At 39.1% G+C, this 72089-nt stretch overlaps 3 protein-coding genes across 3 annotated transcripts; 2 read left to right on the forward strand and 1 right to left on the reverse strand.

Annotated features, from left to right (window-relative positions):
• Positions 1-16993: 16993 nt before the first annotated feature.
• On the forward strand, positions 16994-20767 carry LOC140243363 (uncharacterized). The gene is made up of 5 exons (XM_072323039.1): positions 16994-17044; positions 17843-17892; positions 18493-18582; positions 19800-19963; positions 20634-20767. Exons 1-5 carry the CDS (start codon positions 16994-16996, stop codon positions 20765-20767), a joined length of 489 nt encoding a protein of 162 aa, XP_072179140.1.
• A 6219-nt stretch (positions 20768-26986) lies between these two features.
• On the reverse strand, positions 26987-43841 carry LOC140243541 (uncharacterized). Its single transcript, XM_072323211.1, has 14 exons — positions 43669-43841; positions 42953-43075; positions 41963-42137; positions 41306-41537; positions 39496-39660; positions 38557-38714; positions 37751-37928; positions 36992-37167; positions 35861-35986; positions 33601-33684; positions 32255-32380; positions 30005-31760; positions 28648-28796; positions 26987-27076 (listed from the first exon to the last, which is right to left on the reverse strand). The coding sequence occupies exons 1-14, from the start codon at positions 43719-43721 to the stop codon at positions 26987-26989; spliced, it is 3591 nt and encodes a 1196-aa protein (XP_072179312.1). The 5' UTR covers positions 43722-43841.
• An 8065-nt stretch (positions 43842-51906) lies between these two features.
• Positions 51907-53094, forward strand: LOC140243542 (histamine H3 receptor-like). Its single transcript, XM_072323212.1, has one exon. The coding sequence runs from the start codon at positions 51907-51909 to the stop codon at positions 53092-53094; it is 1188 nt and encodes a 395-aa protein (XP_072179313.1).
• Positions 53095-72089: the final 18995 nt, after the last annotated feature.

Below are 72089 nucleotides of genomic sequence, written 5' to 3' on the forward strand. Positions count from 1 at the left end.
CAAGACCCCGTTTACAGTGCGAGGCTCGGCCGCGGCTCGGCCGCGGCCGTGCCCAGCCCCGCTTCAGTGTAAACGCACAAAAGGCCAAATGCGAGGCCAAAATTGGCCTCGCATTTGGCCTCGCTCTGGAGGTGGTCTCGGCCGCGGCCGAGCCGCGGCCGAGCCCGGCCTTTTCTTGGTGTAAACGCAAACTGGGCCAAATGCGCGGCCAATTGCGCGGCCAATTTTAGTCTGGCTTCCAAACCCTCTGCCTGTATCTTTCGCTATTCGGGATATTAACCCCCTCAACGTCGAAAACTAGTATAGTTTAAGGTGGTTTTGTCCTGCAAAGGATTCTTTCCTTCGGCAAAGGCCTTTGCCCGAACGGCGACTTCGTCGCCACGGAATTCATTTGGTAAAGGGTCTGAAAACCAGACAATACCAAATTGCATTTGTTTACAAGCAGAGCGCCACTACGACAAAATATTGAAAGGTTTGAATCAAAAGCGCGGCCGAGCCCAGCAGTGTAAACGGACAAAATTGCGAGGCTCGGCCGCGCAATTGAGGCCGGTCTCGGCCGCGGCCGAGCCGCGGCCGAGCCCGGCCTCGCACTGTAAACGGGGTCTTATTTGCCTTGGTGTCGAGCTTATGGGCTGTATGACTCGTGGATGTCGAACTCGTGACATGCAATTTTAAAGCAGTCCACACACTCCGTTATGATTGCAGACACCTTATATTAAGCTCTTGGTTTAGGCGCCGTTCTTATTTGCTCAATGCATATCAACGTTCCGCAATGCCATAGGATATTCGCAAGCAGATAGTCCTTGTCTTGCCATGGTTCCACATTATACTGAGAGTCGTTGTTAACTGAATACTCTATAATGTATGCACAATTTATGAGCGGCTCCTTGATTAAAGTTAGTCAAGCAGCAAGTATAAATAGTCTTAACTGCAAAAAGGTCTGCCCGTGGCTTGCTCGAAGAAGCATCGACCGATGCATCCAAATCATAAATAAGTGGGAAATGGATTCAATTAAACTGAGCAGGTGAATAAAGCAGCTTGTCGCTGGGCATTTCCGCCGTACGCGCCACCGATAAGGCCGGGTTAATTATGGATTCAACTAGTGGTTTCTACTGGCCTAAATACCTGGAAATTAACATGTCCTCTAGCCCCATTCCATCAGCTCTAAGTTTGTTTTTGTATGGATTGTATCTTACATACCTTGGCTTTTACGAGGTCAGGCAAGCTCACGGCGAACTCCGGGCTAGCTTTGCTCGGCTTGTTCGGAAAGACGATGGAAAGAATTAGAATGCGTTGGTGAACTCACCCATTATTTTCACCGCCTTAGGGAATTGGACCACTTACCCTGATCATGTCAGGTATGCCACTTTATGTTTAATCCTAAGCTTGTATGGTTCTTTTTTTTTTCTTTTCATAAAGCAGAGCACAGACAAAAATTATTATACAATTTGAATGTATTTACCCTGGTATTCGACAGACTAGCTATCCAAATCGACACAATATTTAACATGATGAAGAAAAAGGCATCAATTTTTTGAAGCTAAAAATTTATCTTGTGGAAGAGTGAACATTACGATGATAATTGCTTTCAGTTTCTATACTCTTCATTTGCAATGATGATGATGATGATAATTATAATGAATGATAAGGATGATAATATTGATAAGGCTAATAATAAATCATTGAAGTGTTTTTTTTTTCAAACCAAAGGATCAGAATAAAAACAAACAGTCTTTAACAATACTGATGAATATACATGGTTTTGAATTTAAATGCGATTATCAAGTTCTCTGCAAAGAAGATGTTGAAAAGCTTACTGACATATTCAAAATAATGTATGCATATCTTCATAATTAGCATGGAAGGATTGCCAGAGGCCTGCACGATTTTGGAAATAACTGATGCAAACACATTTGATTTCAAATATGTACAGGTAGATGGGAAAGATTGTTTCAACATCCTCAAAGGAAAACATTCACAAATTTGAATATATTGGTAAACCGACAAATTGCAGTCAGTGGTCCCTTTTAGCATAATTTGCAGTGCGAGTGAAACGTAATCATTGAAACTCACACACAAGTTATAGTAGGCCTACATTAGCAAACCTGCACCTACTCACGCACATAAATTCACAGACATCACACACACACACACACACACACACACACACACACACACACACACACACACACACATACACACACACACACACACACACACCACATACACACCATGCACTCTCATCCAGAATAACACCTATAAAGTACGGAGATGCGTAATCAAATGATACCCTACATTTTAAGCAACTTAAACATCCCCATGCCTGTGGCGACACAGCAGTTGTGTGCGGTCGAAAGATCAGTATTGTGATAGCAACATCTCACCTTGAATCGCATATTTCGCGATTATATCAGAAATCCATCGTGGGGGAATGTTAATTAGCTCCGAGAGGAATTTCACCCCCTCTCCTCCCCCACAAACAGGCTAAATGGGGTTCAGCCGGTGAACACTCAAAATTGCTTCGGTCTATTAAGTTGATTGGTTGTGAACGACAGGCGACGGATTCGAACGTTTAAAGCTCAAGTTTATAGCTACGTAACTAACAAAAAAGAGACAACAACAACAACAAGAAGGATACCTAAATAACTATAGAAAAAAGACACAACAGCAACAACATATTGCAAAATGCGCCTCATAGACACTGCTTTTCATTTTCATTGCTATAATGACAACAGTTAGGTGCTTGTCACGTTCATATGGTTTTGAAAGACAAAATAAGGTTCCACTAGGGAGGTTCAACCCCGGTTCAGTCCTCAACTTTTGCACCCTAACCATCATTATTTTCTTCCCTTCTTGTTGACCATCAATATACTCATTCACTCAATCAATCAATTATTCGATTCAATCCACTTATGTCAATGGAGTCGAGTTTCCCCTTAATAGACAAAACAAAATCAAGGGCAAAATGAGGGGAAAATGAAAAAGAAACTAATCCGGAAACACAAAGGTAAGTCGGGCAAGAAAGTCCCCCCCCCCCCGAAATACTTGCGATCAACTTTTACAGACGAGAGACTGCGCCAAAAACTGTTTATCTTGCCAGCAAAGTAGTTTTGACAAACTTCAGTCGTGGAAGACACGTGCACGGGGATTATCGAAGAAAGGCACCAAGTGTATGGCTGTTGATGTTTTCCGTAATACAACGCTAAAGTATATATTTTGCTATCAGTAATATGTTGAAAGTATTTTTGTTTATTTTAGTTGTTTGCATGGGTCTTCCTGTTATCTCCCAGGTAGCTCGTAATCACATTATCCTTGGTGTTAGTGGGAAGAATGATGATACTCCTCCGAGGAGGAACACGAAATAAAGATAAACAGAACAAACAAATCAAACAACTTAAAAAAAAAAACTGATCAAGGACCGACCTAGTGTTGAACCCCCGGTGAGAGTTGTGCAGCGCTTTAAATGAGTGACAGTAAAAGCGTTTGGAAGCGTCGATCAATTTGTGTTTTTACGACATTTGCAGGAGCGATATAACCCTGGCTAAAGCACTCGGTTGAAAACTCCACAGCGAAGACCATTCTAGAACTTCTGAAAACGTCTGGTGAGCATTACTTTGTTCGTCAAACGGTGCGTATAGATCTTTCTTTTCTTACAATTCCGTTACTTTCTTGTAGGTTGTCGGTTAACATATTTTTATCATGCTTTAATCTTGATTTGTTTTGTTTGTTTTAGCTATTTTTTGGTTGTTGTTTTGTTTTTTTTTTGGGGGGGGGGCTGGGGTGAAGACCCCCGTGAAAACCAGTTGTCCAAACATTCAAAATCGATCGCCAACCTGATGACGTGAAATTACACACACACACAAAAAAAAAAACAAAAACAGAAACAACGATCATCGTATGTGAATGTTCTTCGTGTCAAGGCGACAGAATAATATAAGCTGATGCATAATCCAGTCTCCGGTTTCCATCCAAGCAAAGCGACGATGATAAAAGTTTGTATCTCCTTTTTTGTTTCCCTGTGAAGCCGGACGCCTCCTGTCGGGACGTCGAGAAGGTTAGACGTTGTTGCTTATAGTTCAAGAAGCTATAGATAATAATTATGAATATGGAATACCCATCGAGTAGGCCTTTGATTATGACTTATACGTCTACGTAAATGCATGCTTCCCTTTTTCTAAACAAACTCCGTTGTTGCTGATCGATCACTGCATGATGGGAAGCTGCAAATTTTATATACGTTAATAAACAAACATGTCACGCGCGAGTGTGTGTCTGTGTGTGATCATTGTGTGTGTGTGTGTGTGTGTGTGTATGTGCATGAGTGTCTTTGCTTTCGAAACATTTCTTAAAAAACAAAGAAAAAATATGAAAGTCAGTGATCAGATTAATGAGAAACTATTTGACTCTTTCAGCCGTTTGTTTGTTTGTTTGTTCGTTCTTTTTTGTTTTTACAGTTGGAGGCAGTTGCGGAGCAGGAAGACAAAAATCTCTTCACACAATAGGAGATGGCGCACATACAAAAAGTGCATACCATATAGCCGCATCGAAACGAAATCTAATCGCAATCGGGAGACGGCGTCCAGTTATCGTGAACAAGATTTGTCCATCACTGTGGAAAGTTATTACACACCCTTTATGATCGCACGTCGAGGCGTCGCCTTTTTCACCTGTTGCTCGTTTGTAACGCTCAGTCATTAAAGGCGCCAATAAAAGCTGTATACGGGAGCGATACCCCTTTTGCCCAGCATGATTGTCCCATAACATAATGTTACACCCAAAACTGCCAGACTACGAAGGGGATAAAAAGCATAGCAGCTGCATTGTGAATTTCAAGATTAACGGTTGTTCACTGATTGGAAACATGCCTCATGCTCTCCTATAACACTTCGCTTTTAGATTGTTTTTTTTTCCCCGCTCTCTCGATCCCTCCCTCTCTCTCACACACACTCTGTGACAAAGTGATCGATGTAGGGAGCGATCATCAGAGAAAATTCATAATACGCGGGGTTTTATGTGATTTCCAATTGCAGCGTGAAATTTGAAAAAAAAAATACAACACCAAATTACACCACGCACAACACATTTATCTGAAATAAACTAACTTCGGTAAAGTCAGAAAAAGGTCACAGTATCTTTTGTAATTTTCAAAGTGTTTTCTTTGACACTAAATTGTACTTATTTTGTTTTATTATTTGTAGTTAAATGTTTAATGTTGTTGGAAATGAAATAAAATGAAAAATAATTAAATGATATAAAAATGAAATGAAAACATACTATAAGTAGTCATGCATCTTTATCTAAACGCCAAATATCTGCTTCTTTCGGCACACACCATGCTCATACTAACTTAGTACCGTATTTTTTTTTTTACTAATCCTGTTATGTAAACTGTGGGTATAATTCACAGTGCCATGAATTTCACTATATTTCTGCAATGTTTGATGGCTTGTGGTATCTTAATCCACCTTTTGAGTCCATGGGGGTATTTCACGAAGAAATTAAGTCGAACTTAAAAGTTAAGATTGACTTAAAATCATAGTAGGCTGTTGGTTTCTCTCTTCAGCTTTCAGAATGCACTTTAATTATTTTTATCCAAATTTACCGAAAATATCATTTGTCCATTTTAGATACTCTATTTGTCAATTAATGTATGTATGAAAAAGTCTCAATAAATGTTTTTTTCTTGTTATGGCAATTAAAATATAGAAGTTACTTACGGCTATACCATAACTTTAAGTTGATCCTAAAACTTAAGATGGACTTAAATTCTTCGTAAAACACCCTCAGCTTTATTTACCCTATATATTGCAATGATGTTTCAATGTCCAGACTATTCTCACAGGCGAGTCAGTGTACAAAAAAGCACGTTCATCGTTACTAGCTTTTGCTAGCTTCATTGCTTTTGTCCACTCTAGCTGGAGTGTAGTACAGTGTATAATTATTCTCAACTAGAGAAACTGCAAAGAAGTTGCTCGGGTGACGAAGAATCTTGCAAGCGCATTACAGGTGGCTATTTCGTTATGTTCTAATGTATTTTATTTGTTTCTCTTACTCTTTTGGCTTTCTTTTACTTTACGTCCCTTTCCTTCCTTTCATAGTTTTCGTTACTAGGTGTTTTTTTTTATAAAAACCAACATTTTCATCTATATAGGGACCTATACATTACAAGCTCTGCTTTTTAGTAGGTCCCCCACATTTCATGTTTGTAAAATTGTCTTCTCTTGTATTCTTTGTAATTACGACGCTATGTCCTGTCTTGATGTTCAATCGATTGTATCTTGTTATTTGTGTTTCAGATGTGGAACAAAAACATAAAATCAAATCAAATCAAATCAAATCAAATCAAGTCCGTCATATCGATTCGGTTAAGTTGCTTTTCCTCTCATGAGCGTATATTGCATTAGTTAAGAATAGGCCTATTTTTATAGGCACATGTCTTGCATACATTCAACAAAATGAACTCTCCTCTCTTTTCATAGTCTTTTTTTTTCGGGGGGGGGGGAGGGGGGGCAAGTTTGTTCAATACACTTCCACTTGATATCTACTATTAATTTGCTACAACTATTGCCACTGAATAAAATCAAGATATTTAGATCGAATATTGTTATCATAATTTATCTCGGTGTATCCATACAAGTACTACGTATAGGCATATAAAAATCCGAGAAAGGGTAGTACATGTAATTATAGCAGCAGCAGTAGTAGTAGTAGTAGGAGTAGTAGGAGTAGTAGTAGTAGTAGCAGCAGCAGTATAGTATATAGTATGCCAGTATAAAAAAGAGAAAAACAAACTCTGATCGCAGTGATACCATTTCCTAAACTTTAAATTGAGACAAGGTCGAAATAAAACTGATCCGTATTTCCGTGAGAGCTGATAGTCACCACTCTGGCACTTCAACCAATTTGGGAAGTGCAGTTGTTTGTATGTACGTGTGTATCTTATTTTAGAGGATGGGGTATTCCTTATTTTATTGAAAAACAGCAACAACAACAAGTCTGAAAGTGAACGAAAAGAAATCCCAACAAGATAAATTGCAAATCCTTTGGTATTTCTTTTCAATTACAGTGACTTTTCCTGGAAAGTCATATCTGTCATATCTGTCGCAGTAATCACATTTCATCCCCTGTTGTCCAGGATGCGAGTAAGAAGAGATGCATGCCTGTTCCCCCGACGTACCTCTGACCGCGTTTACGTCTGACTGTCAAAAGAGGGCGCGTGACTGCAACAAAAACTCGATCCCATTTTAGTACGTTGACATTTCGGCAGACTGCATTGTTACTTGGCTCAAGTCGGCTGCCAACAGCTATGATGCTCTTTTCTTCAAATAGATGATTCATGTCCGCAGTCTCCGGTAATTATTTTGTGCTCTTAAATGTAATCCCCGTTTGCGGCTGGGACGAGGAGTGAGTATAAAGTATGCGTTTTAAATCCTCATTTTTGTGTGTGAGTAAATTATGAGGCGGTTTCCGCGCGAACATGATCCTATTAATGTTTATTGGATTAAAGTGTTGAGCACAATGTCGAGCACAACGGTGCAGGCGTATACTTGGTATCGCGGGCAAGATTTGGAGCAGTGACACTGTTTGCACAGTCAGTCCTGAGATGGAGACGTCTGGATCTCTCACCCCTCCCCCCCCCCCTTACCCCCCCCCCCCCATCCCCCTCCCGATGTCTAACATTCTCGGGGCAAAATGTCCCAGTTCAACAGTACTATACTTTAAGGCTGTAGAACTCGTGACTTTACTGTATGAAGATGCCGCAAATTGTGGCACGCTATACAACTTTCATGTGTCTGGTAAAGTGTGAAGAAGGAATAGACAAGAAGGATGGAAGAAAATGAAATTAAGCAACAGCAAGAACCAACAAAAACTTCTTCCACTAAGTGCTCCGAAGGCGTGGGACTTCCCTGATGATCGACGAGCTGCCATTTATACTGGCATGTATTTGCTCATGTTCAGCAACCTCTCAGAAACCGAAATGTTCGAATGTTTTTGCGGCTCAGTTACCGGTTGCAGTGTTTACACGGCCATTTTTCAAAGCTTGGCACGTCCTTCCACTTTGTTGACAAAACGCAGAACCATCGATACAAGGCAAACTCTTTACAAGAAGACAGACAACCTGTTCAGTTTATGGTGAACGCCAAGTCGTGCATGAGAGCATGATTCACATTTCTCAATTGCTGTAATCAGTCATAAATTGCTCCGCGATATGTCGTTGTCAGTCGAACGACAGAAATTAACCCATTACTGCAGGGTGTGCCACGTGCTAGACCGTTTCCAGATTACCTCTGATTCGACGACATGATAGCCAGTCACGACTCTTTACCTATACTAGGTTGTGCGAAGACTGGACAACATCGTGAACATGCCGCGCAGTTTCACATTCGTAGAGTCTTCGTCTGGTCTCACTGCTGGTGACACAGTATACGTGCCCAACTTTGATAGCATGACAAGAAATGTCGGTCGAAATGCATTGGTTTCATGCCTAAACTGATCGCAGGTGATCGCAGTTGATCGCAGAAGGTTTCTACGGAAGCGTGAAGGGAGCCTTGCCGTGCTATAACGTGTCACACACGTACATAGAACGGGAAGTCGATGGGGCGACCGAGTATCCAAACACAACAAAAATTACCCTTGGGAAAGACAAGGATGTGGATTGGCGCTTTGCCGAGTTTTAGTAAGGCGTTTTCTTCTCCTTTCTACTTCGACACGTGTGGGTTTCCAGGGAAGCGAATCTGAAACTGATCATTTTTGCTATGTGCTATGCATAGTTTACATCTCTTCCTATACTATTGGTCATGATGAATGTATTATAACTATAACAGATTTAATATTTTATCATATTAAAGGGCGTCAGACTCTCTTTTTGCTTGAACAGAATGTGAAAGATAACTTCATATAAACGTTTCAAATTCACACTGCCAGACGAACAGATCTTTATTTTTGAATCGTCATAAAAGCTTATTAGGGAGCCATTTTTTTCTACACACAGCCACTTCCTATATGAAACCCTGTACCCCGAGTCCATACACGTGATCGCTTAAAGAGGCGACACGGTCCTTAATCTTGCAAAAGGGTCTTTATGCCCTTATACGGATACTAATCTTGTTCCAAGTATATGGCGAACGGTGGGACGTACTGACGTCACAGCGACATGAATGACAGATAGATGAAACGCTCAATGTAGACAAAACAATAACATGTGATGCTCCCTCTCTTGTCATAAGTGTTCATTATAGAATAAATTGATAGCGAATGCCACAGCTAACGAAGAAATAAACAAAGCGTCCAAATTCGTAAGTGTATTCTTTAGCTTCTTTAATAGACATAGGCCTATTGTACTGTATATAATGTATACGTGTTGCGGACTTTTGATGCTTCGCGTCCGAAAGCCAACAGAAGGGTTGTGAGAAATAGGGACTGCGTTGCCAAAAGACAGTACAGGCAGTAAATACCTATCCGGAATTTCATATACATATACAGGGAGAAGACACCTCAAGCAAATGACGATATCGTTCGATTCTGACAAAGAACAGCCCTACATCTCAGCCCCATATCTTGCGTTTGCAGAGAGGAAGAGATAAGAATACTGACGCATGGAGAAAAAGAAAAACGAAATATTATTGTGAAAGGGGAAGGAGAGACTAGACTCGGAATTTGTCAAGACTGACAAATTAGGTGATCCGATCTCTTCGAAAATCAATGATTTGAGTCCTGATCCAAATATTCATGACCATACAGGTTTCATCTGTGTTGACGGGACATTGGCTGTGTGATGTTTGGATTCTCATTTAGAAAAGGGAATGAGACCTGCCATCTTTGGTACCGAATTCCGTATACACTAACGGAAATACAGAATGAAGTATGTTTGACCTTTGACCTCACTTTGCACACCTAAGATGGCGTCTAAGCAAAAAGTGATTATTTTATGAAATGATTCTTGTAACATGGTCTTTGCGTGTGCAAAATATGGGAAAGATAGGACATGTATTCACCAAGATACAGGATGAAACATTTATGACCTTTGACCCTAATTTACATACCCAAGATGGTGTCCGATCAAGTAGTTGTTATATTATGAAATAATGTACGTGACATGTACTATACATGTGCAAAATATGGGACTGATAGCCATTGTTGTTGTTCATCTATTGCACAGAAAGTAGTAGAAAGAAAGAAAAATAAAGAAAAAATCATGTTATTTGATAGAAATTTGAGGGAGAAGCATAAAAAAATCAGAAAAAGATAAAGTAAGGAAAGGGAGATTAAGATTAACTAAAGAAAAAGAAGAAAAAAAGTGTTAAGAAAAATAAAAAAAAAAATATTGGCAGGGGTGAGCCTCGAACCAGGGACCTTAGGATTACGAGTCGGATGCGCTACGCAATGACCTATTTCATTCTCCATAGGCCCTGTGTATTAAGCAAAATGACGCTGCATCGAAGCCTCGTGTCATTTTCAACCAAGTTTTTCGACGTGATACCGACGTCGTATGAAAAAATGGAGATCACAATTAAGATAGCCCACAGTCTCAGCTACAACATACTAAAATCTGGGAGAAATTCACGGAAGCATAAGTGAGCTAGTGCTCGAAAAAGATAGTCATGTCAATTTTCATTTCCAGAAAAACTGCACTTCCATAGAGATAACACGTAAACTGGTCAAATTTGACAAGATTACTTTCAATCCATTTTTACGAGGTGATGCCGTCATCTAATCAAAATGTTGTTATTATATTAATGAAAGAGCATTCAGTAAGCTACAACATACTGAAATTTGGGTACAATTTGGCAAAGGATAAGTGAGATACGCTCGAGTGACCTTGAAATTTGATGACGTAATTTAGAAAATTTACTTCTTTTATTTTATTAAGAGATTTGATATCTTTTAATCACTTTTCCAGCATCGCCAACCCATGAAATGATATTTACAACTCATCAGCTTTCAGAATATGTAACGAAAATGGGGGGTCACCGTCCATTCTGACGAGTAAAATCGGAATCAAAATTGGCGGTTTTTTGGCATAGTTGCACTGTATATCGCCATTGACGCGCGCGCGGAATTTCAACTTTGACGGGCCCGTATGACGTCATATTGAGTCGGATTGACTTGAAACTTGGTAGAAATATTCCTTGACATTTCAGGCATCCGATAAGTGTGAAAAAATGGGAAATTTCTATTGCATAAGAGCTGTGCGTGCGTATATGTGCGCGCACGTACGCGTCCGTCCATTTTTTTCAATTTTTCAAAAAATGCTCCAAATTGTCTGAAACGTATGCAAAAAAATTTTGAGCTCGATTTGAGCATACAAATATTTCAACGCACGCGTACGCGCACGCTTTAAGGATAAATATGAATTTTGAGAATATGAGTAGAATGCACTTGACTTGAAATATATGTGACGTAAATTTCACTGAATAATTCCATTCCATTAATGAGATATGAATGAGAATGTGTTTTCATATAATGACGTCATAGTGACGTCACGGTCGACTGATCACAATGATTTTACTTGCGCTGTCGTCTTTGGGACATGATACATACATGGTATAATTTTGACATTGATAGGAAGAGGACTTTCTTAGCTAACCTCTGCACAACTTTTGAGGAGAAAAAAGAAAAAGAAGAAGAAAAACAAAGAATCAGTACAGATACAGAAGGTGATCCGAGAGGATACTCGGATCACCTAATAAAGGGAGGACAAGAGAGAGGAGCGACGGGAAAACAATCATTAAAAAGGATGGAAATAACGAACGAGCTGCAGTGGTAGTCTTGCTCATCAACCATTATTTGTTGTCAACACAAGAGGCTGCTTTATAACCACGCGAGTTTCATGCGACAATCATGTGAAGATATGGATGTACCGGTGCTTGCCATAGAGTTGACGAAAACGAAAAAGATGGAGAAGAAATAAAAGAATAAAAGGAAAAGAGGAGGAAAGGAAACAATAGAAGGAAAGGAGACTGAAGAAGCAGAAGAAGGAGAAGATGGTGAAGATGAAGAAGAAGAGGTATAGAAGGAGGAGAAGAAGATGATCAAGATGAAGAAGGGGTATAGCAGGAAGAGGAGGAGAATGATTATGATGAAGAGAAAGAAGAAGAAGAAATAGAAGAAGGAGGAATGGGAGAAGATGATGAAGATAAAGAAAAAAGTGGTTTAGCGGGAGAAGGAGATGATGGTGAAGATGAAGAAGAATAGGAAATAGAAGGAGGAGAAGAAGAAGATGAAGATAAAGAAGAAGATGAAATAGAAGAATAAAGAATAAGAGAAGATGATGAAGATGAAAAAAGAAGAGATATAGAGGGAGGAAGAGAAGGAGAAGAAGGAGAAGATGGAGAAGATGACGAAGATGAAGAAAAAGAGGTATAGAAAGAGAAGCAGGAGATGATGAAGATTAAGAAGAAGAGGTACAGAAAGAGTAGGAAGAGAAGATGAAGAAGAGGAAATAGAAGGAGGAGGAATAGGAGAAGATGATGAAGATGAAGAAGAAGAGGTATAGAAGGAGAAGTATAAGATGATGAAGATGGTGTAGAAGAGGTATAGAAGGTTTAGGAGGAGGAATAGGGGAAGTTGATGAAGCTGAAGAAGAAGAGGTATAGAAGGAGGAGGAGAAGATGATGAAGATGAAGAGGAAATAAAAGGAGGAATATGAAAGGATGATAAAGAAGAGCTATAAAAGGAGAAAGAGAATCCAAAAGTGGGTAATGAAAACGCGATAGAAGAAAGATGGGTTAGGTATCTATTATTCAAATTAATTCAATTTTGCGTCGAGTTGCCTTCATTGCATTTGATTGACAGATTGCCCTATATCGACGTCGATGTAGGACAATCTGTCAATCAGTTGCAATAAAGATGAGATGGGTGAATTGGTTATACCTGATATATGCTAATTCTTGTAGTCACAATAAACCGGAAAATGAAAGGAGAGAAAGCTAGACTTTTGACACACAATATGAAGGAAATAGTAATCGTCTGTGATGTTCAAAATAGATAATTAAAAAGCAGGATTGTCTGATCTTCTCATGAAATATGAAAAGATATAATCATGAAGATTAAGAAATATTAACAAAAAAAAAATCTTCCTTTCTCTAGGCAGAAGGAAATTCGTGGTCGCCCTGCTTCTGTTGAGATATTTCGAAATATTTCCAGAAACACTTGTTAATGTTTTATCTTGGTTCTTTCTTTTTTTTTTTGCGTCAGTTTTGTATGAATTGGGAGAGGAATCCTTTGTGCTGAAATTCATACCTCTCCGTAATTAAAGCTTGCACCTAGGATAAGTAGAGCGGCTCTGATTAGACGTGGGAATTATTTGATTTATTGAGAAGTCATCTGGGATTTTCTCTAATGAATATCTTAATCCAAATCAGCTGAAAAAGTTCAGGCTATTTACAACGGCGCGTGAGAGAGAAAGAGAGAGGGAGGTAGGGAGAGGGAGGGAGATTGAAATAGAGGCTCTTTGTGAAATAAAATCTGTAGGCTGACCCGAAAAGTTTCACACGCTGTCTTGACGTAGACAAGACCTGAATCGTTGCTGAACGTACATGGGCGATATATTTTCCGCTCCCCACCCCTTCCCCATCTTTGTACAGGTTACAGAAATGCAATAATGACAAATAACACTAGTAGCCTGCAGATTGTCTAAGAAGTATTAAAGCAGCGACCAAAAATTCCAGCATCGCACACGGAAAAAAAAACACCCATATTTATTAGGTACAGGAGCTTAGGATCACCAGTAAGTGGAAAGTATTCACACCAAACCACTTCAATGCGACGAATTAAGAAGAACATCAATACTTCATCAACACATCATCAACTCGGAGTAAGTAATTTCGATCTTAACAAACCCGTCAAATTTTCTAGTTTGTTGCGATCTATACAAAAAAACAACAAAACATCCCAATCAATGATAGTGCATAGTAGGGCTTAAACGTTATAGCCTATATTATATGGGTTCAATATCAATGTTTCCATACCTTTTGAGTCATGGGCCTATGAATGTGTAAAACATTATTTCCAAGAAATTCAAAATCATTTCAGCTGAATTATAAGACAAAATTCAATGAGAAAACAACTACTAAACGTCTGTTGTGATATATCACATCGTCTTACAGAGGCGCTATCAGAGTTACATCCCCAGAAGCGAATAAATCAGAGTCATTTCATTTGTGAACGTCGATCACTATCTGGTATCTGGCTCCCAAGACCATGAAATATCAAAAATAATAGAGATATTGATATTAGGTAAATAAAGCTCTGACTTTTGTTCACGACAATCCTCTAGCAAAAAAAAAAAAAAAGAGAGGAAATAATGAAATCTCCTAATGTTATCAGGAAAAATTACGATTTTGATACCTGTTTTCCCTATGTGTGTTACATTTTCCTTTAAAAAGTATTGATCGATAATCCAAGTTGATCACATCGGGCTGAAAAGAAAAAAAAAAAAATCAATCACATGCCTCTAGTGCCTCGAGTGTGCGAATGCCAATGATGCTTGCTTCCCTAACGGCACAGCGCCCCCTGATGGTTGCTGTATTTCACAGCAAACGGAAGCTGATGTAGGCCTGTAGGTAAGTAGGCAGCTAGTGGTATCTAGTGAATTCTGAGAGGGAAAAAATCACATGCCTGTGACAAAAAAAAAACAATGTTAAAAAGGGGAGAGAAGTGTAATTAACTGTTGGTTAGATTATCCGAATGAACAATGGACGCATTTAAGCACGTGAATACTCACATGAACAGAAAATTTAGTTCTCTACTTGAAATTGAACATAGAAAGACTATAATATGGTAGTTATCAACTGTATGACTATTATAATATATTGTTCAGTGGAGAAGGAACTGGATTGCAAACAGTAGGGCCTTGGTTTTGCACCCAGCGAGTAAATAACCCTAGACATAACGATTGTTGCGTCCACAATGTTCCCATTGACCCAAATACATGTACATGTTCCTGACAAAACTGGGGCAATAACAATGGTAGGGCCAGTGGTAGGGTAGTCACTAGTATAACATTAAAAAAAAAAAAACTACCCATGGCAATGAATTCATTATTTCCTATCATTTTTATTACTATTATCAAAACGTGCGTACCATGTTGAAAACGTTATTATCATTCCTTTCCATCAGGTTTCTGGGTACACATTGATTGAGCAGTGGTAACAATGAAAAGGTTGGTACTGTTAATGAGTTTGTTATCATAATTATCATGTATCAACAATCTTCTTCGAGCGTGCTTACCAAAATTGCAAAATTGTAATAATAATGTGGACTATGTGTATTTAATATCATGTCCATATCACGACTTGTCGTTTTAATCATGCCACGTGTCAAACTTTTTTAAATATCTATTCTGCTTTAATCAGTACCACAGAGCAATTGATTGCTTACCTGTTTATTGCGCGCAACCTTTTCCCTTTTCTCTTCTTCTCCCTCCTCCTCCTCCTCCTCCCCCTCCTCCTCCTTCTATTACTACTACTACTACTACTACAACTTCTTCTTCGTCTTCTTCTCTTTCTCCTCCTCCTCCTCCTCTTCCTCCTCCTAATATTACTATATTACTTCTTCTTCTTCTTCTTCTTCTTCTTCTTCTTCTTCTTCTTCTTCTTCTTCTCCTCCTCCTCCTCCTCCTCTTGTCATTCTTTCTGACAGCGAATATTGTCAGGATTTTCTACTAGTAGAGTGTTATTTTGACATGAATGTACGTACACATCCTCATAATTTGTAAGACCAGTCAGTTGGGCTGGGAAGGGCTTGGATTTACCTCCCCAGAGATTCTGCTACGTGATACAGTGCATGATCCATAGTCACAACCAGAGGTAATGAAAGCAGAGGAGAGAGAGAGAGAGAGAGAAAGTAAGAAATAGAGAAGGACAGAAGGAGAGGTAAATAAAGAGAAATGGAGAGAGTTAGAGAGAGGGGAAGAGGGCATCAGCCTCGGCTATCCGATAGAAATCGATATGATATTCCAATTGCAATCGAGAGCTCGCGATTTTTTGTTGTCGTGTCGTTCCTATAGCAACGGGGAGTGACGCTCATTCGGCGTAACGATGTTTGCTGATGGCGCTGCGTATAATACAAACACGTAGACCTACCTTGCGACCTTGATTTCACTTTCTGGACGATTTTTATCTGCACAGGATTACTGTAACACGCTTAACTATTATAGAGGTGTGCATCTGAGCGATTTGATATCATCTTCATCATAACTATTGTCATTTTTTTGTGTGTCGTCCTCGCGATATATTGTATCCTATAGTTTTAATAATTTGGGTATATAGTGTGGTGGAACACTGGATGAGTTTTAGGCGTGAGCAACGCTATGCGCATCGGCCTTCGTTTGTTCGTGGGGGATAGCTCAGAATTTCATTTAGCAGTGTGCGATCAGCCCGCGACATACACAAGCCATCAATAATTTGAAGTCGTTCATGGACCCTGCATTACAATCGACGCTGTATTTTCGATGCTCCGCAATTAATAGCCTCGCGACACTTTGTTCTGTTACGTTATCTCTTTATTTATTCATTTTGCGGCACCTCAAGGTTAGACCTATAGTGTACGGAAACGAAATATAACAAAACTGCATCAAAATCTTCACGGGATGCTTTTATAAAAAAAAACATTCTGAGGTGGCAAAGCGTGGAAATAATCTCACAGTCAAAATTGACCTGTCGTCGATATATGTGTTGGTGATTATTATATTATACACTATCGCGAATTTATGATTGGTAGACATGGACGTCCTGAAAGTGTATGCCGACTCTGCTAGACATCCAGTTGAATCGTGGGGTATATCCTTGTGATGCTCATCCAACATCGATATACTTGGTTTCTGATGCACTGTGTAGAATTCTTATTATACAGAACACTGACAAGCAGACGGACAGATTTGGAAGGAATACGAGCTTCTTTTCGGTGAGGAATTCAAATCCTTATTTGTTTCGAGCGAGCCGAGCGTCCATCAGTTTGCAGTAATAGAACGCTCGAATTGCAGGAATTCACCATGTGTCTTTCAATGGTTATGTGCCTTCTGGTCGTTCTTCTCGAATTTGAGGTAAAGATTATCGTTCTCCTTTTTTTTTTTTGCATGTCTTTCAGGAGAAAAGAATTTGAGAACAAATACGTTGAAGACGGTCTTACACCACAGTAATGGATTTTTAGTGGGGTTTTTTCCGTTATGAACTCAACGTTATCAAATGTTTATCTGCTCCATCCATTATTGTTTCGTGCTCTGTCATTCAAAAACGTAGGCTGAGGATTATAATATACATTATTAAACACTCATAATACATGATTTGCTACCAACCTTTCTTGCCCATGAACTTTGGCCTCTGTAAAGCAGGGCCTATTTGTGAACGGATATTTTTTTTTTCTTTTTACATGTGTGTGTGTATTGAAAGTAATTTGTTAATTATGTTTTGTGATAATATTGTAAAGCGCATAGGGAATATTCATTTGTTATATGCGCTATAAAAATTTGTATTATTATTATCATTATTATTATTATTATTATTATTAGTATTATTATTATTATTATTATTAATAGTAGTAGTAGTAGTAGTAGTAGTAGTAGTAGTATATAGTGCATGGGCTTATCAAGTTCTTACCAATCATTACATGTTATCCTGCACTAGTTATGTAACAAAATTGTTCACCTTTCGAGTGCAACATAAACATTGTAATGAATGCATGTATTTGGCAGATTGTATTTTATTAGAAACTAATTTCTACCTACGTTTTATGTTCTTCCTTTTTTATGAAGTCATATTATCATCTGTCTTCAGCTAGCTCCTGACAAAATATTATAATCTTCAGGATGACTTTATTTTATCATGTCATGTCTGCTTTGCAGGTAGCCACGGCCTGTTCATATTACTCGCTTGGACGAAGATATTATTACAGGTATCAATGCTTATTAAACAAAAACGTAGAATTTTAAAAATCATCTCCCTCTCTCTGTCATTACGCCTTCTTTTTGTTTGTGTTATAGAATTTAGTATCCGTATGAGGTAAGCAAACAATACGCATACTTACTTATTTCATCTAATTTCATTCAAAAATCAATATTGATGACATCCCTTGATAAATCCATTAAAAGTAAATCAATGATATCGATACAAATGGAAGAATATATTATGTGCAAAACTAGTTAGCTGGTGTAGATAAAACATGTTGGTGGGATGGGGTAGAAAGTGTTGCTTGGCTAATGGTATTATACGGTCAGTACTTGCTTTTTTTTTGTTCTCTCTCTCGCTTTGTATTCTCTTTAAAACTCAAGATTTTTCACCTCCCATCACTTCCATCCATATAGTTTTTCTTTCTTGTGCCTTACTTCGCGTTTAATAATCTCGATTTTGATTCGAATTTATTTCCTATGTCCCTTACTCCTTGCTACGCTTCAATCTGCTACTTACCTTTAGATGTCTTTCACACGTTTACACTCTTACTCCGTTTCCTGTTCGTTAATGAATATTTTATATGGTTTATTTTCATCTCAAACAGTTGCTATAGCAACCAGTATTGTTGTGGTACCCGAGACTGCTGCTATTATACCAGTACATCGTCCAGTGTTTATAGCCTGTGGTATTTCTGGTAAGTCAGTGGGTCATTATGTCTTACAATCTCTCAAGACATATTAATCGCCATCTTTCCAGTATCTCTTTCAATCTCTCCTTTTTAATTTTCTTTTTTTTTCTTTATGCATCTATTTGCAATCACACACTCATAAGTCTCATAAGTGACGTAAATGATAACATACATCATTATTCTTATATTATGCGTCAGATACTTTACTGTAAGGCGTAACAGTGTGATGAACAATCATAATTATAATACAATATTTGTGTGTGTGTGTGTGTGTGTGTGTGTGTGTGTGTGTGTAGATGGCCAAACATACAACTTTTTATTGGAAATAAACACATATGTCTTTTAATGATCAATCTAAATGACCTCTCTTTTATCGATTAGTCTGACTGCATAATTATCTGTCTGTCCATTGTGAATTGGAATTGAAAATCGTATTTATTTTACTGGACATCAATATTGGTATATTCTACGGCGAGGTAGGACGCTTAATTTGTACGCTGTGCTATTCCTGGCAACAGAGAAACTTAGTCCTAAATGTTTGTATACTCCAGCGGGACACTGAATAGGAAATCCATTGGCTTGCCACTACTGAATAGCAAATTTCAGTTTTTCTTCTTTTTTTTTTTGCTACACTTTCAAGGAACGATATAAAAAGAGAAGAAAAAAAAAAACCCAGAAAACTGGCTTTATGTTGGGACGTTACTGTTATCTCTTCACTTCAAATGATTTGAGTTCCATTCATAGTTGTTGTTTTTTGCTGCTGATTTCATAGTCTTCCTTTTCATTATAAACAGCATCGTTTACAGGGTTGTTGTTCACACAACTAGCATTTCAAACACTATAAAATATCATATTGTTTTCTTTACTGTCAACTTAATATCTGCGCGTGATAGGCCCTAGGCCTACAGGGTTTGCCGCGTATTCAGTCAAAGGCAGATTGGAAACTTTGATATCAACAGGTTGCTATGGTATACCACAAGAATCGGTATCATCTTTCACACAAAAGATAGATGGTTTCCTTTATCACGATGATCAAACAAACGAAATACAAACAAACAAAAGACGCAGAGTGAGTGAATCTCTTAAGTCTCAAATATATTAGGTTTTCCTTTTGCTTTTTTTTAAAGACGTGGAAACAGAACAGAGAAACTACTTATTGCTTATTTCAAAGAATTTAAAGCTTTGAGACTTGTTTCTTTCTTACTTTTTTTTCCTCGAACCAGGTTCTGCCTGATCCTCTTCATCATCATCTGCGCCAGCGGGAGCGGGGCGTACTACCGGAAGAGGCAGAGGATGATCCACATCCGAACCGCGCCAGCTGCCGTCACCACGGCTACCACAGTGCAACATACACGACATAACCAGACCATGGTGGTTTCTGCTACAGGTGCATCAACTACGTCACAATCACAGAACACATACGTCCTCGCCACCAACCCGATAATATTAATCGTGCATCACAGACATTACAGATGGAAAAAAAAAAACAATTTTTTAGTTATACGATCAAATTCTGAGAGTTTACGATGATATTTAACATATCATGGAGCTGAATGCTCCTCGACTACTAGAATAAACAATGTGAAATAAAAGTATTGCATGAATGTTAGGAAGCAATGATGACATGACAATAAGAGCAACGATGATACATACATCAATTGATATAACAATCATTGCCACTGCACCCATCATGTTAGTTCCACCATAGCGCCATTGCCAACTGGTTTAGTTTAGAAAATTTGTCTATTTGTCTCAAGTATTATCTTAACCCCCGTAATTGCACCGTACAGCTGAGCAGTTATCCACTCTATAGCCATTATTCGCTGCATGATATATATGTAATAGTGTGCCATACCCTTGTGTACTCATCAAGACAGTTTGATTAACTTTTTTTTTTTCATCTTGATCCTTGTCAACTGATACGGAGTCAACATTTATCTAAATGCATCATATCACGTTCATAGCCACGTTCTTTGAGATTTTATTTGTTTTTCTATTATGAGTGTTTGACTGCGACGGTTTGTTTGTTTTGTTTTCATTCGAATTTTCTCCGCCAGCCAATTCGGGATATGCAGGTTACCATGGCTACCCTCCGCCGCCACCTTCGTATAACCAGGCTGTGTCGTATCCCATGGGCAACGTGGCCCCGCCCACTTATGGAGCTGGCGTAACTGTTCAACACCATGTTTAGACGTCAATGAATATTCATCAGATTACGTGGACCTTCGTCACGTGCTATGATTGATACCAGGCACCGTATTCTTATTGAGAAATTGTGTCCATAAAGTGCTTTCTTTCATTTATTTTTCCTACATCGGAAGTATGCAATGATTATTGATATGATGATGCGTGGTATTTTTATGCGATAAAGACAATTATCTGTACTATACTACACCTTTAAAGACCTTGAATATCTTACTCTGTCCTTTTCTTTCAAATACATGATGTTCATACTTCTGTAAAATATTTGATTGTGTTTCATATTGATTGTCATCTACATCGCCGTGAGTTGGAATGATTTACAATTGCATTGTAGTTCACCGTTTTGTATAGTCAACGGAATATTGTTTGATTTGATATGTGTGTAAACAAAGAACAAAGGGGCTGAATCTAATACGATATTTTTGTTAACCCCCCCCCCCCCCAAAAAAAAAAAAAAAAAAAAAAAAAAAACCCTGAGAGTTTTTCTGATGAAGGCATAATCAGGCGAACCGAACTGTAAAGGAAGTACACAGTAAAAAAAAAAAAAAAAATGGGTTTGTGTAAATTAACAGAAGCAGAAAGATGAGAGGAACAGGACAACGAAAGTTTGAGCAAATTTTTACCAAAACAAAGTCATGGTTTGTTTGTTTGTTTGTTTGTTTGTTTGTTTGTTTGTTTGTTTGTTTGTTTGTTTTTTTGAATTGTCATCAATCAAGAAGAAGTTGGCACCCCTTCATTGCGCAATGTGGGCTCACCTTCCTTTTGCTCTGTTCGTAAGATTCCACAAAATACTACATGCACGTTTATTGTTTTGGTTTTTTTTCGTTGTTTATAAAGGAATAATTTCATTTTATCTTTTTTATCATTCGGGGTCATACAGAAAAAAAAAAATATCTACAATGATCATTGCGTATGATATCAAGGAGGGGTGACCTCGCGTGTGACGTCACAGAATTGCCAGCATGTGTTCCACGTACATTGTACTTGGTCAAAGCTTCGAAAATTTGCTCAACCATTTGCGAATGATTTGCTGTCCTGTTCTAATGTTTCTGTTTCTGTTCACACAAACTTATTTCCAGGGTATAAATTCCCGTACATAATTGACGAAGTTGATGTAAGTAAAAAAAAAAAAAAAAAAATACGTGGAAAGCGTACTGGCGTAATACACAATGTAATTATCATGTGCATTATTATTTTCTGTAATAATCTCAGTTCTACATTGTCTTTCTTCTTACCAAGTAACGTTGTTTGGGGAATATATATATATTTTGATGTCAATAAAACATTATTATTATCCTCATTTGCAGCCGATCTGTTGTTTCCATTGTTTTTAATGATTGAACTCTCATGAACTTTTGGGAAACCGTGTGTAAAAAGAAAACATGTGGGCAAATACACTGTACAGGTATTTGTTAAAAATAGTTATCAACCTCTCACGGATTTTCATTACCCCCATCTCACCTTGTCTGTCTTTCTGTTTCTTTCTCTCTCTCTCTATTTTTGTCTTTCTCTATCTCCCTATTATGGCGTATGAACTACGTCTGTGTCATATTTTACATGACTCTTTTTTTTTTGGGGGGGGGGGGGTGAGGTGTCTTGCTGCGTGATCATTAATATGATAATCAGTACTTTATACAGTGTACTACATGTATACAACTGCAGGTAGTTGCTGCACTTTGGGAGTCGAATTTCAATCAAGACACCACATTGTATATGAATACTAGAACACGGCGGATAGTCTTTTTGCCATACACTTTTTTTGTCATAAACAGGACACATGCACACACACACACACACACACACACACACACACACACACACACACACACACACACACACACACACACACAATGTGTTCCTTATGCACCCAGCTGCATGATACTGCACAAAAACTTCCAGACACACAGACAGCACCTACAAATGAAACACATGTGAACATACTGGGGCACGAGAAAACAGCATAATTTAAAGGTGGGAGCTAGCTAGGTTGCTAGATTGAAAATTCCATAGCCCTTTATTACTCTCATAATTTGATGTAGTGAATTCTTGGTACGTTTGTACACTGTACAGGCATATTTACACAAACACAGAGGCATAAACTACAAAAATGATTTCACATAATATTCAGCATTCTTCTACTACACAGCAAAACATGCAATTAAAAAGAAATGACACTATGCATACTAACATAATGCTCATATACAGAGAATAGTGAAAATAAAAAGAGAGCATGCCAATTTCTATTGTACAAATGACAAACAGTGTACATGGATTATACATTGTACATATTATACATATATGCACTAAGTCCGAATTTGTGTATTTACAATAGGAATTTGTACATGTTATTCTGAGCATAGTACATGTAACACAATACCAATGCCCAGTGCTAATGTACACTTTACAAGTACATAGTTAAACTGGCAGTACATTTGAATTGTGAAGGGTCATTTTTCTGCCCCTTTTTGGGAATATCTACTCATTCTACCGCCATACAGAATATGTAAAAATTAAGGATGTCTTCTACTATGCCCTGGATGCATACACAGACACACGTGCAACACACACACACACACACACACACACAGCACAAATACAAAGAATCATAATTATCAAGCAAGAAACGAGGGGTACAACTCAAGTTGCGATGTACGTAAATGACAATGCTACCATAAGCATGGCCTACTAGTACTTACATGTATTTCACACCATTAACAATAATGAGTAGTCAAGAAGAAAAAAAATAACCAAAGCAAAACAAATATTGGAAGAAACTGCATCACAATACACAAAGGAGAGTCAGGCAGGTACTAGGCAGAGTACAATGCAGTATCCTGTTATACATGTCATGCCCAGTGTCACTTTACAGGTGGATTTAGCTCTCTTTGTGCCGATGCCCTCAGGCGTAACCTCCATGAAATTGTGACTACCCACTCGTAAAATGATACATGTATGATGGTGCAAGGGTTGCTGTGAAGTATGAGAAGTACGAGAATAGAGGATAGAGGATAGTTTAAAGGGATGATATAGTTTTGGCTGAGATGAGGGATTCAGCATTAACTTTTTGTAAGATACCTAGAAACCATTTTATGAAAAGTTAAAGAGCATACATTCTATTAAAGAGGAATTCAAACTTTTGATGAAAGTCGGTTCTGAAATGGCCGAGACAGCCAAAAACAAAGTAAAACAAAACAATCCTAATAAAAAGTGGGTCCCACCTTTTATTAGGATTGCTTTCTTTTGGATATCTCGGCAATTTCAAAACTAATTTTCATCAAATAGACTTTCAATTCTTTAAAGAATCATATCGTCGCTGGGGTGACAAGACCTCGTATCTACAAAATGTCAAATGTTCAGGAGAGCCAAAAATCATGGCGGCCAAAGCACTGTGGCGAATGGGATAGCCTTTTCTTTGACATGCTATGGTGGCTTCATTTTTGGAGTAAGACAATTGGGATTTGGACAGAACATCACTCAAACCATTATTTGACCATTAATCAAAAAAAGTCATTTTCACCAAAATTGCAGATACAAGATCTTGTCACCCCAGCAACGATATGGCCTTTCACACATGTATGTCCTAACAAGTTTCTCATTATCTCAAAAAAATAATCATCAAAAAATGTTGGAAACCTGAAGCCGCATCTCAACCAAAACTGTACCATCCCTTTAACCCTAACTAGGCCGGGCTATTTAGGTAGTTGATAGAGCCGGGGGGGGGGGGGGGGGGCCTCCCAGGCCCCCCCTTCAGATCTCGGCCGTCGACCGCGCGATCGCGACGAAAATTGGCACACACATTGCCTATGATGTCATCTAATATACCATGAAGTTAATTTAAAAAAAAAAAAAATCATTATTTATGCTAAATTATGCTAATTTATGCATGATGATGCATAAAATAAGACTATTTGGTATAAATCACAAAATAAAGCTCAAAACAGGCACATTTTTTGTGTAAATATTCTTTTTAGTGTCCTTAGCAAATGTAATAAAAAAGAATTTTATTGTTTTTTGAATTTCTTATGTATTTCTTTGTTTTTTCGACTTTATGTTTTTCATTGGTTTTTGATGAAATTTGTCCGCGACATCGCTCAGAACAAGAAAATATGTTATTCATTGATTTTAATCAATAAAACACCAAAATAATCATGCTTTTATGAAATTTGCCAGCAAGCACAGTTTGCATTGAAATTGTACACGAATTAACGTTTTTGAGCAATTTTTGGTCTGACATGCATGTACATATTTATGCGTAATTTCGGAACCGCGCGCCCGGGCGTCACAAATTTGGTGTCAAAAGATGCGGGAGACTCGAAAGAAAAAAGTCATGAAACGTCGCGATAGCTTTTTGCGATTGCGATACATCGTGCGGAACGTCGAGGGGGGGGGGGGGGCCTCGGAGCCCCCCCCCCCCCCCCCCCCCCCGGCCTAGTTAGGGTTAAAATAATATAGTCTTTATTACAGACTTTCTTGGATCTACATGTATCTTTCCTGCCGCATTGGCAAAGTGCACTATCTGGGATAAATGTTATGTAACCATAGAAAAAATGAAAGACAGCTAAAATGATTTCAGAGGCACTCTTGAGCTGCAAAGTCCTGGTAGCATGTATGCCATAGAGAGAAGGGTGGCCCGGTTGAACCAGTTTTCATTAGCTACCCACTGGGGCAATTTGAAAATGACGACTAGTGCAGGCCAGCTAGTTAGACTAGATTTACATGTACCCATCAGCAAAATCATATTGTGCATCAAAGCGCTGTGGCATAGTGGATAAGACTCTCAACTCCCGATCGGAGGACCCGAGTTCGATTCCCGTCCAGTGCTTACGTCCTTGGACAAGATGTTTTTACCCACCATGTCTCTCTCGACCCAGGTGTATAAATGGGTACCTGGCAACGCTGGGGTAATAATAATGGCAGGGCCCTCTGGTAGAGCAGTGGCAACACTGAAGAGGCTACCCTGGATAAGTAAGACCTTATATATAATAATGTTTTGACTCTAGGCGAGCTTCTATGGCTGTGTGTCCTCTTACATAGAGATCAGTGATGATGCTGTACACAATAAATTATGGGGAAATCTTCAATGTATCTGAATCAGACCAGCCTTCCCACTACATGGCATTCCCATGCTACTGGGTGGCACATATTCAAATACACTGTAGATAATAAACAGTAATGCCCTTGGCAGTGCTTTATCATGATTTCACTTGAAATATGAAGGGAAAAAAAAAGGAAAAAAAGAAAATGCTTTATTAATTTGTACAGATATTCCATATGTACAGCGATCACATCTTTTCTTTTTAATTGTCAAAAATTGGAGCAATATATTTGTATGTCCTTATTTCTCTTTTAACTCTTTCTCTAAATTGCAAGCATTTTTTTAACACGAATTTGTTAGCACTCTTTTGTACCACAATTTGATGTTTAGTATAGCAATCAAGGGGGATACAACTTGTGTAATACATGCATCTTAAAGGGAATTGAATCCGCAAGATTCTCAATAGACAAATTCATCTTCATATACATCATCCATGTATATAAGGATTGAGAGAATGCTGCCATATTGGTAGAACACATCAGTGAAAGTTTGGGTAAAATTGAATAATCTCTTCAAAATTTATTTAGTTTGAAGTTCCATTGTCACCATTGCTGGGGGAGAAAACTACTACAGCTTGTGATGCCTCATGTGTAGAACGATATAAAGAATTCTTGTAGAAAGAAAATTCAACATAATCATTTTCACTTTTCTTGCATAATCAAAAAGCACTTGACTTGCCTCTTTCAAGAGGCAGGGGGAATGGTATTACCCTTACCAACATCAGTAAGGAATCAAGGGAATGTGTATTTTTTTTTTCACAAAATGAAATTTTGTGGAATTCTCTCTCCATACTTTTGTTATATCCTTTTATGCATGTGACATCATAAACTTTAGTAGTCTCCCTATCCAGCAGTGACTGCACAGAAACTTTACAAAGTCATAACTTCGGAAGGAATTGTCTGAATTTCCCCAAATTTTCACCGATTGTATTCTGCTGATATTGCTGCATTCATTCAATCCGCATGTACATTGGAAGGTGAACTTGTCATTTGAATTCTCTTATCTAGATGTGAAAGAGATGTTGGAAGTTTCCGGAAGCCTTCTGCAGATTCAAGGAGACTTGGCAAATCTGCGGAGCATCAATTATTTGCTGGCAGTCCATTTGTGGTGCTCTCAGTGATGGCAAACCATCTGGAAGTTTGAGAAAGCCGACCCAGAGGGTGAGGCGACCAGGATCTCGGTGTCACTCACGGGAATAAAGTGCTGAGGGGTTTGAAAGTGGAAAATGAAGTTACCAGTACAGAGATGTAGTATTTTTTACTTGAATGGAAGATCTGTGAATTATGAAATGCAGGAATAATTATCTCTCTTCATTCATCAGGTACTGTTACCACTAAATAGATCAAAGTTAGAGGGAAAGTTTTCACATGAAATATGAAAGTCTTGCGTCAATTGCCCCCTAAAAGTAGTATTTTAGCCATTGGAAATGTATTCTCAAAGTTCAGTGGGTTTGATTTATCCAGATTTTACTGCATTACATTGCAAACAGGTATCAACCTCCATTATAGGTTTTCAGAACTTGGCTTCTTGTATGTGTATCACATCTACTGATATGTAGGTATAAGTGTGAACAAGGAGACAATATTAGGTGTGAATGAAACAATCAACAGCAGGGGCAGATCCAGGAATTCCGTACAGAGGGGGCACCTTTACAAAATTAAAGAGAGGGGTTGCACGCACCCCTCCCCAGAATTTTTAGTCTTTCTATTTCTTTTGTTTTCACAAAAAAGTAAAGGGGGGCACACGCCCAGTGCACCAGTTTTGATAAACTGATTTGAAAAAAGCTGAAAGAAAATAAGAGGCATGAGAGACTTACCACATGAGTACCCAGTGGTACATGTTCTCTTCTAAATCCCATCCCGTCCCCCCCCCCACCAAGCTTCTAACAGGTTGTCAAGACTCACAATCAATACTCACAATACAATGTATGTCATTAGAACAGACATGATTTAAAAGGTCCTCAAATTCAAAAGCATTCATTTGCAAAGACCTTGTGAGTAGCTCTCGTATGGAAACAGTTGATTCTACACAGCATTAGCAACTATTCAAAAATGATGTCAGAAGAAATGTGTAATGCATTCACTTAATATTTCTGTATAGCCTTTAACAGTGTTTTAGATATTTGCATGATGGTGCCTCTATACTGTATACGCCAAATATTTTGCGAGGTTTTTATTTTCGCGAATTTTGCAAATCAGGTGCTATTCGCGAAATTAAAGACACGCGAAAATATTGACACTGATCCCCGATGTGAATGTTGTAATGTACGCGTGCACTCTTCTCCGTTCAGTACGGGGGCCCATTTCATAAAACTTGTCATCAGTGACAAGTTGTCATAGATGTGACAAGCTACTGAAATTCTTGCATCTGATTGGCAGAGAGCAAATTTGTCATAGAAATGTGGCAGTTGTCACTGATGACAAATTTTATGAAACCGGCCCCAGGACTCCACAATCGCGAATTTAACCACTCGCGAAATCGTCAGGGATTCTCGATTCGCAAAAATTTAGACTCGCGAAATATAATTTATGGCGTATACAGTACTTTTCCATATCAGATACAGTATTCTTGAAGCAAAGCAAGAGTAGTGATCCAATCAATGTTTGCCATTATGATTCCCACGTTAACCCGTTGAGGATGAGTCCCAATAAGACTCGGGCAGATGTCTATGGGAAATGCGTGTTGCAGCAAAATCAAACTGTTCTCAACAGATTAAAAGTGTGGATATTTTCATGTATTAACATTTGGATGATCCCATCTGCCTGCAAACTCACCATTTCATCTCCCTGGAGCATGATCTTGGCGACGGGGTTCATGGGACGGGCCTCTGCAGGCTGGGGAGTGAAGCGGCTTTTCAGTCCACAGGAATAGAGGGCACACTCTTGATCCAGGAGGACATGGTGAAACAGCTGACCTATTGTTTCTATGAAGAGTGAGACACAATTGAGAAACTAAAAAAAATTATCACTGTCTTTTTTTAATGTAAATATTTCAATCGCATGATGTGTAAAATTCACGTTGTGAGTCAGAGTAACACTATTCCTTTACCTCCCAGTGATTAATATTCAGTAGAAATCTTATATCATTACCCATTATATTCCACATACTAAGAATCTTGCTATAGGATTGGTCAAGAGCTGGTCACATGATAAAGCGTAGTTTTGCCCATCACAACACCCGAGAAGAAAAGTTTGTTACACTCTATGTTGATAGTCCCTTTTGTTTCACTGATCTCTTCAGTCCATACAATCCTAACGCGAGATGAGTACGTGCAAAATAAAAGTGCGTTGCACTGTGGACTATCACTTAACTAGGTCAAATGATAGTCAACAGTGCAACGTGCTTTTATTTCGGTGCCACGGTACGCAGTGCGCGGAGCAAATTCGTTGCTTCGTCATCTACGCGCATATGTTTAAAGTAAATTATGTAGCCTAAGCCCTAAGGGATACCTAAAGACAGCTAAACAGTTTCAGATGTGGAATAAAATGGGAATATCTATGACCCTAGATGTGAAATATAAACCAAATAATCAACTTTTTGTTTCAGGCAATGAGACAAACTATCACTTCCTCGGCGATCTGAATGTGTACGCTATCTTTCCTCAGCTGCGCTTCGGAAAGATCGCCTCGGAAGTGATAGTTTGTCCCATCACCTTCAGCAACGTTGATTATTCGCTTACTAATTGCAAGGATAAGGGATTTGGCCAGGTATGGGAGACACAATGTTTGATACATGGTAGCTGCCTACCTGGTGGTAGCTACATGTAATCTAATGAAGGTAGCATACACTGATACTCTTTCTTTGCTATCAGCACAAAATTATACTACAGGGAGGTTGCTTTTTTTTTTTACCGAAAGTAATCAGTTTGTTGTCAAATGTGTAAATTCATGTGAGTTTGTGTTGGAATTTTGTTTGAGTTTGTAATACCCCCTTTCCCTGTGAATATTACAAAGCTTAGACTGAAAAAAGAAAAAAAAAAACACACAGTGAGAATGCGTCCAGAAAATAGAGAAATCTGGATAAAGGAAGGCTGGACGAGAAAGGTCAGACTGTAATAGTTTAGAGAGTCACATTTTCTGCCTCTTTTTCAGTAAAAGTCAGGGGGGGAAAAAAAAAAAAAAAAAATCTTACCTTTATCACCTGTTGATTGCAAATTGACCCCTGCATCCTTAGTTTGGGCGAATTTTGAGCTGTCCTTCAATGGCATGGGCAAAGTCTGATCAATGTCTTGGCGATGGTTTTCTGCCGATATTGTTGTAACAGAATGGGCAAGAGAAGCAGGTCCGGACGGTCCATTTACTTGAGCACAGCTGCCATGACTCGCTGCGGTGGGATGCGATGCAGGCGCCGACCTGGCGTACACTGAAGAGAATGCAGGAGCCACTGGGCGCAGAGGACTGGGCTGGTGGATGTTGGTGAGGAAGGTGGTACTTTGACTGGGGCCCAGGTTGGTGCCGACACCCATTGGTCCGGGATTCACGACTACAGGCGAGAGAACTGGAGCCACTTTGGTGAGGGCGTGTACTGGGAGACCACCGGCGCTCCTCATCGCCAGGGGAGTCTGAATGGGGGGCGGAGGGTGCGAGCCGAGCATCGGGGTGGAGATGGATCGGACGGTGGGCGTGGTCCTCGGGAATGCTGATGGTCTGGCCCGGAGGGGCTGCGGCGTCTGTATACAATGTGGCACCGAGTAGACAGACTGCATGGAAGATGGCATCGACGTCTTTGCGACGATGGCTGCTGGGACCGAGGTTACTGTTGAGATTGTGGAAGACGATTCGATAATAGTACTTGTGCTGCTCTTTACTGGCAGTTCAAAATTGCTGTGGTACAGAGGATGAGAAGTAGGGGCAGTTCTGTGCCCTACATGGCTGGGTAGCATTGTTTGATGCTGAAATGAAGTTGAATTGTGTTGGTTATGTCCAGCAAGATCACTAAGCTGTGTAGCTCTTGGAAAAGCAGCTCCAACTTGAGAAGAGATACTTCTAGGAAATGATGAAGACACTGCCGTTGTTTGCGAGTAAACCTGGCCAGTGGTAGTAGCCACAATGTTGTTCTCAAGGTCTGTATTAGTACGTACATTAGTATTTTCCATGTGTTGCAGAGTGAAGGTGGGGATGTGTTCTCTCTCCAGATTAAAGTCCGCTCTAGGCACTGGCCTGGAATCCTCTGGTAGTCTTTGGGCTGCCTGGACAGTTGGCCCTCTCCCTGGAGGAGAGTTCTGCAGGAATGCTGGAAACATCCCGCGGTAAAACTCGGTGCTATCTGCCTGCACAGGGTCCATCCCATTTCTGTTGGTCTGCCCAGCGCCTAGACCAGATCCCCAAGAACCTTGAGGAAAATCTCCTTGCATGACAAAACCCAGCTGTTCTGGGCCAACGATGGTACTGTTTGCCGGTTGGTGAGGGACTGCAGCTGGATTCAGTTGAGTGTTCCTCCAGGCAGACTCGCTTTGGCCGACGTGAAGCCGCTCAGCAACGCCTTCCCTGTGAATGCTTCCGCTAATTATTCCATCCCCGCTTTGAACAAATCCTTCTGTACCTTCAGCACCCCTAACGTGCACATCCCAGGATTCCTCTACCCTCCCTTGGTGCTTGCTTAGCCTATCTTCAAGGCTGACCGCATCAAGAGCACTTTGGATGTGTCCAATCTCATTCCCGTGTGTCTCCCGGACCGCTTGCAGTGCAACATCCGAGGATGTTGTCTCTCCGACTAGGGGGTGGTCTTGTCCAGGGGGTGCCAGTGGTGTCTCCCTGGGTAGCTTGACTGGCTCGAGGTCGAAGATCGGCTCAATGGCATCTCCCTTGAGGTTGATCTGTTCGACCTCTTCCGCTTCATGGAGACGGGCAATCTCCATCTCCAGCTGTCTCTCAATCTCCTCCATTTCCTATCAGGAGTGACAAGTTTACACAAAACTTGCAACATTACAACTACATCAAGGATCTAAAGGTGAGGTAGGTTAATCTAAGACTGCACCCAAAGAAAACCTTAAAACATTCTTACAGTGATGCTATTGTATTATCAAGGAGATACTGCATTGTCTTTGTCTGGTATATGTACAATAGAATGATACCACTTTTGAAGATCTGCTCACATTAACAATTAAACCTTCCTCCTAACTTGAAACAGAGAATTGTATACATTTGAGACTTCTCGGCTGCATCTCATGAAGTGCAAACATGTGATAGGTCGAGCCTCTCATTCTTAATACATCTAGTATCATTGAATGCATTGGTATAAAATGTACTTTAGAAATTTTTGCAGTTCTAAAGCCATCAAGGCTAAATTTATATACAAGTTGAAATCTCCCAAGTTATTTTGATAAGTGTAAGGAAACTATGAGCCGAGAAAAGGATAACCCCCACACCCCCCTACACTTACGTTCAGCTTGTGCCTGTTGGCCGCCGTCTCAGCCTCAAGTTTCTCCACCTCCTGAAGACGAGACTTGGTCTCCGGGGACACGCTCTCGTCTGCATCCTCCCCAAAGTTGAGGACAGCGACCACATCCTGAAGGATGGAGAGAGAGAGAGAAGTGGTGATATCAGCTTTACTGAGCACCAGAACAGCACATTGTCGGATTCCTCCCCCATCCTCCCTCCCCCCCCCCCCCCATTCCCCCGCCTTTTTAGAGTTAACCCTAAAAAGACTGGGGGGCCTAAAAGGCCCCCGTCGACATTTCGCGCGATTACTCTGCAACATGCAATGCTCTCGCCGCGATGCTCTATGACTTTTTTCTTTCGAGTTTCCCGCACATTTTGACACCAAATTTGTGACGCCCACGGGTACGGTTCTGAAGTTACATAACTTTTTGTACATGCACGTGAGGCCGAAAATGGCTCGAAAATGTGATTTTGTATACAAAGTCAATGCAAATTGAGTTTTTTCACATGGTTCATATAAATATGCTTATTTTTACTCTCAATGGCTAAAATTAATTTGTTTTAGGAGTATTATGGTTCAAAAAGTGTCAGCCAGAAATTTTGTTAAAAAAAACAACAGAAAAAAAGGTCGAAAAAACAAAGAAATACATAAGAAATTCATAAAACAATAAAATAAATAAGAAATTAATTTTGATACCAAATTTTTTCAAGTACATTTGCTAAGAATGCCACAAAGAATAATTTGACCAAAAATGAGCAATTTTGGAGCTTTATTTACTGATTTAGATCAAAGAGTCTGATTTCTCGCATAAATTAGCATAATTAATCAAAATAAAATAAAAGAAGACTATTTTGGAAAATTTGAATATACGATCTTGTAGATTACATCGCACACTACCATTGTGCAAATTTCCGTGGCGATCACGCGATCCACGGCCGAGATCTTAAGGGGGGCCCCTTTAGGCCCCCCCCCAGTCTTTCGAGCTACCAAAATAGCCCAGTCTTTTTAGGGTTAAGGCTGCTTATTAAAAAGTTAAGTTGTATGTACACACCTGAAGAGTTGTAAATTAGAGTGCCTTTATGTATCATGAAAGAAAACAAAGCATTTATAAAATACAAATATACACCTTATACACATACAAACATTATAGTGCAAACTGAAATATTCATAGCTAGTCTATTGTCACCATAGAGGGTGCAATTATTTCATCATCCATCAGACATATTTTGATTTAAAGTAGTTATGGCACTGTGAGAATGGCATATTCAAAACCTGACCCCTCCCTCACCCCACTTGAGAACAGATATTACCAGTAATGCACTGAGGTGATCTATGCCTGCCATTACCTGTGTCTTCAAGTGGCTGGTTCCATTTTCGTCAGCGGGGGAGGTCAGGACATCAGCCCAGCGGACAGCCTTCTGACTCTGGCCCTGTAATGTTACAATGAAGAAAACCAGCAAGAATTATGCCACCATGTGCTCACATAAATTGCATGTACATCAGCAGCACTTTATGAGTTGTCTTGTAGCTATATACAGTCAGTCCGCAGCACGTATGCTAATGAGCCGATCCGGCAAGATTTATTCAGCACTCTCGTTGACGATCTTTGCGTTCAAAAGGTGTCTCGTCGTGCGAGATTTTGCGAGACTTTGATAGGGCTATGGTTTTCACAGTGTAGCGACTTGTACATACATTTGTCATGGCTACAAGTCACGGTAAATTGTTCTCCAGACTTTGATCTTTATTTTGATACTAAATTTGCGTATAACATCGGATCTTATCATGACTATATAATCAGTTGATTTTGCGTAAATTTTATCTGCTTTTCACGGAAGATTTTGTCGTCTAAAGTTCTTTTTCGGTTCCTGACCGGATTAAGAAAATGTTGTTTCTGATTTTGGCTTTTTCGTAGAGAGGAAACTTAGATGCTCATCATATATTGGAGTCAAGGAGACGCAAGCATGATTTATACTAGTTTTTCCGTTTTGAAATGTCTGTAAAATTCACTCCTAAGCCGGAAGTATGCTCCACACAAAGTGTACAGTGGCGCGAAAGAGCTCTCTCATTGGACAGTGCTTGCATTCAGCGCTTGAACTACACGCGTGCCAAGAAACCACAAGTGGCATGAAACCGTTATGTAGCAGCGTAATGACGTAATGCAAGCGCTGAATGCAAGCGCTGTCCAATGAGAGAGCTTACTCTTGAGATTACACGGTTTCAAGCTGATCAGCACTGACATCGATGTATATCTTACTGGTTCCTGACCGGATTAAGCAACAAATTGTCAAGATATTTACATGGATACAAAGATTAGGAGATGGACTACCAAATAAAGCATTTTCATTGAGACGCAAGGTGAATTTGATATTTTTTTGACGTCTTGAACGTGTACTGAACGAATTACTTTTTTCATCATTTTTCAAGCTCAAATTACGCTATGATATTTTTCATTTACAATAATTTGAGTAACATGTGACGATAGTTTACATATTTTCCTTGAATTTGATACCAAATTTGTGAACATAAGGTGTATTTTTGTTGCCGAAAGCCCAAGGACAAAATCCCCTTACGCAGCTCATTACGTATGCAAGCCTAGAGCGGGCTTGCATACGAGTTGAATAAATATGAGCGAATTATCGGGTGCTGCGGACTGACTGTATAGACACAAGTTTTGTACAACACCTCATTCTCAGAACATTAGTATTTTTTCTACTGTCAATTCTACTTCATCATCATTTATTAATTTTAAAAAAATAAATAAAATAAGATAAAGCTCAATGGATAGCGACATGCTGGGGTAAGATTTGCCATACTGTGAATAGTCATCATTCTTCTCAATTACAGTTTTGACTTACAGCTTGCAAAATGGGAATGTACACTCTCTCTTTCAACAACAACAAAAAAAGAAATAGAAAAGAATTTTGAGGCTTCGTAAACAAAATGAAAACATTTGGCAGGTATGGTACAGAGCAACAATGCTACTGAAAAAAAAAAAAAGATAAAATAAGATTAAGAAGAAATAGATAAACAATCAAGAAAAGGGCATGAAATTTGTTTCTACCCTAAAAGATATAAGATGCTTGGAGAACAACCTGCAAGGACTTTATTGGATTTTGGAGACTAACCACTGCAAGCTATGAAAATTTTAAAGGTGCATGGTCCCGGTGTTTTAGTCAAATGCGTACGCGGGCGCATGGCGCAAGTTTCCTACAGAGACCTACGCTATCGACTCCTCTTTAGCGCTTACGCTTTGGCCCACTTCCCCGAGTCCGAAGAAGTCCGATTCACTGTAGTCAGTGGTCCGATCACAGTTTGGCTCATGATTCGGCTGAGGGGGATGACAGCTTCAGCAAACTTCTTTTGTGATGTCATAATAAGAAGCACATATGCACGCACCCTGACATTACTACAGACTGCGTGTTGCGCAGAGAAGACAACGATGGCAACGTTACTTAGCAACACCTACGTGCGTTACTCTTGATGACAGCTCAACTTCGGCTATCTTCGTATCAATGCTAACGGTGATCGGCAGTATCATCAACATCGCCTCTACACTACCGGAAATATGCACCTTTAAAGAAATGCACACGTCACTTTTTGTCTTACCCCTGGCGTAGTTGGGATACGTCTCGCTGGAGTTAATCCAGACTTTGCATTCTTCAGAGCCGGGGAGCAGGACAGGTCAGGCCTTGATAGGAGGTTCTGGGCACGGAGGTTGGGAACTCGGGAAGCCTGTAAAAAAGAAAATAAAAAAGGAAAAAAAGGGAAGACAAAAATGAAGAATGTTACACTTGACAGTTTTGTGTGTGTGTGTGTGTGTGTGTGTGTGTGGGGGGGGGGGGGGCTTGGAACCCATATTGGATGTTTTGTGTTTTCAATCTGATTTCAGGTTTCAGTCGGGTTTGTTTGTTTCTTTGCTTGTTGGTTTGTTCTTGCACGTTGTTTGTTTTGCATACCTCATCAATACGTGACCTAACTCATGTAAAACCTAATAGTTAATAGCTATCATTTAAACTATTTCAAAAGTAAAAACATCCATATCCTACCCAGTCAATCACCTTGTATGTGACTTTGCTATCAACATTAAATTTGGAGTCAAAAGAGGCCTGAGCTTTCGATCCTAGCAGAATCTTCGTCAGAGGCATTTTATTGCCTCTGACGAAGATTCTGCTAGGATCGAAAGCTCAGGCCCCTTTTGACTCTATTTTACCCCATTGGCTCGCCTTTATTGGATAAGCAGTTTTCAGCAGCTTTTTTGCAACATTAAATTTGGGATGAAAAACATAGAGATAACCCACCCCCCCCCCCAAAAAAAAAGAGACATGGGGTGAGATGGCAGCAGAGACAGCTAAAAGCCAAAGTGATTAGACAACAAAGTACCATGGACTTCCGTCATGCACTCTCCTCCAGAACTTCACCACCAAAGTGAAGTGCAAAGTACGATTATGATGTGTGGGTAAGAACATACATGGCTTATAGCAGTGAGACATGTACCGATAGACATTAAAGGACAAGTCCACCTTCATATATGCGGATTGAGTGAATGCAGCAACATTAGCAGAACACATCAGTGAGAGTTTGAGGAAAATCAGACCATTCATTCAAAAGTTATGAATTTTTGAAGTTGTAGTGCCGCCATCACTGGATGAGAAGACTACTACAACATGTGATGTCATATGCATAGACAGGTGTCCTATCATCCACTGGAATATTATTACTCTGAGTGGTTCAACTCACTGTGCCTGGTGTCTTCTTGGTGGACAGACAGCCGCCCCTCGTGGTCTCACTGACCGCCACCCTGCCCGGCGTGATGGCACTCTTGCTCTTGGACACTGGGCCCTCCCCATGGCCAGTAGGTTTGACCGATGGTGACTGGCTGGGTATCAGCTGTGGCTCTGTCAACTGATCTCGCTCTGTGCAGAAGGAAGGTGAATTCAGAAAGATGTTTATTGAGACACCAAAGTGTTTTACTTTGGTTCTCCTTGTTTGGTGGCATATCAAAAGCGTGGCTGTAATCACAGCCTGAACATCTAGCAGCTACGTGTATACAGATTGTTTATGCTGTTTCTCTCTATAAAGGCAGGATAGCATCATAAGATCTGCTCGAGTACGTACGCCCATGATTTCTTTTATCATGCCTACTACTAAAACACTGATCAATACAGTGCTTATATACGTCGATGTAGGCAATACGTCAATCAGATGCATCGTAAGATCTGTGTTACAATTTTGGAGACCAATTGAAAATGACACGTGTCCAGAATTTGAACATATTAACCGCTGCCCCTACAAGCAAAATCCCTACCAACCAAACTGGAAACCGAGTGAAACAATAAACCTTGGACATCTCTCTTTTGCTTGTGCCATCCTTTTCCATCTGAATAATACCTCATGAGATCCCAGGAAGACGTGTTACATGAATGAATATTTGTTTTCTCCTGAACAGTGAGGCATCTTTCAATGACTTGACGAGAAATCAAATTATTTCACACTCACTGAAGTATATGGATCCCCTGTTGTCTGGTAGGAGGCTCTCTATAAAAGCTGCGTTGACGTTGGCCGTGTTTCGGTCGATGGTGAGGCGGGACAGGGTCTTCTTTGCAAACTCGCTGTATACCTTGTTGATGTCGTAGTTCTTGGGCTTCTGGTAGTAGATGGAATTACGTCCAGTCGACTGATGTGGAAATAACAACAAATGGGAAACTGATAAGTTAATGATTCTTGCATTAAGTTGTTTACATTGAGCTTTAAATACATAGGCAGTACCCGCCGCTACTCACGTCAATCAGAACCATTACTGGCTACACGTATCAGGCGGAAGTGCGGTAGTTCAGCAGATGTGACGCCTGTTTAGCAATCATGACGTTGTTGGTTTCGAGTCCAACAAGAGTATGTATGCCCATGACTTTTATCATGGCTGCTACAAGAAAACGGGATTATCAGTATTCATACAGTACTACGTACATGTATTGTAACTCATAATGATTATTGTGTAATATTCAAAGGATAATTTGCTTTTCGCTAATTTTTTTTTTTGAAAGTTGCATGATCCCTTGACTAGATTTCAACATCCTTTGCGAATACTTCTAATAACCTTAAACCTCACCTCGCATCTTGACACACAGAAAAAGTATTGACAACAGAATACTGCTCATTCAGAAGTGCATCTATCATTCCGATCCATATTTCTGGTTTCAAATTGTTAGATCAGGCGAGGAAACCATGGTGGGGAATATAATTTTGCCAATCCATCCGTGCATGAAAATGCATCAAAAATGAATCTGGAAATGATTTCTGTCTACCTGATGGAATCTCAGTGATTGGCGTTGTCGTAGCGACGTTCCTGCGATGGTTTGGCGCCCCCCAGTCACAGCTCCGTGCCTGTCCAGTGCACCAAGACCTGTATCGTTGAGTATGCTGGCTAGAGCATCTGCATCGGCAGCGAATTCAATATTTGCGCCTGAAAGAAAACACCAAAAGTATGATTAAACCTAAGTCATTGTTTTATCACACTCCTGCTTCTTTCATTACAGTATATTGGCAAGCAATCTGCATTTGACATTAATTAATTACTTGGTATTTTTGCTACAGACAATGGGAAGTACAACTGCTCAAGAAATGCTGTATTAAAATAAAAATTCAATGTATACTAGCTTCTTGACTCATGTTTTGGCTAAGTCATTTTCTAATCTAATGTGGAACAGTTTAACTTCAAACACTAGGAAAATGAAAATGTATTTTCTCTATCACTGAATTTAAAAAAAAAATCAACACAATGGAATTAAAAGCATCATCAGCTTAGCCCAAGTCTAGTCAATGGATAGTTGGTGAAAATGATAGCACCATAGTTTTGATTAACCCGTTGAGGACAGTTTGATTTTGCTACAACACGCATTTCCCATAGACGCTTGCCCGAGTATACTCGGGACTCGTCCTCAACGGGTTAAGGAAAAAAAAAATAATTCTCTAGCAATATTGATGAAGCCAATTGAAATGGTAAGAATCTAAACAAACAAAAACACAGCTGTACATATTCCTCCAGTAAATACAAAATTATGTGTCAGTAGAATTTGCACTGGAAGCACTGCAGTTTGTCACCTTTTCTAATCAGTAAAAGTCATCAAATTACTAATCACTTATTATGTAAATACAAGCCAAAAGTTATGGATGGAATTAATCATATATAAAAAAGCATTAGCCCAAGAGAGATCTGAAAAGGAACAAGAAAATCAAAATCCAACCTTTTTGCTCATCCAGGAGTGACTTCCCTCGGAGCTTGCTGCCGTCCATGATGTTCCTTGAGGTCAGGACGTTTGAGGCGTTGTTGATACGCCCTGCGCCCCTAGAGGGCAGTGCACCCAATGTTTGCCTGCTACCAGCCGTCCTTCGGCCCATTGTAGTCATGCCTTGTATGATACACATAGCATGGAGAGGAAGGATGACATAAAATAACTAGAAAAGCACTTTGACAGTCAGACCGCAACATCCTGAAAAGCCTTCGCATTTATCGTACGCGTATGCATGGACCTCGTGGACATGAATACGTAATGAGCTGGGAGACCACATTTTTAGAGTGTCTGTAAATCTAAACGACATTATCAATCTTCATGATTTATACATCGATAAAAAGCTGAAAAGTTGTACTTTGACAAAATTCGACCACTTTAAAGGTTATGACAGTAAACGTGTACTCTACATAACAGTAATGCGCCGAGTAGGCGTTGAATCCTTCTTAAATTTGCATGCTCTTTCATATTTCATAAGAGGCTTTTCATTATCTCACTTAGGAATGTTCAAAGCATGAATCCCTACCTCAACCAGTACTGTACAGTCCCTTTAAAAGGTGTGATTTATTTCAAATATTCACAAACCATGTCAATTAGTCGCGGATAGTAGATCTTCATGTCGTCAATAAGTGAATCTCGTAGACCATGCACTTTGTCTCTGAATTATCTCGCAAAATCTCGGGTGCTGAGAAGGACATGCGCAAAAACCTGCGCGTACGATAAATTTTTGATTTGAGCTCATTAACAGCAGCGTTGCGGTCTGACTGCTGAGAGCACAGACCTCCGCCATGCAGCTACTTTCTACCGATGATCTTGCTCTTCCCAAAGAGATTTTTTTCCTCTCCACCACTGGGGAAAAGCTCTTTGGGCTCTTCCATAGAGATCAGTGATTTCCACCCTTAGGTATGCGTGCTGAAAAATCGCACGATTTCCCAATATAGAAGCCTTTGTTACGTCATAAGCCCTCAGCTGCGCGGTGCGCCTCGCCCTGGCAGAAACTAGAGCACTCACTTTAGTGCGCTTTTGAAAACCTCAAAAATGCGCAGCTTGAACTCCCAAATTCATTGACCCTACCTGCGAAATATCAAAAATCCGTTATAAATTCCCCCAAAATTGTTGGATCACTACCAACTACTACTATCACTACCAACTACTACTATCATTTGTTACTTGTGTCATTCTTAACCTTTCCTGTAAGTTTCATCCAAATCCGTTATCTACTTTTGAGTTATTTTGCACGGGAACAAACAAACAAACAAACCAACGGTAACAAAAACATAACCTCCTCCCTTGGGGGAGGTAATTACACTACTACACTACATCTCTGATATTGTGTAAAAATCCAGCCATGACTAAACTTACATTAGAAAATGATAACTGCCAAAACAAATCTTAAGTCTGTGTGTGACCAGACTTAAACTCATCTTTCATCCTCACTATTACATAAAATTAAGGAAATGGCTTACTGCTGAGATGATTTTTTTATTACAGAAATCTTAATAATGACAACATGAAATTTTAAAACTTTTGCGATCTCAATTTTTATTTTTTTCATTCAGAATTTCAACACGTATTCTTAAGGATTTCAAAAAATACTTTTTCTTCTTAAATCAAGAATTTCAAGGTATATTTTTCAACTCGGTAAGGGTTTACTCAACTTTTGTTTAAATCGAGCAATAACAATTAATTCTAATCACTGTTTTGTTTTTCGCTTGCTGTTGTTATTGTTGTTGCTGCTGTTGTTGTTGTCGTTGTTGTTTTTTACCTGTTCCAGCCAGAGTTGATCTTGTCCTCGGGACAGGAACATTCTCTTCCATCGGATCCAACCCATCACCGTTCAGGATGCTCTGCAGCGCATCATTGTCTACCTCAAAGTCATCCGGGTCTCTTCTTCCACCCCGTGCCATGCCCTTGTCACTGGTCGGTGACTCCCCATTTCCGTCAAAGTAGGCCCGCTTGAAGCGAGTGCCTGGGCGGGTCAGGTCAAAGGCCCTGGCCTGTAAATTGTAATCAAAAGTGGAAAGTGATAGTAAAATGCATAGATGAAAAAACTGTTGTATTTGATATCTAACTTTGTCCTGGCACCCACAGAATACAGGTAAACACAGGCATGTGAGAATTGTTACTTCCATACACTGCACTATGCCCATTAGACTTACCAAGGTTTCATGAGAAAATGTTTGGACACTGGTTGCAGCAAAGCCCCACAAACTGAGGTGGGAAAAGAAAGTCTGCTTTGATCACTGTTGTTGTTTCATTTTCTTTCATCTGTATTGAATGTCCTCTCAGACCATACAGAGACCACAATGCACCATAGCATCATACTCTTTATGAAACCAAGCACATGTTGCATTGAACTTGAGGCAAAAACATGGCTCATCTTTAAATTGTGTTTTGCTGAAAAATGTTGGCATGTACCTACCTGGGTGCATGGCTTCTTGGCGACCGCTTTGCCCTGTTGGAACTTGTTAGCCCAGGCCTTGTGCAGCTTCTCAAAGTCAGGGACTTTCCTCCTGGTAGGGGTGGAGGATGAGGCAGCTGGCTTCTGGGAGGATGCCTGGCCTGCTGGCTTGGTGGACCTGGGCACAGGAATCTTGCTGTAATGGGACATTTTACATATCACAAGAAGGGCATTAGGTACTGAATGTGTTGAAATGTTTGTTTGACCAGTGCAAAAAAGTCACAATAGCAAGGAGGCGCTTTGTCTTATTCTGTATGCCACAACCTAATGTCTTTGAACCATACACTTTTGGATCACATATAGGAGTGGTCCACTTTTGGCACAGTACGGTACAGTACAGTACACTTTGGGGAGCGGTCAAGTGGTCCTCTAGCCTTTTGTCAAGGCCCTCTCGCTGTATGGTGAAGAGAGCCCAGCTGCGTGGGGTTGCGCAAGGGCCTTTTAAGATCTGCTTCGCATCCTTTTGTTAGCCCTTTGAAATACTGACTTTTGCTCCCCGATTTCAGGAGCAAAAGTTGAGCAATCAGCATGTCTGTCTGCCCGAGCCGAATTGCAAACGGTGAATGCACACCACAGATCTCCAGGGTGGTCAGTGATGCATGTGAACAGGCATGACAACACAAAGACGGAGGATGTGGGGAGCACGACATTCTATTGAAGGACTGGAACCCGTTAATATGAATATTCAGTAAGGTTCATGACTTATGAATAATAATGTGTGAAGCAGATCTCAAAAGACCCTCACGCTGTCGCACTCGGCTGGACTCGCTTCACTTGCTCATTACAGCGAGAGGGCCTTGACAAATGGCTGAGCGCTCCTCTGGCATGGGTACATTACACTTTAGGAGAGAGCGCTTGAGCGCACCCAAAGATTTGTGAGGGATGGAGTCACTTGTGTGTAGAAGAAAGGATTGTGCAAAGATTCTGTTAAACTGGGGTAGTGTGATTTACCTCTGGGCAGCCTTCCTGGAGTTCTGAGTGGTCCTGCCTGTACTCCCTGTCGTTCTTACATTCTTCCTTGGGGCTGCGGTGCTCTTCCTACTGGAAGTTGTAGTCTTTGGCACAGGCCTACTCCTGCAAGAAATCAACAGTTAGAAATATAAGAATATCAAACTGAAGCAGAAAAAAAAATGATGGTATATATTTTAAGAAAATGTGCAACATTACAGAAAATTTTGCCTGCATCTTAATTTTCAAAATTCACAATCTTAGGCAAGATTCCTGAAATTAAAATGCACACAAGAGTTCTTGTCTTAAAGATACTTTGATGCACTGGATGCCAGTGACAATTCGTGGAAATTTCATGCCATGAATACATGTATTTCCTGCTTTACACTATATCATTGCATCAGGTCACATCTAAGTACATGTACCATGTATTACTGCATATAGCAATAAGCTGTTATTTTTATGAGGATTTAAATTTTCGCGTATTTCGCCATTCACAGTTTGATCCCGAATTAAACACATGAAAATTTCACCATATGCTAATGAAAATGTAACCAAACTATAGGGTCAGTGTCACTTTGAAAGAACACCTCGCAGAAATGTCTGTGACCTCCTAACTGGCGAAAAAATCTGTACGCTAAAAATAACAGCTCATATACAGTAAACAGTTTATATTATTAAGACCATTTAAGGTCTCTCTGCCGTGGAATGAAACCTACCTCAGGTTATAGGTTGATGCAACGTGAATGCGACTCTCACTTGATGTGGGCATAGTAGAAGGTCCTAGTATGAAGCCAGAATCGTGGTAATGGTGTATAATGGCAGAGTGAACTAAGGCTGCACGAACAAATGTTCAGTGTTGACACACAAAGCCTTCAATGCTCTCTTTCACTATCTATCCGTCTTTCTCTTTTACGAGGTATGCAGTTTGTTTCTTCTGCTTCTCATCAGACCCTCAATGTCCATCAGATGAAATTTGTTCTTTAAGCATCCAGAGGCAAACCACACTGTCTGATCTACACAAATCTGACCACAACCGAGAAAGGGAGAGAGAAAAAACAAACAATTATGTACATAAGTCAAAAACACAAAGTCTCAATACAATGTACTCACAAACAATTTATGTTTCTCATGGTGTTTCATGAATCATTATACTTGTTCACATAATATTCCTGTAGGTTGTTTCATTTAAATATAAATTCCACAATTTTTTTCTTAGAAATGTGCAGCAGGGTATGAGGTTGACCAAAAGATCGGTCTGTATCTGGTCGTCGGGGATGTGTTCTGTGGAGACTGCGTCTGGCTTCACGGATCCCCTGAGGAGAGCCAATAAAATCAAAAATAAAAATAAGAGACTTCTCCAGACAGACGGATCTTTCTGTCTAGGTATGAGGAAACATTTTAGTGTAGGCCTAAAGTGTGTGTGTGTGTGTGTGTTTGCTTTTCATGGACTGTGGATTTCATTATAACAATTGTCCACTTGGAAAGATTTCCTTGTGTGTCCCCACCCCCCTAAATTTTGCCATACCACTTACACTATCCTACCCTTATTAACTCCTAACCCACGGATTCAGGCTGTCCCCCACGTCCACATGATAATTAAACAGAAAGATCAGTCTGTCTGGAGGAGTCTTTTATTCATTTATTCTTTTTTTACGTTATCAAGAGCACTCTCCTCTGTGAAGCCAGTGCAGTCTCCGCGGAACATATCCCCAACGACCAGATACACAATAATCTTTCGGTCAACACGATAATAAGCCACCACTTGCAAAATTAGTGTGCATGCGCATGCGTGTACACAAGCATTCTTGGTTGTTGAATAACAAGGGTATAGACTAGGGTAGTGTAACGTTAGAGTGGTATGGCAAAGCAAAATCTTACTCTAAAGTCTCTAACTAACCTAACTATACACAGCCCAGTCGCTGTACATGGTACGTCGCGACAGGGCTGTACGCGCGCGACCACCAACCACTAGGAGAGCGACGTAATCGTATTACGATAGCTTTGAATTTTGATACTTAACATCATTTTTGTCACCTCAAACTCAACGAGTATACTTTTCAATATTTACTCTACATCTGATGCTATCAGTATTCAAATGTACGCAATGAAACTTACCGAAATTGATCATCATATCCAGCATGTCCACACGGTACACAATCTTTCACGCCAGGCCTAACTATACACAGCCCAGTCGCTGTACATGGTACGTCGCGACGTACCGACGGTCAGGAATTGCGCCAGAAAGTGTCATTTATTTGTTCCACGGACTTATCGCAAGTGGTCTCCATGGACCCAGCGTGGCGAACTATTCTTCTGTAATAGAAACATGCATTTAACGTGAGTAAAGTATTCTGTTTAAAGGAGAAAAGTATACATTTTCCTAAGTTTTGTAGTTGTGTTGAGGTTCCTCACTTTGAGGCTGCCTGCCGCGCTCGTCAGACGCTGTTTTCGCATAGCGTAACAGCGTCTGGTCGGGCTATAACTAACCTAACGGTTGTTACATGGAGTACAGAGCACACAGTCCCCTTGCCCTGGTAAAGACTAGAGTAGCCTAGTACCTATAACGTTACTTAGTAGAGATGCAGCATACAGTGTGTGACAGTAGATGCATGTTCTGATTGCTACACAGCACGCCTCCAGCTCCAAGAACATCACAAAACAGAGACAACCATCACTCGGCATCAGCAAGTGACAAGCAGCACAGACCAGTGGCAGTAGAGTGGCAGTGCAACTTCTGCTTTTTGTTGGTTTGTTTGCTACCAGTAACTGTTAGTGTTACTAGACTCTATAAATTCGTATTCAACCAACTCCCTTTTTTTTTTTTTTTGCCTTGTATTGGGTTGTAAATACACCATGAAATTGGCAGTGAGTGAGTAGCATGTTATCAGTGATTATTTTCATTAATGTGTCTACCCATCAAAACAACCTAACGTTAAAACAAAGTCATTTGGATTTTGATGGCAATGATCGTGCTGATTCGTGGTCTGGACTCGTGGAGGGTGGTGGGAGAAAAACATTTTCACTCCACCTGCACCTCTTTGACTTTGGCTTTACGTAGACAGAAAAATCCGTCTGAGTCTTTTATCATTTTTTTTTTTTTACTTCTATCGGCTCTCTCTCGTAGAGGGGATTCCGTGAAGTCTCCGCGGAACATACCCCGTTGACCAGATACAGACCGAGCTTTCAGTCAACTCCAGCTCTTTGCGCTCGGCCATATTCGGGCCGGTGGTGCGGTTATCACTCCACCAACAAAAATAACAGTATGTGGGACTGAGTAAGCTACAGCGGACAACTTCGCAAGGACAGCGGAGTAGCACTGCTAGTAACATGTGAAATACGCTGTATTTCCACAGTGATTACAAAACCATTGTAAATTATTATTTGATCTAAGATAAACGTGAACTTACTCATCAAAAACACGACTTCTTTGTGAACTATCGATGGTGGCATCCAGATAAAGCGAGTCTGTACAAGCAGCAGAGGACCGAATAGCGATCATTGAATTTTCCCACGAGTGACGTCACCAAAACAAGTTAGACCAATCACGAGCGTGGGTGCTCTCGCGTCCCGAGTTCGACACAAGTCACTCGAGCGTGGCGAATATAAACAACTCCGTGCATGGCGAACGCCCCCACGGAATCGTATTCGCTCGTTTGGGGAAAAACAAGTGAAATGCACTAGGTAACAGACAAGTGCAAGTGCAATGTGCAGGTTACCAAATGATACATTGTACCATGGACCTACAACGAAAGTCCATGCCAATACCAAGGATTCGCGCCCCTGAAGAGGTACATTTTGTTTGAGGTCGGTCAAAGCGTTATTTGATGCGGCCACGCTGTCAACATTCACTTATCAATGCTTCAATACAGATACGTCCTATTTCCGTATAATACAATTAACATAATGAGCTCAAGATTAATACAGCATCCTTCACAATTGTTACGTCTGTGCACTAACAGGTGCAAAGACAGTTTTAAAACAGAAATTGCAATGATAAAATCAATGTAAAAACAAAACACGAATGACTAACTTTTTCAGCCAAAGTCTTTGGAATTGATTACTGTATACGCCATAATATTCGCGAGTCTAAATTTTCGCGAATCGGGAATTCCCAACGATTTCGCGCGTGGTTAAATTCGCGATCGTGGAGTCTTGAACTGAACGGAGAAATTATGTACACGCGAACGTCACATCCATATCGGGATCAATCATCAGAGTCAATATTTTCGCATGTCTTTAATTTCGCGAATAGCACCTGACTCACGAAAATTAATAAAAACCTCGCGAAATATTTGGCGTATACAGAATTTTCTGTTTGAGTACAGGCGTTAATTAATAACGGGCTATTATGCGGCAAATCTTTGCAGCAAGTATGTGATTGGACGTGAAAACATTTCTCTTTGGCCTACTTGTTTCACTTTCTTTCATGGATAATGAAGAAGACAATCGTTAATTTATTGCGAGGATAAGTAAATAATTCATAAGTTACTAGTATACACTTACATTGATTTCACTCGCATAAATACGCACGATTTGAGACTATAAAGTAAGGAATGTATAGAGCATATCCTATCCGGGTATCCTATAACATTGATATTATTTTACTAGAGCAACAGAGCTACCAAGTCTCACGCATTCTGCGTAAGACTCACGCATTTTAGGGTCCGTCTCACGATCTCACGCATGGCACCCATTTTTCTCACGCATCGGGACCATAGCTCAAGTGATAGTTGCAATGTTATTGAAGGTATATTTCCCTTTTGTTTTTCAAAAAAGAAAGTAAAAAATAGTCACGTAAGTACGCACCAGATCGCAAATTGAAAAAGCTCCCTACCGTGGAGGGGGGGGGGGGGGGGACACCGCCTTCCTACACCCTCCCCCGCACAGTTGCTTCGCTCCCTCGCTCGCGCGCATGCGTGCGCACCGAGACGCCGAGTCATGTAAATCTCACTCATAAAGATTTTTTGAACTTGGCATCTCTGGAGCAAGCGTAGTAAACCCTACCTCTTAGATGTCAATTCAGTAATATTTCTCCCAGCAACACGTGACTTCCAAGGGCCTGACGTACAAAATACAGCACTCGTCGCAAGTAGGCCGATACAAGCCTACATCGTCGGGCTAGGAATATAAACACCCTGGGCACCCTTTCATGAAAGTTGACAAGATTAATACAGGATTCTTCTCTGACAACTTCAGTAAAACCCTTAATTTTGATTGGCTGAGAAGCTCTGGTCTCTGACTGTCACCATGGTAATTGTCAGAAACTGACAACTTCAGTGTCAGGGCTGAAAACGGTGCCCAGGTAGGCTTATTATTGATAGCATGACTCGGTGCTCGTGATACCGACAATATACAATTTTCTTGATCAAATTACTTCAGATAACATCCAATCAAATACATGACATAAGACTGGGAGAACACGCCATTCTAGATGAGAATACTAGTACATGATGTCCTAGGTGTAGTTACACTAATCCATTGATCCCGGTCACTGATTGATCCCTATGTACATGTACAGCAGTCTCTCGTTCAGAACCTTCGATCAACGATGTTTACGAGGACAATAATGTGCCTAATAGTACCGTAGAGGGCGCATATCAATTAAGCACATCCAGAGTCATTATGTCACAGTGGTAGAGGATCCTATAACGGATCTTTGGTGGTAGCTGTTTCACAAACAGGTTATCGAACTGATTACAATAATGATTATAGGGCCTATACTAAATCATAGTAGGCCGATATAACCTCTGTTTAAATGTTTACTTCATTCCGTCTGTTGGAGTGTTGTGGCATTTTGTTGGTTTTTCGTGTGTTTGTTTGCTTTTTAACCTACCATGTAATGTCCGAAAGCGATTTCGAACAAAATGCTTCACCATGTTTATTCAGATCGATTCGATATTATTGAAATCAATACACAAAACGTTGGAAGCAACTTCTCTACAGAAGCCAACAAAAATGGTAAGTGTTCAGTAAGAATGATCAGGGTATTTTAAAGAATGACAAGTTTTCACGAAACGGTGAGATACTTGTCACAATCCCATAATACGCAAAAATATTGGATGAAGAGATGACGTCACAACGTCACAAGACACCCATTGATCTATGCCCAGATCTCCAACATATATCTTTCTTTGAATGAAATCGTATAAAAAGAACTTTTGTGCTTTGAACCCACCCCTAGAAGAGTTATGACAATATTTTGCAACGTTTGGAGATAGCTGTAGCATTGGCTAAATCTTGACTGTAGGCTCATAAAATTTCTGTATCTTATCTGTTTTCGGATTGCAACTGTAGCAGTTTACTGACTTGTGAAAACATTTCAATTAATATTAGAACGGAATTTGAACCATGAATTTTCACTCATCATGATAAAGCTTAAAGGGTGTGTACAGTTCTGGTCGAGATGAGGATTTAGCTTTTAAAGTTTGGCAAGATATTCAGAAACCACTCTATGAGATGTCAAAGAGCATGCAATTCTAAGGGGTATTAAAAGTATTATTTCATGAAAATCGGTTCTGAAATGGCTAAGATATCCAAAAACAAGGTGAAGCAAAGAGATCCTAATAAAAGGCATGGTTTTATGCCTTTTATTATTATCATCACTTTTTTTAATATCTCAACCATTTGAAAACCAATTTTCATCAAATAAACGTTGAATCCTTAAGATCACACTAGTCATGCCCTTTCATATTTCATAAGTGGTTTCTCATTATCTCAGTTAGGAATGTTCAAAACATGAATCCCCACCTCAACCAGTACTACGAAATGAAAAAAAAAAAAAAAAAAAAAAACACTGACTAGACGAATAATCCCCATTAACTCTATGGGATATTGCCGAATAATGGTTTTATTCACAAAGAAGACACAAAGAATTCGTCCCTGTTTATTAAAGACATAAAATGTCTAAATGCAATATTGGAGTCTACGCCACAGGTTCCCTTTGCCCACAGCCGTGGGTTTCTGACAGAGAACTCCGTGTGCAGCGTTCTGTGGTTTCTGATCCGATAAGGCTAGACCGTCGCCGACACTCCTGAAACCGTACTTAATGCTACAGACCTTTTCGTTTTCATCATTTTTGTGAGACATAAGACAATAATTTTCCATGAACATTATTGAAGAAACGCCCATAGCTCCACTTCTGCAACATAATAAAAACCCAACGGTGTGACATGGAGCCGGCCAACAAATCTTCACGAAAAAAAAAAAAAAAGAGTAACAGCGGTTTTCAAACCCTTTCTAACCCTTCCATACATTAATTTTTACAGAGTGTCTTCAAAGTACGATTATGAAGAGGACCAAAAAATGGTTGTTAAAAAGCACATCCAAACATGCACATCACAAATTATTTATTTGAGTGGTCCATGGTCTACCAGGGGGCCATGAATGATATTTATAGACATAATCATACTCATCATTTTAATAGCAAAATGTACGATACAAAAGAAATTCAAGTAAAGTTTCATGATGGTTAAATCAGAGAGTTATCACAAAATAGGGCAAACGAATAGTATGGTACTAGATTGCTAGAGCGTTCTTTTATTTTCTCTCGTAGAAATAATACTAACTGTTGCTGAATCTCACGTTCATAGGATTGTTATAAGTGCAGCTTATCCTACAGCAATCCTATGAAGATAGGATTTATTCGAAAGGACGCCATCTCTAAGAAACTCTTAGATAAATATCTTCCTTCGTAGAACGAGAAGTGATAAGTTAGCGTTTGAGAAAATGTGGTGATGACTGTAGCTTCGTGAAGTTTGTTCATTGCACCCCTCAGAACCAGGGAGGGGTGGGGGGGGAAGAGTGGGCAAGTTTGGGCTGAATTTTTACGCTTTCATTTTTCTTGAAAATTCATATTATACATTTTTACCAAACCTGGCAGTTACTGGGTCTTTTATAGGATCGTTAAAGTTTAATAGATTCTAGAATTGGGAAAGCTGTCTCTACTGGGAGTGGGACCCCCCCCCCCCCCCCCCCCCTCGGTCGCTGCGTTTGTAACATTATATCCCGAAACAATTCCTATGTCTATGTGATTAAAGAAAGGGGGTGCAAACAGGGAGGAAAAAAAATTTACGTCATCGCATCTTTCCTGACGTATAAAAGCCATCAAATCGTATAAAAAACAATGAAATTTGCAATGATCGTTCTTTGCGTTGCAACTGATTAAACAAAAGTTCATTCCTCCAGACAAGGCTTGGTGGGCATGAGCTGCAATTGGAAGTGATCGTCAACATCTTCTCCCGAATGTTCTTGTTTTTTTTTTCTTGCTCATACACTACGTTTATGGAATGTTGCAGCGATGACTGCGTAGACTGCCCTATCCGCCAATCATATCACATCAAGACTTGCCTGCTTAATGTCGCTGCGCAGAGAGAACGCTTGACAAAGTGTATGGACCCCTTTAAAAAGTGAGACGCATTTTCCCGAGTCAAGCTGTCATACATCAGCGGAGTATAACCCTGCGAAGTCCACATCAACGGTGTACTTGGTGAACAGTGATTGTACAATCTGGTAGGGCCTATTAAGTGAGCATTATATCAAGGTTTTGAATATCCATAGTGCAGATTTCACGTTTAACTACTCTTTTCATCCTTCCCATTATCTCACTTAATTTATTTTTTAATATAGATGTGATATTGCCATGAATGTGTACTCTGAATCCCGAAAGGAGAAGAACTAATATAATCCAAACTTTGTACTTTTTTTATGTCAATAGTTTATTCTCACGAGAGATATTTGAAGGGGACCTCTCGGTTGTGTTTCAGCATGAAATTGTGATAATTCCATGAACTGGGGTATTTTTTTTTTTCACCCAGCAGGCTGTGAGACCTATTTTTGGGCCGTCTGTCATTGATTTTTGGCATATTGAGAAAAAATTACGAATGATTTGGGAAGGCCCGCACCTCTAAATTCTTCTGCTCTTTTCATGTTCATGTTTCACCTATACAAAATAGACCATGGCTCTGACGACCGAAGATATCTGGTATACCAATGACTCCCTTGCTGAAGTTTCCGAGGATAGACAGACTTCAGCTGGCATTCTTTTCACATACGGTGTTTTGATAGCAGTAATAATCATTGGAAATTGCATGGTAATCTTTTCGTATGCACAAGACAAGGATATACGGAAGAGAACCGCAAACTTCATCATCATGAACCTTGCGATAGCAGATCTTTTGGTCGGTATGGTGTCTCTAACAATCAACACATCGTGGATCATTTCGGGGCGGTGGATCTTCGGCGAGGTGATATGCAAACTTTACAGCGCCGTAGATTACGTAGCGGTCAACATGTCGATTGCCATGATCGCTTTTATCAGCCTTGATCGATACTATGCGGTGACCAAACATTTCAAATACCGATCAATTATGTCGTTGCATCGGGTCAAGATTGCAATTACAACTACTTGGGTGTCCATGACAGCATACTGGCTTGTGATTGCATTTGGATGGACGTATATACTAGATGAAAACAAGATGGTGGATTACTCAACAGGTTGTTACATGGAATATCTCTTGAACCCTGTTGCTTCCGTGGCCTTTGAGTCTATAAACTGTGTTGTGCCCGCAACCGGAATTGCTGTCTTGAATATTCTGATCTTTCTGAATATCAAGAAACAGTGGAATCAGTTTCGCCGAGTGAAAATAAATCAGGGCACATCATCTGATAAACGAGGCAAATTCGCTCTGTCTGTTGAGCGTGATCTCTCTACACGTCATTCTTCACACTCTTCCCAAAATTACCAGCAACACAAGAGAGGTAAAGGAACTTCTCTACCAGGAGTCGGCTCAGTTTCTCTGACAGTCTGCGTCAGTAACGACAATAACTTACCCGAAGATGTTCGGCGACAGATGTCGGCAGACAGGTTTAAAAGAAGCCTGAAGATCGCAACGAAACTCGCTATCTATGTAGGAATATTTGCAGCGTGCTGGCTGCCCTACGGGCTTTTGGCTATTGTGGGCTCGTTTTGTGACGTTCAGTGCGTTCCTGAGTTAGTTTGGAATATTGTTGAGAATGTGCAGTGGGCCAACTCCGCAATCAATCCTATTCTATATGCGCTTACTAACAAACGTTTTCGACAGAAAGCAGCAAAACTTTTGGGATGCTCTTCAAACGCACGCTTGGAAAAGTGCCATATAATTTGATTGATAACTTTAACATCGACCAAATACCCCATCTAACAAAGAAAGAGGTTCTTGCTTTACCTTTGTTATTTCTAATGAACTCAACAAAGATGGTAAGAGGTTTGGATGCAATTTGTAGCAAAATAATCCTTTCACCATCAAGCTGTCGAAAACACAGTCAACATTACGTCATTATGAAAGGGACCTGAGCTAGCTGACCAGGTAATACATCTAATATGCCCTTGACAACGACAACATGTAAAGAAACTTTGGTAACACCACAATGATTATGTTACACTTGTGTTTAGTAAGTGAAACGAGATCAATTTTCCATTATGTTCACAATGTTCGAAACTTAATAAGAAATTACGTATTTACGTATTAATTACGTATTTATGCTACCGATCATGTGCCGGTGTAAGTGTGTTCACATTGTCTTTTTTCAGAAATCAGGTGCTTTATCTGGAAATTCTTCCCGATAAAGTTGTTCGTCTTGTTGAAGTGTGAAGTCAACAAAAAGAACAGAAACAAAATACTTCTCAAAAAGTTTTAGATTTTGAAGTGACACCCGTGTGTGTAATGTAACACCACAAATGAGTACCAAAAATTTAACACCAGCGCGGTGTTTCATATATTTTAACACTCGACTTCTTGCAATGCTCGGTCTATTTTGGTACAAAAGTTATCCACAGCAAGCCTACTAAAATCGAAGAATCGGGATTCATTTTCTTGTGCAATCAATCATGTAAGATAAAGTGTTGCTGATGATAACTCGGCTTGGGCTTTAGTGCGCAGAATCCAAGGAAAATAGAGTGTAAAACAATGAACGAGTGACATCTTTCGACATCTAAGATATTATACATGTATATGCATCAGTGCTAAACATTGTATTTTTTTTTCAATCAGGGCAAAGAATCAAACGCAAGTCTTACGTTTATCAATTGGATGTTAATTGAGGTTTGAATAATTGGTATAACCTCAAACTTTAGACCAGCAATCAATAAAAATGATATTAACTGTTTTCAGCTTATTGATGGATGACGCAGTACTATCACTTTGATTTGAGTAAATTTTACTTAGATAATCTGCATAATGTTACCGTTACAGTGCATCGGCCGATTGAGGTAAGCCTTTTATCAGAATCGTAAAGAGAGCAGTTAACGGACCCAAAACGAATCTGTTGACTGTTTGAATGATTACCAAATGCTTCACGAAAGTGAAACTCTGTGAATTTCCTTCTTTACCAGAAATTGTTAGGAATTGACAGTTAGTAAACTCTTCATTATAGTGGCGATAATAAGTGTATTGATGAATGTATATGCGGTGTATATCTTTATCGTGACTTTGTTATTTTCAAAGCTGATATCACATCAGACTGCAAAAGGGTTTTGTTTCTTTTACGTCCACGTGAAAATCATTTACAGCTCAGTTAGGAAATGTCGATACTTCTATTTTGATTGAGCAATAAAAATGGTAACAAGTGTCTTTTTATTGTTTAGTTATACGTGATAATGACACATTATGAATAGGTCTATCGTGTAAAATTAAATATTTAAGAATTACTGCATCACTGTCAAATATTTCTTTCCCAAAAGGAATTGTTTTACATTATTCCTTCTCTTGTACTCTGTATAATTGTATCATACATTATGTATCAGATTCCTTCATGTTATTCTCTTTTGCTGGAGAATGTGTCTTGGTTTTGGCATTTAGGAGGCATTAAATGTAACCCTGCATTACAAAACCAACAAAAAGTCGCCAGACATGAATTTTTAGTTAAGGACAGATTCTGAAAGATGAGACTCTAAGCTTTAAAATGATGTATAACTCAATCCAAATGGACTCCCCTAAACCTAATACTGGAAAGAAAGCACACTCTGGAAAAGTGTGAACTGAGAAAAGAGGCTCTGAAGTACAGGGTCTATTCAAGCGTTTAACCTTCACTAAGCCGCGCTAGCTGTGGGATGAACAGGACAAAACACAGGATATCAACCACCGGAGCAACAACAATGAAGGGATTATCAGATTAAGCTGAAATTGAGCAGGTTCTATTAACACATTCTGTCCATGATTATTGCCAACTTTCAAAGCAGTAGCATTATCCTCTCTAAAGTTATTAGACTTGAAAGTGAAGAGTGTAACAAAGGATTTCAAGAAAGGGGGCCTCTAATACAAACCTGATCATTCTACTCTCCCCCAAAAGGGGTTGTACAAAAACTGCTGAAGACACACTTTCCCATTCGTGTTATGATCCAAAAAAGAATAATGTAGAAGAAAGATAGCTCTTTCAGAAAATATGAAAAACTTAAAATTGACTCAGTTGACCCATTTCACCTGTTTTGAGTCCTCAGGTAATCAAGGGGTGCGACTTTTTGTTTGTTTTGTGATGCACGGTCACAAGTAGAAAAGTTTGTTTATGGCAAGTTGTTCTGTCTCTGATATTTACCTGACATCTCCAATTTGAGTATATTATTGTTTTTGCTATAAGAGTGTGTGCTTGAAGTTGCAAGGCAATCACAGAATATCTTTTAGAGAACTGCATATTTCGGAAGAAATTCACTGTAATAATTAATCACACAAAAAGCTTTTCTTATAGACTGATTCTTATCCTTATGGAACCAGTATAATCAGGTGTATAGTTTTTGTGAAGTAAACGGGCGTCCTTGAATTACAGTAAATTTGCTCGTCTCATCTCCGTTCCATGTGCACACCGAAAAGCCAGCTTACGCTCCTATGCCTGTAATAAATGCTCTAATATATATTTTGTCAACAGCTAAGAAAAAAAAATTGTGATATGTTTACTCAAGTAAATATGATATGAATATTATCCTTGACATCACTGCCTTCGTAAAGCGGAAATCATAGTTATTTAAGAATGTTTCTTTATCTTGCAATTTATTCAAATGGTCTGTTTATCATGTGTGTGTGTGTGTATGTGTGTGTGTGTGTGTGTGTGTGTGTGTGTGTGTGTCATTCCCTCTATATATATGCGTTCGCCAAACGGAATTCATTGATAAGAGCAACATAACATGCTGGTCAGACAATGTCAGATGACCGTTTTGCTGCTTTCATAGTGGATTAGTTAAATTGACATATTTTATTTCCATTCGTTCACAAACTGTAATAAAATACAAAATATGAATTACACAATCATTATTTTATCAGTTTGTAGAAAATACACAATAAAAGTATCATGAAGTATAATAAACTCTACGGAAATTATCAATTCCTCATATAGAGGTAGCGTAGCTGGTCCTCGTCTCACATGAAATAGATCCATATCTTTTATATCGGTATGAAACTCATAGCAACATCAATCATTTATATACATTATCAGATTACGGTGGATTTTTGTACCTACTGGAAAAAATAAAAAAACAACAAATAGAAATAGAAATAAAATGTAGATGTAGACTAGGAATAAACATGGGAACATAATTATCATACATAAAATTAATTTAAACTGTGTTTGTGTGTTTGTTTCAATATCACATGAGGAAGTTCGTAGTGACGCCTTATTGTGTATTGAAAGTGTATTTCATTCGAGTTTAGCGCGCTCTCTCGGGATCGAACCTACTCCATCAAGGGCGAATATAGAGCCATTTTCTGCAAATATGTAAATTGGAGACGTCCACCGACAAATTGAACACAATGCCAAAAATGAAACCCAGGCTGGAGTCAATTTGTAAGTTACGAAATTTTGATGATCAATACTATAGATGGAAGAATTTAAGAAACGATTTAGATAGCAAAATAAGGGTTGCGCGCCAGTAAATGATAATATACTTACTATACAGCTTGGACGACGCAACGTGTGGTCCAATTAAAGTTTGTCATGAAAATATAAACGATGACAATTCGAAAGGACTAAAAGCAATTGCATAATCACTACATTTCAGTGTAGGCCTACTTGAATTACTTCAATGACAAGGGAAGAGTTTTACTAAAGTCAAAATGGTTTATACCGGTGCTAATAACTATGAAAGTGGACATTTTTATTGCTGATTGTAACAAGTTGGGCAAGCTCATGTGAAACTCATTGTGTAAGACAGCAAAACAACAATAACAACAACAACAACAGCAAACAAACAAAAACAAAAACAGAAAACTTTAATACATTTCTCACGTTCATGTTTCATTTTTGACCATCCCCATAATTGCGTGTAATAATGGTGTATATGATATCAAAGGTATAATGCAGCCTATCGAGGTGAGTATCTCAACTTCACCATCCACGCATTCTTGCAGCCTACTACGCAAGAAAAATAAAACAAACATGGGGAGCTTCAAAGAACCTCCAAGAGGGAGTCCATTTGTATATTCTGTCACAAGATGATCATACCAGCCAAGTTGGAGAAAATTTGACCATCCGTTTTTAAAAAGAAGATCCAAATGTGGGGTCCAACCTAAAATATGCAACCAACAAAGAAATAACAATAACAGCAGCAACAACAACAACAACTTGAAAGTGTATTTACTAATATACACTGTATTTACTCGGCGTATTTCTGGTTTTATGGAACACAACATTTTCAAGATTCTCAAACTAAGGGGTTATGGAGAACCAAGTGACGGCATGGAGGTCATTTTGTACTTGTAAATATGATATGCTGTCATCCTATGCAAAAATTCCTGCCAAATTTGGTGAAGAATTGACTATGAATTTTCCATATAAAGAAGATGACAATGTAAGAGTTTAGCTCCAATTTGCCACCCCCCCCCTTGAGGGGCACCCTTGATCCGCAATGAACAAAATTGAAACTACAGTTTCCGACGTACTTCTTTACAGAATTAACAAATTAACTTTGCTCTATTACTTCTGACCCCCCCCCCCCCCCACACACACACTAAATTGAGTAAATTGATATCCTATATGCCCGTATGAATACTACCTGCCAAGTGTGGTTAATATCCTTCGTGCGATTTTCAAGAAGAAGCTGAAAATGTACAAATTTTTACTCACGACGAAAGGCGCACCACGGGCGACGAACACCGGACAATGAATGAGCGCAATAGCTCACTTCAGCCAAAAAGAATAAAATCAAAGCAATAGATAAAAATAACATTCCTAACATTTCACGAATATAACGCCTAATCCAAAGTCGTTAAAAACGGGGGGGGTGCAAACCGGGGGAAATGTGTCAATGATTTCATTATTCCTAACGTAGCATTATCAAATTATGCAGAACATAATAATATTTGAAATTCGCAATGATCGTTTTCTCGCGTCGCAACTCATAGGTTGTAGGTAAAAGTTCATTCCTCCAGACAAGGCTTGGCTGTCATAAACTGAAGTGATCACAAACATCATCAACTTCTCCCTGTATTTTTTTTCCTGTGGGTCATGAATCATGCTTATGGAACGTTGCAGTGATGATTGCGTAGTCTGCCTTATTAGCCAATCACATCACATCAAGACTAGCTTGGATTGTTACGCTGGGCAGATAAAAGGTCTGACAAAAATGTATGGATTCCTTTTAAAAGTAAGACGAATCTGCCCGAGTCAAGCATTCTGTACGAAATAGCTCCATCATCTCTCAAGAGTCAAGCGGTGTAACCCGGCGGAATCCATACCGACGGCTGATTTGGTGAACAGTGATTGTGCTATCCGTGTAGTGAGTAGGCCCCTATCATTAACTGTATAATCAGATTTCGAATGTTCAAACTGCGAATGTCACCTTCAACCGCTCTCTGTATGTGTTCTATTCTCTTTTTTAAATGTATAACGTAAAAATGTCATCGATATTTCCCCTTTAATGAAGGCATGATTTACCATTTGCAGATGGAACAAAAACCCAGCATTGGTGCTTCAAAATAGTTCTAAATATGAGTTAAGGATAGAAACAACCATCGTAAAAATTTGAACCAGTATAACTGATGTTAAGTATTGTTCAATATACAAAATGTGAACAATAGTTATGATAAAAATGTTTCCAGACTAAACCGTCTCCAGTTATGGTTTATTGAAAAAAAAAACAGTGATATCTCCTTATATTTCAGGCATGTTTGCGATTTTTTTTTTACATGTTAGGATGTTTTGTGATGCAACTGACCTACACATATGCATCAAAAGTGATAACACGAACATTTCTTGAGTCTCTGCATCTAATGATAAACAATACCTTTAAAGTAGTGCATTCTTTTCACTATTTCATTACAACATCTAATACATGCACTTTTTCCTGTGGTAAAGCTTCCGATTCAATGACAGAGAAGGTACCTCAGACTTCCAGGTTATTATAGGATGTATTACAACCAAAACATAATATCGGCTGCCGAAAATATAAAGTTTGAATTTTAAACTCGAAACTCGAAGTTTAGCAACACAGGAGAAAAATGAAAATATTCATGGTTGTGTGTAAAAAACACCAGTCATTGCAAGTACTGGGAAGGCCCGCACCTCTGAAGTTTTCCGCTCTCTTGATGTTTTACCTATGTACAAAATAGATCATGGCTCTCACGACTGAAGATATCTGGTATACCAGTGACTCCCTTGCTGAAGTACCCGAAGACAACCAGACTTCAATTGCCACTCTCTTCGCATACGTTATTTTGATCGCAGTAATAATCATCGGAAATTGCATGGTAATCTTTTCCTACGCACAAGACAAGGATATACAGAAGAGAACCGCAAACTTCATCATCATGAACCTAGCGATAGCAGATCTTTTGGTTGGTATGGTGTCGCTAACAATGAATGCATCGTGGATAGCTTCTGGGAGATGGCTCTTTGGCGAGATAGTCTGCAAATTGTACAGCGTCGTAGATTACGTAGCGGTCAACATGTCGATTGCCATGATCGCTTTTATCAGCCTTGATCGATACTACGCGGTGACCAAGCATTTCAAATACCAATCAATTATGTCGCTGTATCGGGTGAAAATTGCGATAATAACGACTTGGGTGTCCATAACAGCCTATTGGCTGCTGATTGCATTTGGATGGACGCATATTGTTAATGAAAGCAAGATGATTAATTACTCTATTGAATGTTACATGGAATATCACCTGAATCCCGCTGCTTCCGTTGCCTTTGAGTCTATAAACTGTGTTGTGCCCGCAACCGGAATTGCTGTCTTGAATATTCTGATCTTTTTGAATATTAAGAAACAGTGGAACCAGTTCCGCCGAGTGAAAATAAACCAGGGCGCATCAACGTCCAAGGAGCTTCTCAATGAAAGGTTCAAATCTGCTGTTGAGGGCGAGCTCTCTTCGAGCCTTTCTGCAGATTCTATCCAGCAGCGTAAAGGAGGTAAAGGAATATCTCCACCAGGAGTCAGCTCAGTTTCACTGACAGTCTGCGTCAGGGACGACCAAAACTTACCCGAAGATGTTCGGCGACAATTGTCGGCAGACAGGTTTAAAAGAAGCCTGAAGATCGCAACGAAACTCGCCATCTATGTAGGAATATTTGCAGCATGCTGGCTGCCGTACGGGCTAATGGCTATTGTGGGCTCGTTTTGTTACGTCGACTGTGTTCCTAAATTAGGTTGGAATATTGCTGAGAACGTTCAATGGGCAAATTCCGCCATTAATCCAATTCTCTACGCGCTAACTAACAAACGTTTTCGACAGAAAGCAACAAAACTTTTGGGTTGCTCTTCAAAAACAAGCATGTAAAAGTTGCATAATTCAACAACAAAAAAAAATTTAAGAGGTATTTGTTCTTTGTCTCATTTCTTTCTGAACAGCTCAACGAGGATGGCTAAATTTTGAATGCATATTGCAGCAAAATAATCCTTTCACTGTCAAGTTGTATAAAGCATGCACATTAATTGCATCTTGAATTATCAAGATGTCTTGCATGACCAGTTAAGTATTCATCTAACATAATCAGTGATATAAAATGCCCCTGACCACGACAACCTGTAAACGGGTGAAGACACTTTCATAACGTGGCATCAAAAACATCTCTCATGCTCACAATATTTGCAACTTTTACTGAACTATTTTAGGTTATGCTACCGATCAAGAATTGGGATGATTTGTGCATTTCTTCACATAAATGAATTATTTCTCTAGGTAATCACTTGCTCACTGTGCATATTTCAACAGGTAGTGTGGGATGGATTTACAGCTTTGGGACAGAGTCGTGTATATGAATACAAAACGATGTATGGTTTTCAAAAGCAGGGCGAAGAATTTTTTTTTTTAACTGCAAGCCTTTATAAGTCAGATGCTGGTGGAGTTCATGAATTATTGATATGACCGCAAATAAAAATTTGCAGACAAAAAATCACGCAAATTATTTTGACTGTTTTCGGCTTTTTGGTCGATGGAAATGTATGACACTAGTTTGAGTAAAGTTAATTTAAACATTTTCAGTCAATACATTTGTATTATAAATGCATTCACCGACTGGTGTAATAAGTGGAAGAAAGCCCTATATTCTTTTTATATGTAATGTATAAAGTCGGCAAGTTTACTGTTTGTCATTGTTCACCCGGACATTGTGCTCTTTTTTACAACGTTGTATGGATAACTAAATTTAGAAAAAATAAATAAGGCTTTTTTTGTTGTTGTTGTTGTTGTTGTTGTTGTTGTTGTTGTTGTTGCTTCAAATAAGGAGGTATTGGAAGTTGCTCGATTTTTTTCCCAAATTACTTGCAGACATTAATTCTAAATAACATATTATATCTCTGTCTTGCATACGGTTTAGCAGTGTTTCCAGTTTCTGCCACAGTCTGTAATATTGTATGAAGAGAAAAAGACAAAAAATAGGGTGAAATAATCAATAAATGATTCATAAAAATAAAAATCTGCGAATTTCCCCAAACTGGAAAGTATTTAGCCTAACAGCCAGGAACTGTTCATGTAAATGTGGCGATCTAATATATGTAGACACCTTCTTATTCCAGAATAATAATCATTAACAGTTCAGTCAACGACATCTTTTTTTCCTGAGCCACAAAAAAGTTAGAATCTATCTTGTTAAAGTCCAGTCATTCTTGATAGTCATGTGAAATAATGTAGGAACTGTAGCTTTGATATTTTCTTTGTGTAATCGAATGGCTTTGAGTGGTTGGTCCTACGTTTGGTAATATTCACTCTTTACCAGTTTTCGAACAAACAAGGGTCAAATTTGGTTGGTGATGTTGCTGAAACATGCAATTTCTTTCTAAGAAGAATGGTTTCATCTTTAATAGTTATTATACTATTACTCTGACTGTGTATGTACATTGTATACATGTATCTTCCCAATGTATAGCCTATATCCATTAATCACATTTATTCTGTTTTGCAAGAGAATACTAGTAAGCTTTTTTTTTTGACATCTAGGAAAGAAAAAAATATTGTCTGACTGTAAAGTGTGTTTTACAACTCTCTCTATCTCTGATGTCTGATCTTAATCTGGTATCCTTTTTGTGAATATACAGTATTTGGTATTGATAAACGAGTTTGTACTCTCTTTTACGAGGCACTCACAGCATATGACTAAATGAGACTAAAAAAAAAAGAGAGATTTATATTTCTATCAAGAGATCTATGGTATAATGACTCGATTTAAAGAAATCCATTCCACAAAAGACTATTTCTGATAGACTCATTTTCACGGAACCAAGTAATACTAAAGTAATCTTGAAGTGGACTTACATTTTGCGAAGGGGACAGGCGATTCTTATGACAAACAAAGTTTGAAAGTCTGAAAGTTTGACTATTGTTTGAATAACAGTAGATCAGTTCATCTTATTCTCGACTTATGTAAAATTAATGGCTGACTTGTGTTTAGTATTGTACACTCTTACACCTTTTATAAATGCTCGATTCTATACAATTCCATCCCGATGGAATCCCATTTTCTTTGCTCATTTTTCCACTAATAAATTCTAGAAACAGAGAGACTTATGATGTGAATGTTATTAATGAATACATTCAGTACGAAATGGACAATGATATCATCACCATCGTCATATTATGAAATCGTACCTCAGTGCATTTTACTTTATCTTACAAATTGCTCAAATCGTGGGGTTAATAAAGATGTGCGTCTGTATGCGTGTGTATTTGTGTCTTTGTCTGTGTGTCTGTGTGTGCCTGTGTGTTTTTGTTCGGAAAATGAAATTCAAGAGATTAACAACTTGTCGCTCACATTGACCATTGTTGACCAGCTTTGTAAAATGTTGCTATAGTTTTCCTTCACTTATTGTTTTCGTTAAAACTGGACGGTAGAGGTCAAAGTCCCATATTTCAACTTCTCAATTCCTCGTACAGATAGCCTGGTCCACGTCTAACTTTAAAATAATGTCACCCACAGCTCAAAACCCACAAAAAGTCGCAGATTAGGATTGTCTGTAATGGACCCAAAATGTGTCACTCGGGTTGACCAATTCAAAGTTTTTAAGTCAGTCTTATCAGGGAGAGTAATCTTTTCTCCACCTATATTAAAATCAAAATTTGGCAGCTTAAAACAAAAGTGAAAACTAGCTATTAGCAGGTGTTTTTTTAAAATCATATTTTCTTTTCCGGAGAGGTGCTGCTTTCACCGTGAAATAGAACACGTTTTCATTGATACTTCTGCACACCACGCCCGAGTGACTCTTTACCCCCTTTTCTATGAAACTGCAACTCCTAACCCTCTCGTATTTCAATCACTTTCTGAAAAGGTTATGATGGTACGTGCAGTGTTAGCATGTTATATGTCATTTAAAACTTTAAATAGAGCTTACTGTTTTAAACTTTGTAGAAAAGTGAAAATTCATAAAACATTATTGTTGGAATTTTATACCAACTGAAATCGTCGAATGACTTTTTCTATCAACTCCATGTTTCTGAAATAAGAACGAGAAGATTCCTGACCATTATAGTCGTCGAAATGAGGACACAGAAGATGTCCACGAAGAAGATCACTTCCAAAGTCGTTCTCCTCTCGTCTTCGATGACGACATTCGCAGAGATCACGTCCATAACCAGCGCGAGAGCTGCATTTGAAGACAAGATACAATAATTTATAGTCTGATAAGTTAGACTATTGTAAGTGGGGAGTGGGGGACATGAGTGGATAAAGAATTTCACTTCAAATGGAGGGCGCTGCCGCGAAGTGTTCGTAAAACGAAACTTTCTTATCCATAACGTCCCTCTCGACCCAGTTGTGGAAAATTGGTTCCTGGCAACGTTGGGGTAGTAATAGAATCGGCTAGGGTCCTCTGGAAGAGCAGTGATAATACTAGTATGCTATACACTGGAGAAATCAGATCACATAATGTTGGAGCAGATCCTTGCTTCCGTAATAAAAAAAAAGAACGTGTGACACCAGAGGCATTTAAAACAAGACCACCAACAAATTGCAACCCCCCCCCAAAAAAAAAATAATGATTATGGTTTTGCGAGATCAGCCTAGCCCTTTAATGCTTTCGCAAAATAGTCTACATAACTATGATTATGAAAAAAAAAAACCCTATAGTTGTTGTCAAAACAACATCTAAACATACAAACAAAAAAGGAATAAAACAAACAAGTAGAGAGAGAGAGAGAGAGAGAGAGAGAGAATTCGAACTAACGTATAGGAATAAATGATGTTGCTGAGCACCACTTGGATAAGATTGATTTGAACCCGCTCTTTAAATTCAAGATCATAACGGTATGTCTTCATATGTATTTATCATCATAGGGGTGAGTCATGCATGACGGAGAAACACTTATTATAGGAGGACACTCAAAAGTAGAAAAAAAAAATAAATGCTTGTACCAATCATCCCCTCATCACAATCATACAAAAACCCATGATCGCTTTTATCAGCCTTGATCGATACTACGCAATGACCAAACATGTCAAATACCAATCAATTATGTCGCTGTATCGAGTGAAAATTGTGATTATAACAACTTGGATGTCTATGACAGCCTATTGGCTTGAGATCGCATTTGGATGGACGTACATAGTAAGTAAACGCAAGATGCTGAATTACTCAACAGAATGTTACATGGAATATCTCTTCCATCCCGTTGCTCCCTTGGTCTTTGAGTCTATGAACTGTGTAATACCCGCAAGCGGGATAGCTATCCTGAATATTCTGATATTTCTGAATATCAAGGAACAGTGGAACCAGTTTCGTCGAGTAAAAATAGATCAGGGCGCACCAAGATCAAGGCACTCTCTAATGAACGGGGCAAATCCGTCACTATTGAAAGTGATCGCTCTTCGAGCCTTTCTGCAGATTTTACCCAGCAGCATAAAGGAGAAAAAGGTAATTCTGCAAAAGTAGTCAGCTCAGCTTCTCTTACAGTCTGCGTTAGTAATGATAAACACTTACCCGAAGACGTTCGGCGACAATTGTCGGCAAACAGGTTTAAAAGAAGCCTGAAGATCGCAACAAAACTCGCCATCTATGTGGGCATATTTGCAGCGTGTTGGCTGCCGTACGGTATAATGGCTATTGCCAACTCGTTTTTTTTTTTTTTTTTTTTTTTTTTTTGGGGGGGGGGGGAATGTGTTCCTAAGGCTATGGTCACAACCCCCAAAATCAGCCTGCTCGGCAACCGGTCGGCGAGTTTTAGCTAAAACCGGTCGGAGAACGACCGGTGACCGACCAGTGACCGACCAGGCGCCGCTGATTTTTAGGGCATCGGTCGGTCGCCGCTGAAGTTTTAACGCGGAGTTAAAATTTCAGCGGCGACCGACCAGTTTTCACTCGCTGCCCAAAATATACGCTCGGTGTCCGAGCAGGAACCGCCCAGGTACTGACCTAATCGAGCGGTCGCTGCCGAGCGATTTAGGGAACAAAAATAATAGAGACAAAAATGACAAGAGCACAGAAGAAAACCAAGAGAATAGATCGAGCGGTCGCCGTCGAGCGATTTGGGGACTAAAAATGTTAGGATAAAAATGACAGAGGCACTGAAGGAAATCAGGGCCTAGATGGAGAAGATAATCTAGCGCAATCTGGAAGAAGCAGGGGGAGGGATAAGAGGCAAGGAAACCCCACCAACGTATCAGCATCTCAACATCTCTGAACCAACATGAGGGACATTGAAGTCAGAGTCAACCACTTCGGGGCAAAAGAGATGAAAGCTAAAAGTTAGTGTCGATATGTTGACGTAGTAAAATATGATTTGGTTACCTTATCATTCATTAAATGCCTATTGATCGAAGAAGAAATCAATAACAAGAGATGGGGAAAATTAAAATATGAAATCAAATAGGAATAGAAAATACTGTAAAATATAGAAGCAAAAAAGATATTTTGGAAAATTCTAATCTATTCTAATCTTTGTTTCATCTTGGGTGTTCCTCCCTTTTGTTTTATTTCCTAATTTCTAGTTATCTGTGGTATCACATGGCGGAGTTTTGTTAGTTGATAATTTAACTAGTAGATGTTTTGCCTCAAGTTTTCTCTTAATTAATTGATTGATTAATTAACACATCACAAATCACATAGGAACATTAATAAACACAGGTAGCTCGTGAGAAATTTCCGGCAGAGACCGGCGGGTGGCCGCCGGTACGCCTACGGGTCACCGGTAGATGACCTATCGATCACCCGTCGGTCGCCGAGCAATTTCGTAAAAATCGGCCGGTGGCCGGTGGGAGATCGTCCAGTTGCCGATGGGGCATCGCTCGGTGACTGCTCGGACTCTGCTCGTTGCAGATCCCCACATTTCGCCAAAATTTTACTGAAATCGATCGGTGGCCGACGGGAAATCGACAGGGCGCTGCTCGGTCATCGCTAGGATTTTACAGCCTGCTCAGCATCTCCAAAAACTGCTGAGCGGTGCCAAAATTTCAGCAGCGACCGAGCAGGCTACAAATCGGTCGGTCGCCGCTCTGAGTTGTGACCGTAGCCTAACTTAGCTTGGAATATTGCCGAGAACGTTCAATGGACCAACTCCGCAATCAACCCTATTCTCTACGCGCTAACTAACAAACGTTTTCGACAGAAAGCAGCAGAACTTTTGGGATGCTCTTCGAACGCAAGGGTGTAAAAGTTACATAATTTGATTGCAAACAGTAGCAATCGAAATAATTTCTGAAAAACATACCAAAGATGAGGAAGACTTCTGGATGAATTTTGCAGCAAAATAATCCTTTTTGTCATCAATTTGTAGAAAGCACCAACCTTACATCATAATGAAAATTCCCCTGTGCCATATTGACAACAGCTTGCAAAGAAATTTTCCCATGTGCACAATCATTGTAACTTGCTTGATTTTGAAATTTTGCTATCGATCAACTTTCGAGTTTAGCTGAACGTGTAACTAAAGCGTGATTACGTATATCATAAAAGAACATGGCGTACATACCCAGTAAGGAGTTGATTTGGTACAGAAGTCATCTATTCATCGTGTTAACTAAAGTGTTTCGGTGGACTGTACAGTATGTATCCCGGCAAAAGTTCTATGAGTTTTAGACGGACAGAGTGAAATCCTTCTAGAAAGATAATAGTGTCTCACAGTGTGTTCAGATGGACGACCATGTGAAAACGCTCGAATTTAACAGTGTGAAGATGATTTCACACTGTGGTGAGGTTTTTCACAGAGAGTTCACATAACAATATTCTCTTTCACACTGTGAATTGACGATTCACACTATAAAATGATGATTCAAAAGTTGTTCACAATGTTGAAATGCTAGCATTCAACAGTGTGGATAGATTTCATACTGTGTTTACAATGTGTTCACACTGTGTTTCACATTGTGTTTCACACTGTGGGACACTGTGTTCTTTCCAGCAGGGAAGGCAATGGAAGTGTGGCGTCCCTTAATGCGACAGTGTGCTAATACATATGAGCTAAACGATGTATGGTTTTTAAAATTATCAACTGGGAGTAGTTCATCTATTTCATCTTTAACAGAATGTAGTAACAATGAAACATTTCGAACGCAGACAATTCACGGAATCAGTATAATGATATAATAATAAAAGAAAAACCTGTTAACTGTGATACAACAATATGTCGTAGATGTGTGACAAATACCGAAATCAAGTTGTTGGAAATGAAGGCGACTAATGAAAAGAAGAACTCGTATTTTGCAATCCCCGTGTTAAGGTTAACATTTATTTTTTTATTGTATAAGATTATACATGTACTTGGTAAAGACACACAATGAATATCATGTAAAACGATATATAAATTGTTGTATCTTATGACATTTGCGTATTTCCTTTGCATTTGTTTGACTTTGGTTGGTCTTTCGTTTTTAGTAATGCATGCATCCATTATTGTAGTCACAGTGCGCTGAAGATTTTGCTGAGACACACGATTTCTTTCCCCTTCAGAAGGGAATTGTTTTGCCTTTATAATACACTGTATTCTTTAATTTGCAATGCAAATGTGCATGATGACTCATCTTAACCAGTGTATATACACTTATGTATACATAATGCTCTATGTTTCTCTTTATAAAGAATATGCCTGTATTGAATTCTGTGAAGTGTGTTTATTGCGAGTTTATATTTCATATTCATACATGCCATGTGGTTTGGACATATTTTTGAAGGACGGGTGTGTGCTTGACTGCTTGATGTGAATTGTAAAGGACGCATGTAAAGCATGCAGCCTTTATGGTGACTTGTGTTGGGTTATGATACAGTACCTTTATAATCTCTTACGTGGCCAATATAATACCCAGATATATAACATTTATCTTATAATTATTCAGAATTGATAATGTTAGTTCATTTTTTTTATTCAGATTACTGGATAAACCCACAGAAAGACATTTCTAACCAAGATTCTATCGATGACAATCATCTGACAATAACTGCTCACGTTCTATTATTCATCATCAACAAAAGATAATATATAATGTAATATGTATATTATGTGCATGTATAAAATGTATACAGTATGTAATATACATTACGAAATGAGGTTATAGTAGGTGATCACAAAGAAGACAAAATGTCAAATTCCGTCTCCTCTTTTCTACAATAAATATTGGCAGGTCCCTCTGAAAGAGCAGTGCAAACAGTGAAAAGAATTCCCTGGAGAAATGATACAACATCATTATAATATTGGAGCAGAGTCCTGTTTCCACAGCGAGTAAAAGTAAACAGTGTGACAGAGACAGCTGAAACAAGGTGCGAAGGAATATTGATTAGGCTTTTACGAACTGTATATACGATTACGAAGAAGACCATGGTCCCGAAAGTGGATGTCGAAAAGCACATCCAGATATAGGTCCCTACATACCACAAGTGAAATGAGAGAAAACAAAAACAGACAAATAGTGAGAAAAAAAGGAAGTTTCGCGTAAGAATGTACGATGCTGGCAAGCATAGCGTAGATAACATTTACGTAAACCGGCTTTTTGAATTATATAATTATGCATTTACAGTGCGCCGTATCTATCTTGAACGAATTCTCCGTACCTTTTTTTTTTTTTTTTCAATTGAAAATCACTTTGGTTACAAATTGGTTAGTTACCAAATACCAAATTGGTAATTTGTTGTTGTTGTTGTTGTTTTGTTTTGTTTTGTTTTTTGGGGGGAATGGTATTTTTCTGTTTTCCTGTTTCCCCGAAGCTGCAAAGTTCCACGAATTTCAACAATTTTGGCTAGAATATAGGATACAAAAATATTCAAAATTGAATGAGGACAATTAAATTGGGACAAAATGATGACTTCTTTTACGAGGAATTGGGTAACAGTGAGGGACCTCCTATAAGTTCTCGTCTACGAATGCAAATCTCCATTACACTTAAACGTTTTCTTAAAATGTTTGTTGGAAATAAAAACCGAAAATGTTGTGTAAATCTGTAAGCATGTTTTCCAATCATTTCAAATACATTAAATTGATCAGTATGTAGTATCTCCTTATTCGTTTTAGTTTACATTTTCACTTTTCCACTTTGCTCAATCTTCTCCATCTTAAAGGACAAGTTCACCTTCACATACATGTAGGTGAGTGAATGCAGCAATATTAGTAGAACACATCAGTGAGAGTTTGAGGAAAATCGGACAATCCGTTCAAAACTTATGAATATTTGAAGTTTCTGCTCAGTCAGGGCTAGATGAGAAGACTACTATAGCTTGTGATGTCACATGTGTACAACGTTATGAAGAAAGTATAAAGAAAATTCAGCATGTTTTCACTTTTCTCGCATAAGAAAAGAACACGCGACTTCTCTCTTTCAGAAGGCAGTGGGAATAAAATTGCCCTTAACATACATCAGTAACAAGTCGAAGAAATGTGTTTAGTTCAGTTAAGGTTTCAGTGGCATTTACTATGTTCGCCTGTAAAATTATCACGTGTTTAAATTAGTTGAATCGACTGTACAAAAATAAAACGAATACAAACATTACAGGGAAAAAAAAAAGATTGTAAGAAAAAAATAATCTTAAAACCAATAAAACGAAAAAGGATTCCTGACATTTTTTCCACAAACACAAATCTTAAAAGAGTGGGGGGGGGGGGTGGGGGTTGCAAACGGGGAAAAAAGGCATCATAACAACATTCCCAACGTAAGAGCGAACAAATCATACAGAGCTTTTCCAGTAATTGACATTGGCAAGATTGGCAATTGTTCTCTCGCGTCGTAAAGAGCAGGCTAATGTTCATCTGTCCGTACAAGCCTCCGCTTACATGAACTGCGCCTGGAAGTGACTATCAATACCTTCTCTTTGGATTTCTTTTTTTTTTTTCTTTTCCTTTTTTGTGGTCTTGTTATGAATTATGCTTATGATGCGATGATTGCATGTCTGCCTTACCCGCCAATCAATACACATCAAGACATCAAGACTTGCTGGATTTTTTACCAGTGGAAGAGGAGAGGAAGCTTAAATATAAATTACCAATGTTTGGACTCCTTTAAAAGTCTGACAAATCTACCCGTGTCAACCAGTCTGTACAAGTAGCTCTGTCATCTCTCAAGCGGTGTTGCCCGGCGGAGCTAGCCCGCGACAACGGCTTCCTTGGTCGTCAAGTAGTGGTGAAAAGTGATTTTACAATCCACATAGTGAGTATAAAGATTTGTATTAAGATTTGGAATATTCACAGACAACATGTCCGTTTTGACCACTCTTTTTTCTTCCCTATTGTCTTTATACTTTATGTATACATAATGTGAAATTTCATTTAATTCACTGACGATTCTACTATTTTTATTTTCTCACAAAGATTCCTTAACGTTTCTTGACAATGTCCAAGTGGAACATAGTTAATCCTGTTTTAAACGACAATCCCATCTATGATTTACGGAATAGGCCTACATGCAGTTGAACCTTATAGGGAAGACTAACACGTTAAAAAAGTCAAAAGAGAATGTTAAAATACATTTAGCTCTACTGTTGTAATCTCCGTGCACAAGGCGATCTTTTTTTTTTTTTTTTCAGGAACAACTATTCTTTAAATTGACGATTTGTATTCAATGTAACTATAATCTTTGAAGCACAAAAGGGATAACTCGAAATGTCTGAAGTTTAAGAGTCTTTAAATGAAGAAAAGGCAAACAAACAAGCAAACATTATAGAAATACAATGATATTCAACGAGACAAAAAAAAAAACGGCGACAAATATTGGAAAATACTTTTACTTATGATGGTCCAAAGTTTAAATATTTAATATTATAGATATCTTTCACAATTAACAGTGAGCTAATTATGAAAGCATAAATAAATAAATCATTCAAAATTAGTTACATTGACTACAATATTTAGCATGGCTGTTGAAGTCCATTGATCTCAGCTCAAATTCCTAGTTTTCAATGTTTTCTTTTCTCTCGCATCTGCAATACCCACCTAATCTTCTATTGAAAGCATTTTTTTTTTTTTTTTAAGACGGTCCTTTCGGTACTCTTCTCTCCTTTTCTTTTTTTTTTTTTTTTGTTCTGTTGTGTGTTGTGTCAATGCATGGAGTGTGTGTGCAATGACTTCTTTTCTTGGGACCTGCCCCAACAAAAGTATGCCCTTGTGTAGATTGCTCGACGCATTATTTTAATGTCTATAAAGATTTAACACTGTTTGGACTGATTCGTTGTATACAGTAACAATGCCTGTGTGCTTTATGGTTTATTCTGTATTCATCCGATTTCATTTCTAGCATTACTATTCTTCGATCTTTAGATGTATATATTTTT

Source organism: Diadema setosum, chromosome 20 (genome assembly GCF_964275005.1).
Source record: "Diadema setosum chromosome 20, eeDiaSeto1, whole genome shotgun sequence".
NCBI classification, from domain to species: domain Eukaryota; kingdom Metazoa; phylum Echinodermata; class Echinoidea; order Diadematoida; family Diadematidae; genus Diadema; species Diadema setosum.

Excerpts from the sequence above, each read along its gene's own strand:
- LOC140243542 (XM_072323212.1), top strand. The coding sequence starts at position 51,907 with ATGGCTCTGACGACCGAAGATATCTGGTATACCAATGACTCCCTTGCT.
- LOC140243541 (XM_072323211.1), bottom strand. The coding sequence starts at position 43,721 with ATGCCCACATCAAGTGAGAGTCGCATTCACGTTGCATCAACCTATAAC. Across the intron at positions 37,929-38,556 it reads AATCACTGAGATTCCATCAG|TCGACTGGACGTAATTCCAT; the intron begins GTAGACAGAAAT and ends TTTCCACATCAG. Across the intron at positions 28,797-30,004 it reads GCAATCAACAGGTGATAAAG|AAACAATAGGTCAGCTGTTT; the intron begins GTAAGATTTTTT and ends CACTCTTCATAG.
- LOC140243363 (XM_072323039.1), top strand. The coding sequence starts at position 16,994 with ATGTGTCTTTCAATGGTTATGTGCCTTCTGGTCGTTCTTCTCGAATTT. Across the intron at positions 17,045-17,842 it reads TCGTTCTTCTCGAATTTGAG|GTAGCCACGGCCTGTTCATA; the intron begins GTAAAGATTATC and ends TCTGCTTTGCAG. Across the intron at positions 19,964-20,633 it reads CATGGTGGTTTCTGCTACAG|CCAATTCGGGATATGCAGGT; the intron begins GTGCATCAACTA and ends TTTCTCCGCCAG.